The 60,948-nt window shown below is 45.7% G+C and overlaps 6 protein-coding genes across 7 annotated transcripts; 1 reads left to right on the forward strand and 5 right to left on the reverse strand.

Annotated features, from left to right (window-relative positions):
• Positions 1-37,236: 37,236 nt before the first annotated feature.
• On the reverse strand, positions 37,237-39,297 carry LOC128722199 (activator of 90 kDa heat shock protein ATPase homolog 1). The gene is made up of 3 exons (XM_053816084.1): positions 38,472-39,297; positions 38,273-38,408; positions 37,237-37,908 (listed from the first exon to the last, which is right to left on the reverse strand). The coding sequence occupies exons 1-3, from the start codon at positions 39,245-39,247 to the stop codon at positions 37,774-37,776; spliced, it is 1,047 nt and encodes a 348-aa protein (XP_053672059.1). The 5' UTR covers positions 39,248-39,297; the 3' UTR covers positions 37,237-37,773.
• Positions 39,298-39,812: 515 nt separating this feature from the next.
• On the reverse strand, positions 39,813-40,538 carry LOC128731473 (pre-mRNA-splicing factor Syf2). The gene has a single exon (XM_053824595.1). The coding sequence runs from the start codon at positions 40,523-40,525 to the stop codon at positions 39,830-39,832; it is 696 nt and encodes a 231-aa protein (XP_053680570.1). The 5' UTR covers positions 40,526-40,538; the 3' UTR covers positions 39,813-39,829.
• Positions 40,539-41,369: 831 nt separating this feature from the next.
• On the forward strand, positions 41,370-50,026 carry LOC128728504 (uncharacterized). The gene is made up of 4 exons (XM_053822134.1): positions 41,370-41,668; positions 41,732-41,913; positions 48,606-48,911; positions 48,981-50,026. Exons 1-4 carry the CDS (start codon positions 41,370-41,372, stop codon positions 50,024-50,026), a joined length of 1,833 nt encoding a protein of 610 aa, XP_053678109.1.
• Positions 50,027-51,109: 1,083 nt separating this feature from the next.
• Positions 51,110-52,589, reverse strand: LOC128720650 (superoxide dismutase [Mn], mitochondrial). Of its 2 annotated transcripts, none has more exons than XM_053814329.1 (4): positions 52,382-52,589; positions 52,079-52,172; positions 51,608-51,983; positions 51,110-51,525 (listed from the first exon to the last, which is right to left on the reverse strand). In XM_053814329.1, the coding sequence occupies exons 1-4, from the start codon at positions 52,417-52,419 to the stop codon at positions 51,383-51,385; spliced, it is 651 nt and encodes a 216-aa protein (XP_053670304.1). In that variant the 5' UTR covers positions 52,420-52,589; the 3' UTR covers positions 51,110-51,382. The 2 variants fall into 2 exon arrangements, with proteins under 2 accessions (XP_053670304.1, XP_053670303.1); XM_053814328.1 differs by having other exon boundaries at positions 52,079-52,181.
• Positions 52,590-54,233: 1,644 nt separating this feature from the next.
• LOC128728515 (protein Son-like) lies at positions 54,234-54,908 on the reverse strand. Its single transcript, XM_053822145.1, has one exon. It carries the CDS (start codon positions 54,906-54,908, stop codon positions 54,429-54,431), a length of 480 nt encoding a protein of 159 aa, XP_053678120.1. The 3' UTR covers positions 54,234-54,428.
• A 1,976-nt stretch (positions 54,909-56,884) lies between these two features.
• LOC128730789 (protein Son) lies at positions 56,885-60,088 on the reverse strand. The gene is made up of 2 exons (XM_053823868.1): positions 58,300-60,088; positions 56,885-58,224 (listed from the first exon to the last, which is right to left on the reverse strand). Exons 1-2 carry the CDS (start codon positions 59,956-59,958, stop codon positions 57,127-57,129), a joined length of 2,757 nt encoding a protein of 918 aa, XP_053679843.1. The 5' UTR covers positions 59,959-60,088; the 3' UTR covers positions 56,885-57,126.
• Between the last annotated feature and the right edge of the window lie 860 nt (positions 60,089-60,948).

Genomic DNA, 60,948 nt, shown 5'->3' on the forward strand with positions numbered 1-60,948 from the left:
GTGCCGAGAGTTTACAGTGCGCACGGAGGCTTGCTCGAACGGGGCGCATGAAAACGTGCTGGCCAGCAAAACGTGACCTTGCGTGAAATGGTCTTCACCCAAAGCCGGACCAAAGCCACCCACCGAAGATGGTACGCCAAAACTGGAACGGGCCGTGGCTTGTGGCGTGCAGTAGAAATTCATTTTGAGTCCGTCGGTTCCGTGTGCCAATAATGCCAGCACTTGTTTGATCTACGTTTGTTATGTAAATCGGCTTCGTTTTGATGTGGAAAACAAATCGTAAAAAAAAAGCAACCGCCTCGTAAAAAGATGCTCGCTTAAGTCACACGTTTTATTGGTGCTTCAGCGAAAATACGACGCCACGGGCTCATTAGGTATGCGACAAATGTGTCGGTTGGAAGCAGATTTTCTTAGCGCATGCTACCGGAGTTTAGATCTTGATGGCCGGGCGGCTGTTGAAGAAGCTGTTGATTTTGGTTGGTACAAGGCAAGAGATTTACAACATTGTTTTTATTTTATCATAAAGCCTACCATAAGAGCAGTATACGTAGCCATTCAATGATAAGATCTTTAACGTGTCGATTCATACTTTAGGAAGCTAATTACTTAATGTTAATGATTTTTATTACAGTTATACATTGAGTAATATTGGTGAAAGGTTTTTAAGTTTATTATTCTTCACCTTTTGTAGAAGAATACTTCGAGTAATCAAGGAAAATTGGGAGCTTCGATGTGATTGAACATTTGTAAGAACGCTTCAATACATTGATCTTCAGAGGGATGAAATCAGCAAACAACAACCTGTATTATATTACCCGAAGAAACCTGCCAAAAATATAATCCAATGTGGAAAAAGTTCCCGTAATAAAATGATAAGCCATTGAGCGACTAGGTAAAAATTTACTTCCCTACAAAACCTGCTCAAACGATATCGCCACCAATACATTACCAGGCTTTCTCCGGCACAGGAAAAACAAGCTGTAATTGCTCGTTACGCAAGGTATGAAAAATACCCCAATGCGCGTGTAGCAGCAACCGAACGCCGAAGAACTTTGCACTTTTGCAAAGACAACCCCGCGACCCGAGCATAACATGTTGAGCTGGTACATAAAAACAATGTTGACGATAATTACTGATACTTGAAAAGGTTTTACCGACCACGCCCGGGAACGGAACGAGCAGCCAAAATGCGAAGGTAAGCCGAGAAGCGTACGGAGCGAAGCATTGGTGCGCAAGCACACAGGCTTCATAACGTTTCGGGAAAAGCAATAACAGTCGCAGCAAAAAGCTTCTTAAGCCCCCTTACCCGAAGCCAATGACTGACCGTATGGAGGTGCTGACAACAAAAAAAGGCCCCATACCCGAACTTGGCAACGAACATCGTAAGACCTGCGATCGTCCGCCCGAACCGGTGGCTTTTGGGCAGGCTGGAGTAAAAATTAGGCAACGTGCAGAGAGAACTCTCGAGACTGCCACGGCTTACGCGTCGAGCGGGTCGAGCGGGAGCGTAGGGCTAATTCCTTTATTAAATCGTGGCGTAGCTTTGATGGCACATAAAATAAAGATTTCATAAGATTTGCCCTCGTCCTTCGTGATGCCGAGTGTGATGCCGGTTTCGCACCATCTCCTTGCAAGGGTTTTGCTAACGAACGCTTATCCGTTTGCCTACCGCCGTTTGGAGCCAGCGTTTCATCATTCTTTAAAGAGCATTGTTAAAGCACCGACGCCGGGCGGGTTGTGATTTCTCTCGCACACGTTCCACACGAGCGTTTATCTCGAGCCGTACTTAGGGAAGCACCTCGAGGGGAAAATGGCCCGTTCCGAAAGGGCATCAAATCCCGGGCGCAAGAATATGAGCCCAGCGCAAGAAGTATAGCCCCATTCGCCTGTGATCCAATGGGTGGGAGCAACACGCGTTACATTATTTCCCGAGCGTTATAGGACCAAAGTTTGGCACGGGCATTAGCTCATCGTTTCGTTGGTAGCCTGCGCCGGTCCGATTGCCGCTGGCCTTTCGGACCTTTTCCATGAACAACACAAGCAACAGCTTAGGCGTTGGTGGGCGGCCGGCACTCCGTGGCCAATTTTCCCAAATCCTGTCGCTAGAAGCTTTTTTTTCTCTCTTCTTTTGTGAGCCACTTTTCACATTTGTTCCCTTCGGCTTTCGTAATCTTTCACCAGCGTCCGGTACATCCGTGCCGGATGCCGTATCCGAGAACCACCAGGCGTCTCCATCGATAGCGAAGTGAAACACCATGCGCCTCCACCGAAGCACTGACAGTTCCATTTCGCTGCGGCACACTGAGCAAACGATGACAGAAGCGGCTTGAATTTCATTATCCGTACACCAGTACAGACTTCACGTCGCGTGGTCTTTATTAAAAAGAGATTAGTTAGCTCGGTGGTTAATTATGACTGCGACCTAATAATCAGCGGCGTGCATACATATTTCATCATCACCATCGGCCGGATGCAGCTTGAGTAAGCACCTCATGAAACTAAGGATAAGAAAAGGGAAGAAAAGCATTGCACAGTTCAACGAGCAATTTAAGCAAAAAGTAAGTCAGGCGAATGATGGAAGGAATTTCTAAGAAAGCGAAAAGTGTGAGGCAAGAGCTGCAAAACAGTCATTCAAAACCTTCCAGGAAGTGCCGTGCTGTTTGATGGTACGATTAATGGAAGCTGACATTTTCCATGTAAAATGACCCTTTTGCGAGCCAGGACGACGGGTGAAAAAACATCACATTCTTTAAATATTCGCGTTTTGTGGCGACCTTAATTGTATGCGTTGAAAATAAACCATGAACGGGTCAACGACTCAGTGATGAGATTAAAATGTAATTTTATTCTGCCTTTATTATATACTTAGTAGATTTAAATCATTTCACGATTATAATTTTAAAGTATCGCAGGATTTTCAAGGACGCTGCTACGCATTTAAATACGATTGAGCAATGTTATAGCAAAACTTTTACACGGTTAAGTGGTGTTTCCAACCACCCTTCTGAACACGACAAACCTCTCCATGGACAGGAATTTAAAATTTTCATCCATCTAAACTACATCAAGGCTCGTTTTGCTTATGGAAACCATTTCAAAGTTGGGCCTAATTATGCCCCTGGCAATTAAACAACCCACTAAAAGTACTCATCAAGTGAAGCTAATCGCTTTGAACTGCTCTTTGCATCAGCCACCTTACCATAACTAACACGATTACATCCCATTTTATCGCTGCAAATGATTCAACAACCGTTGAGTGGCGTCAGATAAAAATACCTTTTCGCCAAAGGCAAGAAGCGAGCTTCGAGCAACACAATGTCTTGCGCCGAGGGATGAATACAATAATAAAAAACACGTGCCCTGTCAGCCCGACGAGCCAACGAAAATAGTCCCAGATACAATTAGGTTTACGATTGGCACAGGCCAAGCCAACGACACCGTAGGCATCCCGAGGAAAGTGTCACCGTTCGTGCAATTACGCGCGCCTTCTCGGAGTTCGGTCGCACGCCAGGTCGTCTCCCTAATGCACGAGAGACAAATTTTGTCTTGGGCCCATCCCTATCGCCCGTACAGTTTCAGAAGCGTGTTCCAACACGGTGGCAGCTCAACATTTTATGCTGGCATAATTTAATTCTGCCACACATTTTCACGCCGATTTTGGCACCCGGTTTGGGGTAGCAATTTTCCCTCTACTATACGGGCTGACCAGGACCCGCCGCAGGGCGACCGAACTGAAGGCACAATCGGACGGCACGCCTCAACGCCTACGAACGTGTGCGCCCCTTCGTTCGCAGTGCTCTTTTCGACCGAGCAACGAATGTAATTTATCGCAAATGGCTGCAATTGCATTCGCCCCGTTGCTGGGTTGAGTGGTTTTGGTGGAGCTTTTCTGAGGGGATGGATTCCGGTAGGTTATGATTTGAGTCGGTCCTTTTGGTACGAAAAAAAAAATACCGCTTGCTGCTGCTAACGGTGGAAATTGAATGCAGAAAATGCAATTAGGCCGTCCGATTTGATATCGTTTGCGTGCATTACTGAGATTAGTCGCAGCATAAAAGGCCACACCATGACTAAGCTTAGATATTTGCTCGTTTTATTTTCCTACTCCAGCTTTGTTGGCTCTTAAATCTCCTCTTCACAAGTTGGTAAGAAATCTTAATGTCAAAAAACTTTTTCTGTGATAAAATTACCGTATGACAAGTTTTCAACAAACAGACTTTGCAGGTATTCAGGCGTGCATGTCTTGTTCAAAAGCTTGATTAAAAAGTATTATAATCCTACTAAAGAAACTAAGTTAAATATAAAACAATTTGTTAACAATTCAATTAGGAAGCCTAACAAATAAATATATGAAGATCTAACCACTTTCAAAATATGAAATTCATCTTATTATTTGGTAAGTTTGGCAAGGTTTACAAACCTACAAAATAATTGAGCAATTTTCAACCCCTTTCTATTTAGTAGTTCTCTTCGTTCCCAAACCACTGCTCTTACCTTCCACGTTGCCAAAACGGACCAAACGCTCTGGCAGATATGGAGGAAACTTCTTGTTTCGTAACACCAACGGAAGAAACCGTCGATTGACAAACTTTATCCATTTAGTGAGTTTTTCGGCTGAAATTCCCCATCACCCATTGGTCATTACATCGTAATTGGTCTTGTATCGTAATGAGTATGATTTTTGCTGTGGGAAAAATAAGCTACCGTAGCCAAAGGAAGCAAAACCGCAGCCAAACCGCAGGTGCGATGGTTTGAAAAACACGAACATAAACAGCTTCACGAAGATACTCATAGTGCACCCGAGGAAACTTTATGGCACAAGATGGTATTATCGTGGAAAGCGAACCATTCCACCGGCGGTTCTCGAGGTAAAAATAACAGCTACAAGAGGTAAAAGAGAAAACCCCCGATCTGCCAACAGCGACATGAGCGAAATGAATCCTTCCACGCCATTGGACGCATTGTCAGACGCAGCCACTATGGTCTGCACTCTGGCGCTAGCTCCTGCACATGGATCCATCAATGATGGGCTTGGCTCGAGTTGGCTGGTCACACAATCGTCGCTCGATGAAGTTTGGACTTTATCAACCGGAAACAGGCTGGCATTTCCGCTCGATGTCGGACTCTAGCTAGAGGACTGGAACGACTCTCACGAGCACACTTACGTGGCCAGCGTTGGCACATCCATCGCATCAATGGCACTCGCTCAAGCGCCGGATATATCGCCCCAGCTGCATCCGGGAATCGAATTGAGAATCGTGTAAATATACGCGCAGCCTTGTGCGATGACGGTTGGGGAAAGGAAATACAACTTTTGTTGCATTATTGCACGAAACGCATACATACACCCGTGGCGGGATGTCCTTCGGTTAGATTGGTGGGTGAAAATGGGCACAGAAACGAACCGCATGTACTGCTCACGCTTGCAGTCCAAACGAAGCGCTGGATCTTCGGACCCATCCTTGCACGGTTTGTACCGAGATATTTCCTCAGAATACTATTCCACATAAACGAAGTTAAGTATATGAAGTCACAGTCGAAACGGAAGAAAGCCGTCCGAGGTGAATGTGGAGCACGAAGGCAACACTAGCCGACGGTTTTGTTGTTGTGCTTCATTTCTGATGGGTTGATGTGCTGGTTGTTGTGCCGCACAACGGCAGATACCGGGAACGTCAGCCGCTCGAAGCGCTGTCATCGACTGGAAACCCATCACGGCAGCAACTCACGGGCGGGACAGTATCTTTCATGCCTTTTTCCGAGCAGGAAATGATTCGCTCGACTTGTGGTGAGGGTGTAAAGGTTCACGAAAGAGTTCTGCAGAACAAGTTTTCCAATTCAGTAGACGCGAACAGTCCAAGGGTAACCACGGGTACGTAACCTCAACGAAGTTAAGATTGAGAAAAATGTTGGAAAAGTTTGTCTTATGCTTTTAACTCGCTTTGTTCCTTGTAGCTCTCTGATCCCGGGACTTGTAATAACAAAATATTGTGCTGGAGAATGATTATTCTGTCCCAATGTTCACGACACAAATTTAAAGATATGTTTTCTGAAAGCTTCAAACTGAATTCGATGGCATACGTTAAAAGCTTCAAAAGCTTTTCTTTTCAAAAAGCACACCTTATATCCATGTGTGATCCTTTTGCTAGAGTTGTATTTAAATTCATTAATTTGAACAAGTCAAACCAGCTTTGTCTAAGCAATCAATCGACTGATACAAGTTGGATGTTATAAAGGTATTGCACTTATTATATTGCAGGTTGCATTACAAGAGTTTCACCAGCAAATTTTGGTTTTATTTTATTTCAAACTTGAACACATCATAAACCGCAAAAAGCACCGATGCAGTAAGTATGAAATCCGCTATCCGTATGAAAAAAACGAGAGCTCCAGTGTTGCAGCATTGCAGAAACGAGGAAATAAATATACACACTTCGCAGTTTAACAGCCAAATAGGGCTAAACTCATCATTCGAGAGCCCACAAACGTCTCTGTCGGCACCGCACAATAATAGACCCGAACACATATGGTTCGACGAAACTCGCTCCAGATTGGATTGAGATGTAAATCGGAACGGTTTCATTCATGGCACAACCAGCCGCCGGGGTGCACTAGAGTAACGTCTTTCTTATCGCACCGATCTACACCGGAACCAGTTTGTACTCGTGCACACAATGTGCTCGCTCGCAACCGATGAGGAAAGTAATCAAGCACGGAGGCACGCACTCGTTCGGAGAAAAGAAAACCCTCCCGAGATTTAAGGGAAAGTCGTGCCACCCACACCCATTCACAGCACCGCACACTGACGCGTTCCCGATAACGATCAGTTCGACCGGTTGACAGGACTCGTGCCGAGTGGTGGAACAGATTCAATTTAACATCGCTCTTCACCTCCACCGTTCGTGCCGAAATGCAGGACGAACGTCCTTTAACCGAACAATCAAATCCAAGCCCCACAGAGGCGGAGAGGTCTCGCTTTCCTGTCAATCGCTTCGAACGCCCTCGCAACACGGAACTCGGGCGAGGAAATCCCGGTGGGATGACTTAAACCGGTTCGCTTTTCCGCTCACGGGTTGCTCGGAACCGAACCTCTTAAATGATGAATGCCAAATACGCAGAAACAATATCGCTGATCCTGAAACTGTTGTGTTGTCCCGCAAGCCCGTGCAAAGCTCAATGCCACCCGCACCACCGGCAGCTTTACGGGCTTTGTGGACCTTTGGGCCCCAAGGATGCCGTGAGTGGGTTTGTGGCATTGAGCGTCAAGGCGAACACTCGAACACTCCCACAGCAATGGCTATCCCGGGGCAATCGAGCCCGGGTTTAACGTTGCACTCCCGCACGGGGTTGTCAACTTCATGGCCGGCATAAAGTTTGATCATTTCTTGTTAATCTCATCTGGTCGGCTGGGAAGGCCTTCCGAAGGATACGACTGAACCAGTCGCCGGTGGTGGTCAGTGGGCTTCAACGCCACCGGTTGGCATCGCACGGCAGCTGTTGTGTGGCAGCTCGGAAATGTGCCCTCCGGGAGCAATTCGTTCGCTGAGATGCCCACACGCGCGGCTGACCTCGCATAAGGGCCGGTTTGGCCTCCGGGTGGCCATGGCTGCCTCGTAACAACGGGTCGGGATTTGCCACCATCCATACCAGGGCTCTATGTGGGATGTATAAATAAAATAAATACATAACTATATACCCATCTATTCAATCAAAACGGCTACGAAATCAATACCACACGCCCGCCAGGATCCGGATCCGGAAAGGACACCCCACAACGAAGCGCTGTGGGTTCGCCCCAGCCGCGGCATTTGGACGGATGGTGACCGAAAAGATTGATCCCTACCAACACACGCGTTAACGTCTCCTAGATGATGAATGATGAAAAGCAGCCGCTTATGCGTGTCGCCTGCGAAGGGTGACGTGAACGACACGACGCGCAAAAAGGCGACCCAGGACGAAGGACGCGTGTGTCCCTTTACGTTGACCCGAGCATGGAAAGGACGGGTCGGCGAGATGTGGGAAGCAAATGTGCGCGACAATGTACATAAACCCGCATAAACCCGCATATAAAAAGCTTCGGAAGAAAACCACCGGGGTATTATGACGTTTATAAATCTTTTTCCCGATGAAGCATTCTATCCGGACGAGGATTAAATATTAAATACCAACGTCACGCTATCGTCAACAACGGAGCAAATTGAGAACAGCTTTTCAGCGTCCAATCGAAATATCGCTATTTTAGACGCTCCTTCGTGAGTAAAGCTACAAATCGCACTCGTTTGAAGGAATGTCCGATCAGCACTATCCCGCATGTGGCAATAAATCACACCCATTACTAATCGCCATCTGTCGGGTAAAGCGATATTACACGGTGCAGTACATTTCTGCAAAATTAAATAATATATCACCCAACCAACGAACCACGAGGCTCGGTATAAATCTCACCCAACGAATTCCACTAGCGACCAGCGGTCCAGCTGCGACCAAGCCCGAGCTCTGGATTTAATCCACTGGATAGTCCCTGCATCAAAATCCCATCGGTGTAATAACCGGGCGGTATCAGTGAAGGATAAAAAAAAATCCACAAACCCACACCGTCGTAATTATGGATTCATTAGTAATTCGCGCACATTACACCGATCCCGGTACCCCTTCGGTGGCGATGGCACAACTTTTGGATGGCATATTTATTATCGACCCGAGAGTGCCATCGTTCTTGCCTTGGTTGGTTGGGGTGGTGGATGAACACTCACATGCACACTTCTTCGGTCGAATCCTGCTTCACTAGAAGCCTCCCGATACCAGGATGCTGAAATCTACGGGCCATTGGATGGCCTCGAGAAGGTAGGAGCAACTTTCCAGAGTTGTCCTGCTTAATACTGGCCTGGTGAAGTGAGCAAATGTTTGTTTAAATATATATATATATATATATATATATATATATATATATATATATATATATATATATATATATATATATATATATATATATATATATATATATATATGAGGCACACACGCTCTCATACATGCACTCTCTGCACAAGCTCGAATAACTGAGAAACTTGTGCGTCTTTTACTGCCAAGGAAAAGGCTGCATCCTGCAAGGAAATGAGTCATGCATGTAGAAAGTAAAAAAAATTCTTTGAGGAAATTTTTCTAACTTGACAATAATTTCGAAGCAAACACCCACAAAGAGTTTCAATAAAAAATGTAAAAGATCGCTTCTAAAGGATCAGGCACTAGAAAAAGGCGCTTTATAAAAATGGTTCCCTTTAACGAGTCCAAGCGAATAAATTCACATTCCAGACACGTTCGTTCGCAGCGCAGAACCAAAGTAAAGCTTTGTGACATCCACAAGGATGTGCCATACCAACACCTTCACATTTCGTGCGATTTGTCCTTGCCCGAGTCCTTGCGATGGTACGGGACGGAGAAAAGTAAAGCAAAGAAAAAGGCTTAGTCATGTAACGGGTTAGAAGCCTTTTGGAGCACAAAAGCAACAGCGTACGGATGATTTTCCATCTTCGAGGTCTTGCATCCTTGAGATATAGAGAAAATATCATGCTCTTTCTCGCTTTCTCTCTCTCTCTCTCTCTCTTTCAAACACACTCACTAACGAAACAATCGCCGCAGGACCTGCACATACTAAGCATCTTAATTTTCGTCCCTTTCGTACGTCCTGCTTTGCGCTCCCGGTTAAAGATGTCCAAGATCGAACGAAGGCTGAGCACTGGAAGTGAATTCATACGCGAACAGGTTGGCACGAGCACACCCACCTTACGCAAGATGTTGCCCAACCCCCAACCTTATCGACCCTTTGGAGAGTGGTTGGTTTTGGCGAGTTGTGAAGCCTAAACGGAAACACGGCCACTTAGCGAGCTCGGGACAGCTCTCCATCGTTGGACAAGAACGCGTCCACCCTGGGAATCGGTTCAGCGTTGCTTCATTTGCTTCACCTTTCAGACCGACCCTTCTTAGACCGACCGGACCTGCCTTTCTTCGTCCACTTGAGCCCGACTAAAAGTGCGCTCCCACCACCTGGGGCTAAAACTTGACAGTCAAAACATACCGTCATAGTTGGCCGTCGAGTTGGCGGCTTTCTCCGAGCCATCCGCCAATCTGTCGCATGGCTTAACAACCCTTAGGGTGGCAGTGGCGATCCCGCGCTCGATGAAAGCACCCGGAAGTGGTTCGTTTTTGTGCGGCAGTAGCGATCCCGGACGGTTTCCGGAAGGGCTTTCCATCCAGTCTAACCGTCGATTCGTCACTTTGTCTATTTCGGCAGGCTAGGCAGGCGTGACAAAAAGGTTGGTTGTGAACAATGCACCGAGCTGCATCAATGCAAGGACGGTGTCAAGTGGCCACCTCAGGGTGATTGCAGCCTAATGTGAGAGGGTGATTTTGGACAACGAGAAGGAAACGGTACAATAAAAGCAACAGCAACACTTGGCATGATCAATACGGTATATTTTCCGCATTATTAAGCTCAAACGACTGCTCAACTGATCGGGAAAATCTGGAAAGTGCATTAGCAATTCCCGATTGGTAATAACAATTATCCACTCACTAAATGTCAAATTTTTGTCGCCTGCAGGGATCAATCTAATGACTGATTAATTCTCGTTCATATATTCATGCCGGGATAAAGCAATCGTTGATAAATCACACAGACCAATTGGTGGTGAGCAAAACCCTTTCCGGACACGGAAACATCACAAGCGGTCACATGCTAAACCACACCATAAATTTTGTGGAGACTCTTTCCCGCTACGGTTTGGATAAATTAATTTTTTATTTCATTCGCTTTAAACCGCATTACCCGTGCCCGGTGTAGCAGTGCAATTGCATGAGGTTTTGCTGGTTGCAGCGTTAGAAAAATGATTCACCGCTTCCGAGAGGACGGTTCGGAATTAATGAATCGTATACGTGGCACCAGAATCATGACCTAAAATAAAGCCAAATCCAAATGACGGCAAAAGGGGCGCTGAAAATGGCACCTCACTGCGAAACAGAAACGGCCTCGTTCGCTGTAGGGAGCTGGAAACATCGCTGCCCGCTGGAAACAATACCTTTTCGACAGCTCACCCCGAAAAACCACGCTGGTGCGCGTTAATTCGATAGTGTTGAACTCGCGCATGCACTTATCATCAATTTCCGGCTGACAAAACATTGCACCATAAATCATAACGCATTCGCTGGTTTCGCTTCCGCATTCAAGTGGTAACAAGGCGCGACGGGTTCCAGATGGGGGAGCTACCAGATGTCGGACAAACGGCAGGAAGCGAGCGCAAGGACCTGCACCGACGTGTCCCGTGACAGCGACACAGTTGGAAGTTGACATTGGGCTCCTTTGTCAGAGCAAACCCCCAGTGGTATGCTGATGAACAATGGCTCTGGGTCGCTCAACGTGCGAATTGGCCCCTTTTTTGTTCGTTTGCATTGTTTTAGGGTTGCAGGAGGTGAAAAAACGAATCCTTGTCCCGGATCAGTCGCAGATGCAGCAGGGGTGAATAAAATTAGCGCAATGGTCTGCTGGCAAATATCGATCGCTAGCTGGACAAAACGGGCAAAAAGCTTATTTAAAACATCGTTGTTTTTTTTTCAACGCCGTCGGGTACGTTTTTCGTTGATTTTTACTTCATTGTTACGACATCTAAAGTAAATAGTACAACTGTAAAATAGCTGTGAATAATCTACATTTGCATTTACACCAATGATTTAAATTAGCCGAGCGTACAATTAGCTTCGTTTGCGAGCATATAATCAAATTTGTTCACGTCAGAAGCGCCATGTAGAAAGCACTCGACTTAAGTGGTAATTAATCAGCGGCAGCTTCAGAAGTGTGGCTGACGTTAACACGGCGAACACGATAACCATTTGTACCAGCCTAATAACGCCTCCTAAAAGCCTCCAGAATCTGGCATATCACCAATCATCGAGGCACCAAAATTGATAAGTACGTTTCCGCCACAATTTGCCGACAATCGCCTGCAGTTGCGTTTGCATATAATCAGCGTTTGATGTTTGATTACACCCAACTGCAAGCAACTTGGCAGCATTAGTTACGACAGAATAATTGGTGGAAAATTGTTATCATGCGGCATGGCATGTAAATTGACGCCGCGTCGGATGGCAGCTATTCTCGGGCTCACTAACCGCTCAACTTCGGTGCGACGATTACTAAAATAAACAGGCCGGCTGCGGCGTTTTAATTAACACGACTTTCCCGTAACGAAGCCGTAAAACATTTTCGCCCGTCACACCCATTAAAATCAAAGCCGGACGCATAATATCCGGATTGAAATTGACGGCCAATTTAGAATGACATTTATTGAGCGCACCACAACTTAGCTGCGATCGAAGGCGCATTGGGTTCAACCTCCGGGCGTAACCTTTCAGCCGATCCGAGGCAGTTTGCGACCCTCCCACCTCGAATGTCAACCATTAATCGCAACCCATTTCCTTCGATTGTGATGATTTTATTAACATATTCATAACCGAAGCACGCGCCGTTTCACGCCGCTGTTCGATCGCCCTCGCCAGCTGGCACAACCGGACGTTAAACGGAACGGGACCGGTATAGTAATTTAAATGCATTAAAATGACCTCATCCCGGCCAGAGATCCAATCACTCGCCATTGGGCGCACCGGCTGTGGTCGCACTTAAACGAGGCGCATTAAATTTTAACCCATTGACCCGCAGCTAAGCCTCCACCGGCCATCCCGTTATCAGGCGTGTATCCTTGCAAACAACCTCGAGAAGGAGAAGAAGCAAAATTTAATAAATCCCTTTTTCCGGTGAGACCCAACCACCCAACGGGATGAATCCTTTCTTCTGCACGGAAGCGACCAACCAACGAACCTTCCGCCGATGATTGACAGAGAGCATCTCATTTTGGGCTCAACAATGTCCTAGTTGGCAGCCAGATACGCTGTGAAGCTGGTGAAGGATACCAACAAGAGCAGATTCAGCCATTGTTGTCTACAGCAGGACGACCAGCACCCGACAGTCCATGGTTTCTCCCCGTTTCTGACACGATGCCGATGAGCATTTAGCTCGGGTATGGAAAACCTTTCTTTCGGAAAATTGTGCCACTATCCTTTTTCCAGAACCAGACACATTTTTTGCTCTCAAAGCGCTCGTCTTTCAAATAGATGTTTGTCACTGTTTAGTTCACTTTAGTTCACTTGAATTCATATGGTGTTAGAAATAAATTGAAGAAGAAAAAAAACATACACACAGAAACATAAATCGATTTCCTTCCTGTTGCGAACTAATCACGCCACCTTGAGCCTCCACTCAACTCATAAGCCATCCGTGACTGGCCTTAAACGGGCCCACCATACGGTGCACATCGAAACAAACAAACCCATCATCGCAGCTCGCCCGTGTGGTAAGCTTTTCATGACAACGACTTGAAATAACGATTATCCCGTTCCTTCAGAAAGAAAGTACGGCTTGAACGAATGGTCGTTAAAATTCACAACTTCCGACGGCACACGGTACGCTTCGCAATAGCGGTGCCGACGCTCAGGACCTCCAAAGGGCTCCTGATATTGTTTCCCAGCACATCCGTAAAACCTGCCCGACTTGGGTGTGAGCTTTGGATGGCCCTCGAGAAGGGTTTATGCCAGCAAAAAAGGGCATCGGGCACGTTCTTGTTGGCTTTGCGTCACCGCAGGAGCTGGCATCGATTGACTCGCCGCCGGTAAGACACGGACAGGAATGAATATCGTGAAGCGTCTTGCAAACGCTGAACCGCTGAACAGCACCGCAATAACGACGTTTGGTGCTGCACGTGCGTATGAGAGAATCGCTTGCAAATCTTCAAAAGGTATTGTGAACGAGTACACGAAAAGCGCGCATACAAATTGTTAAGCATAAGCGCGTTTTCCTCTCTCAAGAGGCTGCTAACAAGCTGTTATTGGCTTGTTAACATAAATTTTATATTCTTCCGAAAAACACATAAATATTCATCAGATGAATTTTTAATCAAATTATTCTACAATTATGTAGCAAAGATAAAAATTTCAAAATATAATCTCTGCGCTATCAACAAGCGCGATTGAAAATTGGCTGAGACAGTTGAAATGTGACACTGGAGAGTTGCACCACTTTTGCAATCCATCACCTCAAGCCCTCATAGGACTCGACCACTCGAAACGACGCGTGTGTGCAGTAAGTTTCCTCGTTCACACCAACCGTGCCGTGCCGTGGGTTGTGTACGAAGGCGTGCGAAAGTAAATTTGCTCCGAAATCACTCGTCAAATATTGACTGTTCATTTTTGGCGGGCGTGAGCCCGCATGGCGGACGAATTGGCCCAGAACGGAGGAGAATAATGGCACGCAAGGCCACCCTTGCGGCAGGACCCTTCGCGCAAGGACGATCTCCAAAGTGGCTGCTTCAAAAGGACATCCCGACAAAAGATCACACCCGCGCATGCATGCACCGTGCTGTACTTTGTTCCATCGTTTTGAAAGTGCCACCATGTGCAAGATTGTCGAGCCGAGCACAATTGCTCCATTTGGATGTAGAAACTCTTCCACGCGTGGCGTTTCAGCGGCTACAAGGTAACATTACAACCCTGCCAGGGAAAAACGGTGCTTGACGACAAAACACCAAAACAGCGAAGCGGTGTGCACTAAAGCGGTTTATATTAAATAATAACAAAGTCGTCAAACAAAAGCATCCACGTTCTGTTTTAGCTGTTTGAAACTTTGAAATCATCCCATCCTACGCACGCAAGGACGCTCGATTGGTAGCTCCAAAAATGGCGCATCCTGGGGGCGAGAGTCACAATCCTGAAACTGAAATAACTTCTTTAATTATCCTTCAGGCTCGTGGGCTCGTGGGTTTCATCCCCGATCGCCCACACAACCATCACTTTACAAACAGGCAGCGAACCATCGTACGGTACAATTGGAAAACACCTTCCCGGGAGGCCCTCCACGTGCATCACTATCCCCGAATGCGCTACAATTTTGAGCACCGGCGGGAGGAAAAATCCAAAAAGGTAATACACACACACACACACACAGTGTCACCACCATCGGACAAGATTGGATAAATGGATAGAGCCGCATCCGGGCATGCGAAAGCACGAAGGCATCCTCTGGGAGGTGGGAAAGCATGCAAACCGGGAAAGTATTACAACAATTTCCTACGATTACATTGTTTTAGTGCACACAACAGCAGAAGTACAACACCCACACCACGGTCGGTACCCAGCGCGCGGAAGCGAACGTCGAAGAAGTTAAAGCACATAACCGTCGCAGGAGCAGCAGCAAAAATCGTCAACCGTCTCCCGTTTGGTGGCGCAGAAACCCGGCAACATAATGTTCGCGGGGGCGTGCACCGACCGGGAAAAATCCCGTACAGGGGGAAGGGGGGAAAATTCAGCATTCACATTTTTGAAAATCCTCCCGGGAACTGCGCAGGCGGAATCGAGGAGAGGCACCCACGGCAACCTTGTTACTTGCGACCGTTTGAATCAACATAAGGCAAACATCGCCCTACATCGCTACCTTCACACGGGAGCAGCACTCGCTTTAGCTTCTTTCTCTCTCTCTCTCTCTCTCTCTCTCTCTCTCTCTCTCTCTCTCGCTCTCGATCTTTTTCCGTGAAGGTGGAACTTTTCCTTCACCCAAGGTCTCCCTTCCCGCAGGGCCAAAGGGCCAAAAAGGAGCGACACGAGCGAACAAGAAGAACGATGCGGACCGGCTTCTCATCATCATTTTTACGGTGAATTTTGCTGCCCTACCATCCTTGCGGCCCTGGCCTGGGGGGTGGAGGACGCGCGGAGCGTGAGTAAACTAACCTGATTAAATACTTGAAACGAAACTCGCTTTTTCTGCACCGGAGCGTCGTGGAAATGTGTTACATTTTCATTGGCCCGCATTGTGGGAGGTGCCCGGTGGCGCACGGTTGCGAATAAACCTTACACTCACACGCAAGGCTCCAACTCTTTCGAGCTGCGAGCTTCGGGAATTCGAAAAGCGCTTCACTCCGGCAGCAGTTCTTTGCAACGGCTCACAGCAAAATGCAGCCCGATTCCGGGTGTTTCATTCACGGTACGTTGAACGGGTGGGATTCATGTTTGACACTTCATCGTAAGCTTCCCTTTTTCGCAATCGAGCGGGAAGCAGAAACTATTTTGTGCCAGAGAAACAATGCACAATGAATTGGAAAAGGTGCCGCATGGGTACTGACATTGTGCCGATTTAATCATTTATACCTCAGCTCGAGCAAATGAAAGATGAATGAATAACTTTCGTGGAAATAATTTGCTTAAGTAACCGGGACCTATTATTTATAGAGTTTCCTCGCTGCTTGCAGCGGACGTCGTACAGGACGTGTGCAGGTACGGTGGTATAGCAAAAATCATTCCCACGCTACTAATGGCTCCCATTACACGAAAATTGCTCGCATTTCTTGCTTTCCCGTCGAGTTACACGCCCTGCCAGTGGCGCGCACAATCTGGCATCAGCCTTACACTGGCACTTGCAGCATCATCGTCATCGGTCAACCCCGGGGGGTGGTAGCTTTCACATCACAAATATCCTCCCCAGGACCGTTGTACCAATTAATCTTTTATGAGTTCGATTTTATTTTGCCCTCACACACCCACGCTACCATGCTGCATCCGGAGACGAACTGGGCGAAGAACCGGGAAGACACCCACCACACTTAGGGCTCGGTTGCATGTGAACGGCAATAATTTTCCATTAATTTCCATTTCTTTTCGTTATTTAATTTCTATGATAATGAGCCTGTCCATCAACGCTGGTGCCGGTGCCGGGTGCAGCAAAAGCGTCCCTTATGATGACGTGCTGACGGGAAGCCCCACCCGGGAGTGGAAATAATGGAACGCAACCTTCAAGGATCAAGGCCGTGCAAGGGCACAAATGCCACGGTCGGGAAAATGCTCCTGCACAGAATGAATGTCCTGCGTGCCGGGCAGCGTAGCTGGACGTCCCGGGGTGTAGATGCATTAACACGTACACTACTGTTCCCGCTTCTCGTCCGAACAGCTGCGCCAAAAGGGGGACGAGTGCAGGACTCGCTATTGCAAGGACTCCACTGGAAGCTGTAAGAAAATGTCCCACGTACAGCACGTTGCACGATCTTGAGGAAAGCGACCGGCTTCGGGTGACTGAGAGAGATAATTTATAGAACGCATCAAACGGCTTTCTGTTCGGTGACAGTAGCCATGACCCGTGGCTTTTAATAGACTGGTTAGTGAGGCAGAATAAGAAATAACTCGCGGCATTTCAAGGCAAAAATGTTTCCTGTGCTTCTTGTGCCACCCAAGGCATTCATTCTGTGAGTAAGCCAATCGTATTTCAATGAATAATAAGCCTTTTTGTGATGGGGTAATTTGGCGTTTAGACGTCGTTTGAATAAAAGGAGAAAAGAGAGATATTCCAGCATGCCTTCATACCTTTATTATATTTTCCCTTTATATTATTGCTTTTCATATTTTTATATGACACTCTATTCAAAGACAGCTTTCGCAATAAGATATTTTAGCTTAGTATAATGTTTAAAAAAGTAAGATGTTAATTTATAATGGGTTTTTGATTTAACCTTCTTCAGTTGAACGCGCCTAAAATAAGATACGAGCCACTCTATCGACGCTTTTCACAACAATACATTACGCATCAATCAAAACTAAACTCCCTAATGTAAGTTTAATGTTCATTAATTTATAAATAATCATGTTAACGCCCCATCATCCACCTGCCGATGAAAATGTCACTCACCTTATCATATAACCTGCGGCATCGAAAGCTCTCCGTAATGGTTCCATCGCGAAAGCATTCTATCCATCATGTTGCCGCCTGGCTCGATCGGTTGCACTGAAGATGGCACCTGGGCTATTATTCTACGGCCGCTCGGCTCCTTTCTTCGCTTCTCTTCACACACACCCGCACACGCGAACACACGTCAAATATTGACCACAGATCATCCACGCACGCGTACGCATCCTACGGCAAGGACGCCAGATCGTACCGGTCACACCACGCACCGCTTCCTAATTGCGACAATCTTCGATGGGAAAAGCTTCGTCGTACACGGGCAACATTTTCTTAACGGAATTTGATCCTACGCTTTCGCCCCAGCACACAAACACACCTACACACACAGGGGGGAATTTTCACAACGGGACACCAACGCTAAACCACCCTCACACACAAAACGACGACGACCTACGAGCCCGCGTGAACGTGGTTAATTGCTGCCAGTGAATAATCTCACGCGCGATCCCTTTTCGACGAGAGCACCTTCCATCGTCCCACGGAACCGCCCTTTGACCCGGTAGAGTTCGAGGTAACTTAGCAAGAGTATCAACGGCTGAAGCTTCTGCTTAACGTCCTAGCAACCGTGCACGTGAAACTATGCCTACTGTGATGTGAAGTTTTACGTTCGCTCCCGTTTTCTACGGAGCTACCCGCACTAATCAAGGATGGAAAAGCTCGACTCCTGCCACCGGGTGCGTTGATGGTGGTGGTGGGCTCGATGAAATGGATTCACGCCTCACATTTTTACGCGTACACACGAAGATCTAACGCCCCCGCAAGTGGGGGGGGGGCTTTAATTATTGAGTTAATTCCCGCTGCACGGTGGCACGGTTCGTTCGCGGAACTGCTATATCCGGCAAGCTTCACCGGCGCTGCCAAACGTGCGCCCAATTTGCTTCACAATCGCCGACGATTAAAGGCCGACGGGCTGCTGGAAATAAAGAAGAGAAAACATAAAATCAAATACCCAGAATTCCAATAAGAATGGCGCAAGGAAAACGCCCCGGTCGTACTTTTTCCACCGCGAGCTGGGAGTGAGTAGCCGGACAAAATCTCGACATCGATCCAACAAGACATCACAGAGCTTTCGGCTCAAAAAGTGCGAGTCTCGAGGCTTTTTTTTTGCTTTTGTTGTACCGTTCTTATTGGACCGGAAAGATTAATATATATTCTATTTGATGAAGAAGTATTTGCTTTCCCCGGCAGCGGAAGCTGGGCCCGGGCGGTTTGTATCTCTTTTTCCCGGGACTGCTTGGGTGCTCCCCTTGGGGGAAGCTGTTTATATCCCAGCTCGACGGGTGGCGAGGGTGGATTACGCCCCAATAATGTGGCTCGCGAAAAAGTGGCCATATCGATATCGTAGGTCAAACCCGAAGGTCAACGACTTTGGGACCTTCGAAGGCCACCCCCGGGGAAAGGCGAAAGGCGAAGAAAACCGTGCGCAACACGCGCCGTTTGAAGATGGGGGAGAAGCAAAAAAAAAAAGGTTCAACAAATAGCATACGGAAACAACTTACATTTCCAGCTTTCCTTTTTGCCAACCCCACTCTGGCAAAGGAGCGGTCAGGAAAGCGTAGAATGTGTGCGAGCGTACCATTTTCCATCGATGGTCATGGCCACAAGCCGTCCAATTGATTTGTCCCTTCGCTCGGTCCCTTAGGGTTTCGTCCCAAGGGCTCGGAAGCCTCGAAACCCCGAAGCCCGGCCAGTGTAGCAATGCGGTTGCTTGCTTTGTTATTATTTATTTAGGCCCAGCCCATGTTGCTGCTATCGATGGTGGGGAGAATTTAAAGTGGAATCAAAATAATAACGTGCGGCACAGATTGGAGCACATTCCCGAGGCAGAAGCATCGGAATTTATCGAACGGCACGTAGTGAGGATGCTGGGTAGCGGTACAGTTTAGCTTTATTTAACGATTCATGGGAAGTAATGCAGTTGTTGGCATCTCTCGCTGCCGGTTCCAGTCGGTACTGCGTATCCTTTTTCTTTTATAGCATATATGTTTGACCTTTCACGGAAGCTTCTATTAAATGTCATCATTTGTGGGCACTATTGGAATTCAGTCCACAATTTTCTCAGGAAAAAAAAACAAATGAATCCACATTAACAACTCGTAGTTTAACACCTGATTTCACCAAGTGAGATGTATATTGAACTGATGAGCAAAGCGTAAACGATCGTTTGACATTTAACGTAATTGACATTTCACCGAATTGAAAATCATATTATACGATATTACCATTTGATTTAGTGATGAAACCATTTGGCGTGGAAGTTCATCATTATTTGAAGCGATTTATGTACCATTTCACGCTCAAACAGCCACCTAGCTGGGGTACTTTTCAATAACAGCACATAGCAAAACTTTTACGTCATAAATCGAAAGTTGGCAGTATTGTGCGAATGATACGCACGTACACAAACTCCGAGCACATGTAGCCATTTGCAGTAAGTTCATGAACTCCATAAAGGTTTGGAAGGTTAAATAATGAACGAGAGCCCATTCACGCAAGACGCTATATTTACTTATTTCCGAATAGCAAATGTACCGAAAAGGAGCCCCCAACCGCATTTCGTTGGGTCTAACACAATAAGGGCGAGTTGCTCATTGACTCCATCACACGGCTGGACGAGCGTTCGGGCAGTCCCGCAAGCTGCCAGGGCTCATCACCAGCATCATCATCATCATCATCGTGGGCGGCAAACATGGGTCGGCAATTGCCTAGGCCTAGGCGGTCGTGCGAATTGCGGCACGGCCCGGGCGTCCATCCGACTACCGTCATTAGGCCAACAAGTAGAAGATGAATATTTAAACTATGCACTGGGCTCATGAAAAATGTAGAAGCAACCGAAATGAGAAGATTCCGCCGGTTCGGCAGCTCGGAAGCTCCGGTTTCTCTACGCAAACCGACTCCCGGTGGGTGGTACAAGGCTGATGATTTATCGAATTATTGAAATGAGCCGTCGGTCCGGGCACCGAGTACTGCCTGAACCGGCGAGAGCCTCACCGAGAGGGTGCTTTTAGGCAGCCGGCTGGGCTGTTGAAACGGCAGCCGGAACATGCCACCGGGCGGCGATGTTGTCGGCCGGTCTATTAGTCAAACTATCCTGCGTACCAGGTCACCGGCGACGCCACCACGCAACGGCTGGGGTTCGACATCAAAGTGACGGGGCTGAGATTTCGCGGCGAGCGGCATGTTTGGAATAATTTACATGGTGCCCTCGTCCCGGTGCCGAAGATTAGCGCCACAGAAATCGCTCGCCATGGGTTCGATGATTTATATTGCACGGTTTTGATCAGATGGTTTGCGGGTAGCAGCGTGATGAGCATGATGAAAATGGGTTAGGACGTTGCGGCCATGGCCATGGGTTTTGGTGTTCGGAGTAGCTCATTCTTTTGAGATATCATATTTGAGGCATACGAACAATGCGATTCTCGGTTAATTATGTTACACATGATTTCTTAAATAATAATTTTATTTGTTCATTTATTTTATTTTTCAATTCCTAAATATTTACTCAACGTGCAAGTAGTTCAATGAAAATTAATATAATATACATAGATGAGTACATTTAACAGGACATGCACTCTTATTCTATGCTTTTCTTTGGCTCGAATATTCTAAATTAGGACAGTAAAGTAACCGTTCCTGTTAAAGAACAGAAAACAAATACATCCTTTAACACAACATTTGAAACTGATGCGTTTAAATCATGATCAAGTACTACGATCACATTGGTGAGTCAAATTGAATGTAAGCAATCGTAATTACGCTTAATTTCTCGATTGCTAGTTAAAGTTTATAGTCCACCTGGAAATGCAAAACAAATTTGCATATTTGTTTTCGATAAGATAATGCCATTTAAAAACTGACAAAAAAAGTAACATGATGCGAAAAAGGTTAGAGAAAGTTACATAGTCTACAAAGATAGACAAAAATAATTAAAAACCTTATTACTGGATTTTGCTGCAGAGAACTAGGATTTAAAAAAAGCCCTCGAAGAAATCCAATGACATGAAATACTTCTGCATGCATGTTTTAACTTTCATTGTGTCTGAGTTACAGATATCACCAGCAACAGAACAAAAAGCTTCACTAGCCTCTGAGCGTTTCAACATAGTTCAGTGCTGCAGAAAAACACGGTGATAAAACATCACACACGCGCTCGAAAAGAAACAATAACTTTCCCCGGCGGTTTCAAATAAAATAAAAACCCCATCCCGTGGCTGTGCAAGCGTCTGCATGCAAAAATGTTCGTTTTCGATTAAAATCAACCCAAGGCGTATTCGCGTGCACGATGCGCTACCACGCTCGTGTTCGACCGGCTCCTTCCTCCAGCGAGCGACACAAGGATGCTAGCGAAAACGGGCCTCAGAACACGCCCAAGCACGAACCGGTACCAGTATGGCCAGTTCCCAGCCCACAGTGGGGAAGCCAGGAACAAATCGCGGTCATAAGTATTTTTTGTCAGAATTTTTTGATTTTTTCTTACAAAATGTGTTGAATGTTGACCAATTACTCATTTAAGACGATTATTGGAAGTGGACATCCAGAGGGTGCCACTGTATCTACATATACTATGTTGATAGATTGTAGTTCAAACACCTTGCGTGCCAAGCGTTTTTTAGGAAAGTTGTTGGTGATACTGTGAATGTCCGGTAGAACCATCCATACCCCAATTGCACAACAATACCAAATTTGCCGAATTTAGCTTCTTTTGTTCCAAATATTCTTCAATAACCTCACTTCGCATCTCTATTATCCGCTCTGCTGTTACATTTGCTAAAGATTGAACTCTCACTTTCACACTATTTTCGCTCACTTGTATACCTGAAGGAACACATAACTTTTTCGCTTTTTGCACTTCTTTATACGTTGGAAATCGTGAAGGATCTGTCCGATGACTTCCTTCGTATTGATCTTTCGATAAATTATAATCAATTAAAAATCCAAACGCCTCCTTTCCGTTCATCAGCTATGTTTGACTCGGATTTTCACTTAAGTTGAATGATCGATTCAATAATCTTCCTAACAGATATACCACTTCGAACTTATTTTCTTTACGAGCTATTTTTCTTGCAAATTCTAGCACTTCTTCCAAACTATATTTTTCACCCAAATCACTTTCTATTTCACTGATTCTGCGCCGTCTTTGTCGTTTGCCAATAATTTCGAAAGATTTACGAGGTCTTCCAAATCTGCTATCATTCTCCTTTTGTGTGCTTTCACTTCGACATACAATATCAAAATTTGAATTTAGCCACTTTTGATTATATTTTTCAAATCGCATTTGGTGTCGATTGGATCTATCGTACAATGGTTTTGCTTTCACTAAGAGCAATTTTATTCTTTGTCGAACAGACTTTACTAGCAAATTTCTTGTTTTAACCACTCCCAGAATATAATTGAAAATAATTTCCGTATTTTCTTTTACTGAATTTGAAATATTGATTTGCTTTAAAATATCTTTAATGATGAAATAAGCCATGTTGTCTATATACGTTTTATGTTTGGAATGAACTTAAATGTGAACTAGTAGAACTAATTATATAAGATATGGGTAGCTTAATGTCATCCTATATGCCATTACGTTATATGGGAATCCCATATATCATTCAATAAAATTATGCTGTATATAGTACAGGTAGCTGCTAAGTTTTTATGCTAGCATAATATGTGAAACCCCCCCCCCCCCCCCCTAAGGCAAAAAAGCCGCCTCAATAACAGTGGTTACCTTCAATGGGGGTAACCACTGTTATTGAGGCGGCTCTTTTTGCCTTAGGGGGGGCTTTTCACATATTATGCTAGCATAAAAACTTAGCAGCTACCTGTACTATATACAGCATAATTTTATGGAACTAAAACACAGGTGTAAAATTTTACAAATAGGTGGCAAGGGTAGTGAGTATTATTGAGGCGGTGATGTTTATAAGTTAACATATCTAGCGTCAGGTACCATGCGGCTCCATATGTAAAAAAAGTTTACCTACAAGAATTGATTTTACAAACGAGTGCGCAAGTATGCGCAGCTGGAAATGACTTTAAAAGTTTGTTTAAATATTAAACTAACGTTACTGAAAATTTGGCGATGGTACTTTTTGATACTTTTTTTTTATTCATTACCAAAGTTGAAAAACATGTTTTTTTCCTATTTTTATTTTCAAAAAACAATATTTTTTTTCTTTTTATTATAAATAAAGTTATTTAAATAACTTTAAAACAATGAAAACTTTATAATCTTTCGAACTATATGCAATTTGCATATGATATTGTAGAAAAACAGAGCAAAACATCCCATTAAACAAGAACGCTCAATGTCCAGAAATTTCATCGTTTTTTTGCACTTTTTCAACTTTGGCATCGTATATCTCAAAAACTGCTAAAAATAGAACCCTGTAATTTTGGCTTTTTCTTAGTCAACTATTTCTTAATTCATCACCATGTTCAAAAATACCCTACCATATGTGTAAAAAATTGGACTTATGACCGCCTTTTCCCCAACGTGCAGCCATCCCGTGAGCGGAAAGCGACAAAAGCTCGCGCACAATCACCACCGTGGAATGTTGCGCCGCTGTCTGAATGCCGGCGGGGTTTTGGCACTAATGGAAAAGTGCTCCCACACAGGACACGTTCGGGCTAGATGTGGCTCGCTTTTTCCTCCGCATTCCGGGAAGGCGCATCGCCCTACGATCAACCAACGTGCCTTTGATAAGCCCGCACCATTTTCTTTCACGCTGCAAGAACGCCCTCGCGAGCAGAACGAATCAAAGGAGGAGCTTGCGATCACGGCCCAGGGGTTGCGGCAAGATGACCCAAAAAAAAAAGGTTAGAGCTCAATATTTCCATTTTGTAATTCCGCCTTCATGTACCCCCGATTTTCATAGGACCAGCGGAAGTAGGACGTGTCGAAGATGCATGCGGATGGTCGCTGTTTGATAAGCCTTTACATTTGACAGCGCATTACAACCCATACACCCACACGCCAACCCGGCCAACGCGCGAAAACACAGCCGAGAAGCAACCCTTCTGGGTGCTTTGTTATGCAAAAATGCTCCCCGATGAAAGCGGGCTCCCTTTTCTTATGCTTTATGTTGGCCGTTGCTCGTGATGCCGCAGCATCGCGTTAATGCTGCCCATTGTTGATGCCACCGCTCCTTCCAGCACGACACAAATCTATCGGCACCCCCAGTTCTGGGGTTGCTCACGAAATTCAAAACATCTTCCCGGGATGACCCGGAAGCAAGAGAAAGCGAGAGAGAAGAGAGAGAGAGAGAAAGATGCAACCCTCCAGCATCGCTCGGTGAAAAATGGGCACGAAATAAATTCAATTCCTTTCCTTAGCCTACTCAGTTTGGGCGTCTTACTTTTTTCTTTCAATTCATTTTCTTTTTTCTGCCCATTTTGCACCCTCCCCTGTCCGATATCAGTGGTTCGGCTTTGTTTGCTTCCTCTATTGATTCCCGCCAGCAACGTTGTGCCGGACTAGACGAGACTTTTCCACGGCCCTTACGGTGTGGCGAGGGTTAGTGCTCCCGTTCCCGGGGAGCATTCTGTTTTCTTCATCGTCCCCCCGCAAAAAAAAGGGAAAAATACTCCCGAAACAAATGAAATGTTGCTGACCGACCGAAATCGGCAGCTTGGTGCGGGTCGCTGACACAAGGAAGCAGGGAACGGCCGCGAGCGAAGCGATATGTTTCATTATTTTCCGTTCGACTCGGTTCGGGCGTGCTATTTTTTTTTGTTTTTTGCTGTTCCACTTTTACCGCGGTCGGTTTGCCGATTTCCAAGTCAACTTGGACAAACATAAGCGGGAAAAGTTTTCAGCGCCCTGGCCGGAAGGAACGATTTATGAAAATCGATTTTATTTTTGCACGCCCCGCATGCTTTTGAGGTCCCGCCCGGTGTTGCGTTTATCGTTCGCATCTAAATCAAAACCGTTCCGAACAGCGGAAATTAGAAACTCGCAGAACCGAACAATAAAAGCTGGAAAATGGATCGTTTCTTTTTTTTCAATTTCACAAAAAAAAACGAGTTTAAAAATAGCCACAGTGAAAGGATCTGTATCAAACGGCATGATTTACTCGTTTTACTGCTAACCGTTGTTACTATCTTTAGTGTAATGGAATTGAAGATTGACGGTTTTTGCGAAAACGTTTAAGTCATGACAATTTTAAAATAGTGTTCACAGTATCACAGTGTTCCTTACAAAGGCACAACATCGAGGCACACGTAGAGTAAATAAGAATATTGATCAAATTTTGCAAACAAGCATCGTGCCCCTGACTCACCAACTCGTGACGTGATAATAATCATGCATCCTTGAAAAAGGTTCATGTAACCGCAATGAAGGTTACCGTGCAACAATAAAAATGTCCTTCTCATCCTTTCATTCTAGTCCCTTTTCGACTGTACTCCCTTAAAGTTTGATTTTATTACCAAAGCTTTCAGCGCATATGGAGCGGTTTACGTGTCCCTTCACTGTGTGCTTCTCATTAAATGCTGCACAAAGCGGGGGTGGGATTTATGCCCTGCTGAGGTGCACTATAAAGATAGCAATCACTCGAGAGCCTTTAAATAGAGATGCTAAATATACGGTTGCAGCAAAAGTGTACGTTGCCATTTAAGGGATGGGGATTATTTCGGTCCAGAGCGCATCCCTCCGCTCACGATAAGGGCCACTAAAAAAGGGGAGTCTCTTATCTTACCCATTGTACCGAGACGAGAGTGTGTGGTGCATCGGGTTTGGTGAGATCCTGGCTGTGAAAGAAAGCTTTACTTTTAGAGTGCAATCACCCAAGCCACCACCAGGCAACTTTGAATAACAAACCGAAGAGCAGGCTCTATTTGCTGTGCATCCAACGCCAAGTGGGTTGATTGATTCCATCCCCGCAGAACCCCCTTACAAGACCAACGGAGGGAGGACCGTAATCGTTTAAGAACAACGTTTATGTAAAGTGCGCTCCCGCAGGTTTTTACGCCTAGCAAGCGTTCTGAGACCGGTGCGTTCCATCAAAGACTGTAAAGCAGCCGCAAGGTAGCAGGCTTTTCGAGCCTTTTTTTTTCACGGTTTTGCACGTCGAAACTTTCCACTTTCCCTTGGGACAGGAGCACGCGCACCATCGCCGCCAGCTGATCCCGGCCAATCGGAAGCTTTTAGTTAAATTAAAATTCTTTCATCATTAAACCGTCCTCCGGTGGGTGAAGCACACGCAAGCAGGCGCTTCACTTCAATCAGATCGGTCTTTGTTGTTGACGTGCCAGATTAAGCGTGGCGGGGTGGAAGCGTGGGCCAACCAAAACAACGCCCCGGTGCTACGTGGGGACAAGGGAAAACCACCCTCCCGGTGGGAAACGCGGGAGCATAATCTTTTATCTCACGAGCACACTTGCTCATGCACAACCACACACACACGCCCATCCGTGCCCGGACCAAGGACTTTGCGTGGGTGCGAGGTGGGAGATTAAAAACCCTCCCACCTTCGCCCAGCCGGCTTTTCTCACCGTGGAAAACGACCCCCTTCCCCCTGCCACTCGCGAGTGAACGAGAGCAGAACCAACTTGTCTCAAGTGAAGCTGGAAAGCGACGATGGCCGTGGAAGGAAAATCCTCACACAGCGCACTGTCGCCGGTCTAGGGGAACAACATAACAATTTCCGTTCCGACGGAACCTAGCTTTTCCGGCTGCCCGGGTGCTTTTCTAAAGAGACATGGCTGGGGAACAAAAAAGCGCACAAGAAACAACAATCCGGCCGCTGCGCTATCGCCAAGCGGCATCATCTGGGTTAGGGTCATAAAAAATGCGGCCCTATTTCACAAGCGGCCCTCAGGCAGGTAGGAACAAAAAATCGGAGGTCCGCCTGGCGACGTAACCCCGTCCGAATGACCCGAAACAGTCCTTTTTAATAATGACACAGGCGCGGTTCTTACTCGCTCTCACACACTCTCTCTCTCTCTCTGTCTCTCTCTATCTCGGATCCGGTTTCGGTGGCCTCGCGCCTGTGGTCTAATAAATAAACGGTGGTCAGTGGCGAGCGAGCCAAAGCAAAAAGGGGCCAGTATCGTCGGGAAACACCAGATGCTGGTAAGGACAGTCAGTGCAGGAGATTGAAAAGAAACCCAGCGAAACGAAAAGCAAGACAGAGGACGAACGCAGGAAGACATCCAAATAACGCAACATCCTTCCGATCGGTTCCATTCGGCCATTTTAGTCGGCCTTCACTTCTTTTCAACACCTCACCAGCGGATGGTTTTGGAGGCCTCGATTCCGCTTTAGGAGGCGTTTTCTTTAGAGCGCACCAGTCTTGCGGCGAAGAAAGCATCCTTTCCAAGGCGACGAACCGATGTCCGGCATGAGAAGGTCGCATGAAGAGCCGCGGCTCGATGAACCGAACGCACGGGAAAGGAAACAAAAGTGATGCGCGACCCGGGGGCATGAGCAGGAGCAGCATACGGGGAGCACACAAAATGGAGACGGAAGCGCACACCCACGCAAAACGAAGAAGATTCAGTCCCATTCACCACAAAAGGACAGCCGGGCCCGGCTCGATAGGATCTGTGCCGATGGCCGAAATCCATTAGCAACTTCACCCGAAACCAATTGGAAGATCCTTCCTGGCCGGTACCGAATCCTGGCTCGTGTTTCTTCCATTCCCCGCCGAGGCCGGCAGACAGCTCATCGAAGTCCCGGTGAGCCGGTTCGCGGGAACTTTCAGAGCTGCACGATAACGATGACTTTAACAAACTGGGCTCCCTCGATTACTGGCAGGCGTACAATTGCGAACAGAGCTTGAGCCGCTCGCCGTTGTCTGTGGTGGTAGTCTGAGGAATATTTTATTGAACGCCTTCGTGCCAATGATTTCTAGTAGTCATGCCGAAAAAGGGGCTCGACTCAAATCAACCGCACGGAAAGCGGGACGAATGCTTTCTTCGAAGGATTTTTTTAGGAACCAAGATTTTAGTTGTTAATTTTTTCCAGGATTACTATTGAAAAAAATAAACCAATAAATAAACCAATGACTACCGTTAAACATACACACTGGCAGAGAATCTTGTGACCTCAATATCGTGCGTTGGTTTGATAAAATTGTATTACTCGGAATCAATTAATTACGCATGTGCAATTAATTAGTCTTTACATGTGACGTCATGAGACGCAATGCCTGTACGTCTGTACTGTCGTTTACGTAGTCAATTCTAATGGTTTTGGCAAATATATTATGTTCGTTGTTGTTGTATGCGTAAAGATATCGTGAGAAACATTCGTTTGAACTACGTGTGGGAAAGAAGTACATCATAAATTGCTTTAGGAAAAGTAGACTATTTCGCAACACTTATGAAGCTCATATTGCTAAAAGAGCATCTTTTCATGAACCTGAAAAACGGTTTCAGATAACAGTAAAGCAGTTAAAAATAGTAAAGCAGTCTTTGCACCCAAAATGACTATTGGCATTATTTTTCCCCACTGATCTGATAAGAACCGATGTTGTTTCTAACAACCTGCCCGAAGTGGAACACTAACTCCACAAACAGGAGCCACTGCCTAATCTCAGCGCGCTGTTTACCTTTCACCGATACCCGCTCAACACGGCCTGCTGAAGCAAACCGAGCTTGCTGAATCTGCCCGGCTCGAAAGCTTCTTATCGGCGGAACGAGATAAAGCAAACACGCCACCAAAGAAGCGTCAACCGCGACGCAGCCTCCTTCGATCTGCACCGACAGGTGGAAGCTGCAGCAAACACCGCCAGCGCGTAAGCAGGAAGAAAAACACTCACATTTATTTTTGAAATTCGTTCCGGATCAACTGACAGCAATTGGGTGTAGCTGAAATGATGAGGAAAAAGCGAAGAAGAGGAAAAATCTCACACAACATTTTCGCCACGGGTTTTTCGGTGATTTATCGACGGTTGCCAAATTGAATCGCCGACGGAGGTGCGGCCTTGCGCGGGCGAAAAAGAAACCTTCCGAAACCACGACCGGAACCGCCTGACAATTACGTCAAATGTTGTAGAAAAACTTCCTACTACTGAGCGCACGACAGGTTCGTAGTACACGGTGGAACGAGTTCTAGTTACTATGCCTGCGTGTGTGTGTGTGTGTGTGTGGTTGTAAGCGTGTCTTTTTTTAAGGCGAGTGCAAGCAGGCATAAAAAATCGTACATCAAACCAAAACCACATCCAACATTACCATCGCCATCCATCAGAGCCACTTACTCGGAACGATCGTCGGCTCGGGGCGCTTCAGACGGCTCTAGGTGCGTGCTTCCGGTCCTCACTCGGCAGCAACCCTGCCCACCGAAAAGGCAGCCCTGCTAATGGAACCGAACCGCACACCCAAGCCAAGCACGCAGCCATCCGAATTGGGCGGACGATGGAGATACAAATTGTTATGAGTTCATCGTAATCATTTCGTAATATTCGCAGACCATGGCTTTTCCTGTGGTTCGGGGCCTTTGCCAGGCTCCGAGTGCGTGTATGTGTGTGTGTGTGTCGGTGGTTGCGAAGAAGGACGTCTACTAAGATCCACAAATACCAGCGTGCGGTCCAGCCAGCTACGTACACGAGCGTGTAAGCCGGGACCGAGCACGAGTACTGTGTAGCCTAGGCAACCAGGGAGCAGAAGAGTCGATCCCGTCCTTTTTTTGGAACACGAACAGCGCGAGAGACAAACCACCCCAACGGTAGATGGAACCCCTCGACCGAAGAGACAGAGAGCGTGCGAGCGAGATAGCGAGCGTACGTGTGTGTGCGCGCGCGAAAACAGGAAAGCTTTCGTGGTGGAGGAAGCTGCCGACCAGCTGAGAGACAAAACGGGAGCTGTCTTCTAAGATGGTTAAAGCGTTGGAGAGATTTTGAGAGTGGCCAAATTACTTTCCAATTGGAAGCATCCCTAAACGAAGCCCTGACTGAAAGTGACGGTCAGGAGAAAGAGCAAAAAAAAGGTAAAGAAACTCGAGCTGCTATCAGCTATCACACTGCCAGAGAACCTCCTGTTGTAATGCCCTACTCCAAAATATTGGACCTTGCTAGTCATTGCAGTCGAACACAGAGTATGTGCAGGAATAATCTATGAGATATCAGTAAGAGAATTCGAGCTGTTCGTGTTATTTTTGGCAAGGGATAAATTAATTCCCACCAAGCTCACCAAAATGTCAAAATTCGCACAAATTCGTCCTAACCAACAGTGCGTCCGAGCTGGGATCAGAAAGTCATTGAACCACGAAATGAGAAAACACAAGGATTGCGTTCGGGATGCACACCCTCACATCGACACAAAAGGTTAACCGAATCGAGGTCAAGGTAGAGCAACGTTCTCTCAGAACCGATTGGTAGCACACAAGCCGGGAATGATGGACGAAACTTGATGCAACCTATTGGTTTATTCAAATGTCATTACCTCCGACCAGCTTGACACTCGTGCCAGGCTGCCATAGACCGCACGCACGACCTAACAGCAAGCCGCAATCTGGATACGGCTTCTTTGAGCTTTCGGTTGACAGCTTCAACACGCGCAGGTTATTGCCTCGCACAGATTGTTATGGCATGTTACCTCTTGAAAAGGCCCGTCACATCTTTCACTGGACGCTTGCTGCATCACCTAACACTCGAGATTTTGGGTTATTTTTACTTCCGTTTTGCACTCCTCGCCGTTCGGGCTTCAATGAGCGGTAATTGCTCTGTTGACAGAACCAATCCTCCCTCTCAGGCATCGATAGCCTTGCCGCCACTTGACCGAACCCACCCGGGTGCACTTTCTGTAACTGTCATGCTCTCGAGCAAACACTCACTCAACACGGTTCCACCTGCGGGTCTGTCAGATAGCGATGGTTGGCGATGTCAGGGCACTTCCTCAAGCGCTAGGACACCGTTTCCTTCGGAACCGAACACATGGGCCGTGCGTGCGTGTGGGCACGTGTGTAAGTGAGGCTATTCACAGCTGTGCAAACCCACACGTTCGTATCCGTGCAGGGAGGCCGTGTGTTACGGGTCCTTGTTCATCCGTACAACCACCCAGCCCTTGGGACAATCCTTATCACTACGATCTGGGCTTATCGTCCACGCTTTCCACAAAACCTGGCGCTGGAAGCCGACCAAAGCTCGCCTTCCGCCTCCAGGAGCTAACTCTGAAATTCCTCCGGATTTTCGTGAAGTCAACGACCACCGCCAAAGCTCGGGCGACTTTGATTCTGCTGCGGTGCAACCCCACTGAACCAGCGACCAGGTGGGCACGCGGGTGAACAAGGGGTTAAAAAAGAAAAACACACACACCAGAACCGGATTCGGTTTTGCCGTCCGTACTCAGCGGGAGTTCACCGTTACAAGTCTCGTCCGGGACTGACAGCTCCGGTGCGATGCGAACTGTTGTGCTTTTTCGGTGGGTCGCTCTCGCTCCGGTGCCAGAGCTTCTCCAGACATTTCGAAAGTAGGAGAAGATATTTATAATAAAAAAAAACACATCATCATCCTAACACGCACCAAACATCCACATTGGGTCCTCGCGAGGGCTTCCCGTGGCTGGAGATCTTACAACCGTCAGCACTGGGAGAACGAGAGAATCGCTACGCCAAGCGGGAGAGTTTGCTATTACTACGTGACACTCCCAGCATCCAGCATCCGAGGTGTCCTTTGATGTTACTTTGCCACATTCCGTGAGCGTACGTTCCGGTGCTCATTTCTCTCACTCGTCTCTTTCGCTTCTTCGTTGTGTTCGTGCTCACTCGCACTTCCGAGGCTTTTCCCATCTCGCAGGGTTTCCCCATCGCAGTGGAGCGTGTCTCCTATCGGGGCGCGTCACGCGTGCGCATCCGTTCGCATCCATGTAACCGGGAGAAATGTCCTTTGGGTGGGGGTGAAAAAGAGCGACGACTCCACTGCGAGTAGGGCAGAGTGAAACAGCCACGTTCAGGCGATCCGGAGACGATGACGGCGATGATTACGATGCAGGATGCTGGAGTGAGTCACGGTTACAGTGGCCAGGCTACTGGTTGAGCAGGGAGCTGGCGAAATTTCGATGATTCCAGAAAGCTACTGCCGATCATCAACCGTAACGGTGTCCGGTGGGATGATTGATTCCAGCGGGTAAAGATTCCAATGTAAAAGCAGACAGGTGTCGCTGTGTGCGATGAAAACCACTCGCGCTCGTTGGGACAGTGGTTTATAAACCACGGAGCGAGAGCTATTTAATGAGATGTGTTTTATTTAAATTAAACATCAATGCCATTCAACATTGATGCGAAGGTACAGATCGGTTCGATCAAAGAACATTACAATGTACTTTTAGTTAGTTTCTGATTCCCATCACAGCCACAATACTCGAAGAAAAAAAATCTACAAAGTACTGGGCGTCTCCATCACATGTTCATTTGGCGCCCAAGTGGCAGGTACACCACATAAAACAATATATTAATTTTTTAATTGCTTGCGCTAAAGTTAATCACGTTTTCAGGAGATAAAATTTTGAAAATGCTTGACTAACTCAGCTAAGAATTTATAGGATTGTTTATCTTTAAATTTTGCAAACAAACAAACATTTTCCATTCTGTCAACAAACAAACATTGAGCCGTTCTGTTTTATTTGTTTAATTTATCAATTTACTTTTGTTTTTTTTTTAACCGTACGTCATCCCCACTTCCATCGAATACAAAAAAATCTAAAAAGTACCAGGCGCCTCCATCACATGTTTATTTTTTGCTCAAGTACCGGGCGCCGCAGTGAATAAGACATTTAATGTTGCATATCGTCCTGAGGGATGGAGAAAGCAATGTATTCTTAATCTTTTTCTTTCACCCTCGTCTAAAGCATGCGTTGTTGGTGCGCATCCAGTTGCCGAAAGCTAGTCCTTGGCCCATTTGTGCTCGATGGAACATATCCTCGCCCCCATTCCCGAGGGCTTTAGTGAGCAATCTCTGGTGTATATAATTTTTAGATCACCGAGAAATAACGTCGTAAACCTAGGCTTTGAGTTTCGATCCCACCCTGCAGCCGGTGTAGGGATACAACAGAATAAAAAAAGACAAATACGCGAAGGAATCTGGTGCTCAAGAATGCCAACGCGTGCTCCGACTCCCCAGCAACGAAACCACAGTGGACGCGTTCTGCCTGTGATGGATTAAGTTTTACGTATATTTGTCATCTGCCGAGATTCACGGCATCACTTTTACTCTCTCAAGCCAGGCCAACTACACGTAGACGTTACAAGAGAGGTGGATTTTATGAGACGAATCAAAGGGAGGTGGATTGAAAATAGGCTTAGATTTAAACAGTGAATCTCATTGGTAAGAAGGTAATATGATCGTCATAAAATTCGTTCACTACCTCTTGTTTACGTATGTGTTTCGGAAATGAGAAACGGATGTTATAGTCCTGTTTGTATTTCTTGAATATCTGTTATTATCTTTGTTACCTCAATTTGATGGCACAGATCATGCATTTCTATGCAAAATGTTTACACAATGAAAGGTGTGATAAGATCCATTTTCGTTGCCGTCTATTTGATTGAACAATCATAAATAAAATAAATTGAAAAGAAATGAGTTTTTATTACAGCAAATTTTCCTAAACTCATTTCTTCTGAAACCTATAGCTTTTAAATCAAATTTTATAATCCAACATCCAACTCATTTGTCCTTTTGTTACTAAGCGTGCTAGTGTACAACCGGCCAAGCATTATGATCTGCGCTCTATAGGAATGGCTAAAGTCCACAGCACACATCCTAGCAAATGCATCCAGTGAATGCCAGTTGGCTCATGAATATTCAATTAGTCTCCGGTTCGCGGTTGACCCCGGGGAACGAACTCCACACTCTCCAGCTTAATTGGGTGACCGATGTTTCGACCGACTTTCGCAGCGATTAGACAGAAAAGAAGCAAATCCTCCACACAGCACGGAGTTGCGTTTCGTTCTCCATCTTCCTTGCGAAGCTTGCGACATCCAAGCAAAAACGCACCCGATTGAGACGCCTGGTAGCGCTTAGGCGACAAGTTCTATTTTCGGCGCTCTCGAAACCCTTGCCAAAGCTGCGGCCGTCGGCACGTGTAGCGTATCTGCATTTAACCGATGCTAATGATTGCCATTTTCATCAGCCTCAAAGGGGGGTGGGCTCGAAAGTGTAGCGATAGTAATATATTGACGACGCCGCACCATAGCAACCGCACCATACCATACCGGAGCACGTCACCACGCGTGAAATGTGTTTGCTTTACAGGGCTGCTGCCGGAAATACGTTCCACCTCCGCGGATGCCCGAATTCGTACCCGCAAGGGCAAACCGCAGCCACCCACGCAGGAAGTGATAATTATTAAGATCTTTACAAAGTTTAATTAACGTATAATGCATAATCCCCTTTGGAGTTGGCGTGGCGCCGCGGAACGAAGGTCGCCGCCTACTTGCCTTCATTGAAATAATTCCATCATTCGGTGAGAAATAACATACACGACGAGGAAACCGCAACGCAACGCTCCGCCATCAAATAACCGTCTAACTATTGCGCGCAGACCCTCGAGGAACACACAAAAAGCGAAAGTAACCGCCCTTTTCGCCCTTGCAGTGGCGCTTTGAGCGTAGTACGCTGCCATCCCGGGAACTATTCAGACTACTCACACTCACGCCCAGGCACCCGGACCCAGGAAAAGGGAGCTTTTGGCAAATCGAGCGTCCGCCCCAAAAGTTCCTTACCGCTTAATTTCGCCACGGTCGTAATCTTAGGCCATCCGTTTATCTCACCCCTCGATCCGCCCTTTTTTGGGGGTGGAACCGCAACATCGCTTTTCTAACCGGGATCGTTTGCCGTGAATTCGTGCCAAGGCTCCTTGCGAAACGTTTTTGTTCCTGCCGGGCCGCAATTTTTTTTTAAATCGTCCGCAAAGCGTTCTGCTTCCGCGCGGGATGCTGCGAATAAAGTGATTAAAACTCGCTGCAAAAGGGTTGTGGGGGTGGCGTTCGCTCGAAAAAGGGTTGCGCTAGTTTGCCTTTACCGGAGGTTTTGCGCCAACGGATCCGGCTCCGACCGGAAGCGAGAGTAAATGTAGCGGAGCAAATTTTTGGTATCGCAAAGGGGGTTTGCTGAAGGAAACAAATTAATTAATAACTACCTACCCGTAGCGCCGACCCGGACGGGTACGAATGAGATTGTAATAGTTTTTATTGCTTTTTGATCGCCAACACCTTTTGCGCAGATCGATGCATGGGCGAAGTCAAAGTGTGTGTAAAGCAAACTTTATTACGAACGTAATCAAACTTCGGGGGAGTTTAAACGAAAAGGTATAACTTTTTTCTCACAATTGTATTCGATTATAAGTAAAGATTGTAGAGTAAATCGTTTCACAGATGATTTAGCAATTTTATTATGAAAATAACTACTTCAATTAAACATTTCTTTAGCTAGGTAGTTTCTGGTTTCCACCACACCCACAACACTCAAAAGAAAAAATCTACAAAATACTGGGCGTCTCCATCACATGTTTATTTGTCGCCCAAGAGGCAGGTATGTAAAGGGTATACGAGTACAACACATAAATCAATATATTAATTTACTAATTGCTCGTACTAAAGTTCATCACGTTAAAAATAGAAAATTTGTTAATTATGTTAATCAGATCTTTGATCTTTAAAATAAATACTACAGACATTTCGCCGTACAACTTATGCGATTTTATAATTTGTTAGATTATGTTTTTTTCTGAAAAATCCTTTCGGATTGGCTTGGCATAGTGAAATGTAAACAAATTTGAATTTAACCCTTATCCGAGCAATAATTTTACATCCAAGATTTTAACACAAATGATTAAACTTGTCAACACGCTTCTCAGAAGAATATGTTATATATAAAAATAAAACGATAATCTGAAGCTCACTGCCCACAGTCGGAAACTCCATCCAAACTAATTTACTATGAATTCTTTCCAGAAAATGCTTGTTTCATGAACTGAAACAATCGAGAACTGCATCAAATGAGCGTAACACCGAGAACGGCTTGTTCTCATTGCTTGGCAATAAAATTATTTATGTTCCTCATTCGCTTTGCACCCTTCCCAGTTGTTGCAGGACCCGATACTAAACTCGGGTTTATGAAGGGTTTTTTTTGCGAAAAACTCACTCGATTACGGGCTAAACCAGTCGTACAACGATTTCGGTACACCCAAACGCATTTCTAGGAAACTTTCGCACTTGGGTCAAAAAGTTATGATGTCCAGAAACGAACCCGTTCCCGAGAGCGTCTCGGTACGAAATCCGAGATACTTCTTGGCACGCACATACACGTGAGCCCACGAGATGGCGGGGAGAAAACTTCTCAAACGGCCAATTGGTGCTTTCTCTTGTTCAGGCAGCCGGATCGCACGCAAAGAGTTTGTTGGCGCAGACTTCTGAGAAATCAAGATGAAACGGATCGGCTTGAATCGGAATTAAAAGCAAACCAGCAATACAGTTGGTAGAACTATTACTCAATTACTTTTTATTGTACCGCAAGTAAAATCTTGTCCGATGCCGGCTCACGCTCGCGTGCCCTCTTTCGTTACAGTTTTCTTGCAACGGTTTTTTAGCCGACAGCGAGTTTCTTTTATTTCATAAATTAAAGCAATGATCGACATTTTCTTTCGACTGCTATCGGGGCCCATGTTTGCCTTGAAACTAAATAGAAGCTAATCGTGTGAAGCATACCAACGCTCTCTACTTTCTGTGGTTATGTTCCGAATCTGGCAGCCTTGCACTCTTCCTATCTAAGGTTTTGAACAAAATGTAGAACACTATTCAATCGGAGCATTCACGGTGCCTTTCTGCAGGTTTCGTTTATTCGCGACAAGTAACTACACCGCCTAGCTAAGAGTCTATCCTGTTTCGGGCCTTCCCATGGGGATCCTCTTTTCCGTACGGTTCCATCGTTTACATAACAATCGATCGAAGAGTATGGGACAGAGCGCAAAGAAGATGCATGCTGTAGCGGTGAAATTGACGAATGTATCAAACGTGCGCTTTAGCAAAGAAAACTTCCGAACCCGAACGCAGACCGAATACTATTCCAGTAGTAACGCTCCCAGTTCTGCCGGGTTGTCTCCAGTTCTGCAGACGGAATCATTGTTTGGGTCATATTGAGTACCGTGTGATCCTCCTGTTTGAAATAAACAAGCAAAAAAAAACCATGTATGGGTAAATTTTTATAAATTGATATATATGAAGAAGTTCTATTTTATTTTATTCTAACATCAGTTTTCAATACCATTCAAATGGTATCCTAAGAACAATGATCAATATGAATGCATAGGAATTCGCCCCAAAAATGTGAGGGAATTTTATTTCCTAGTTCTAAAAATTCTAAAGTCACCTTCAACAGACGCTACTCTCTTGAATACTTTGCGAATACTCTGTATGTTCGAATAACTTACTTTAAACGTTAACAGACAGGATTGAACAGAATTATTTCTGCACATGCTAGCAGTTCAACTCTAGGCATAGATCTCTCTGACCCTTCTTACCTTTTCTTCAAACTGCATCGTAACAGTGGAATAATGTCCCGCAGGCCACTGTTTGTATCGCCAGGTATGAACGATTTTCTTGTTGGGTACAATATCCTCAAACTTTCCGGAAATGTTTCCACCGAAATAGACGAAGCTAAAATGAGACAAGCGATGAATATCACGGTGTGTTCCGGTCAGAACGCCTATAAAGACTTACTCTCCTCCCTTAAACATTTCGTGTTTCACGTGGCCCCTGGTGAATGCTGTAACCATATCTTCCCTCGTGAGCGCATCGTACAGCTCGTGCACCTGGCACTGGAATTTCTCCACGATTTTCAGCGTCTTCACGTCCAATTTGCAGCCCACTTTTTTCGCCGAATCGTCCGAGCTGGTGACGGTTTCTAGGTCAATTTTCATCTTATTAAAGCCACTGGCGAACACTGTCTGTTTATCTTGCTTTGGCGGGGCCAACTCCTCGCCGTTCACGTCCTTCTTGGGCAGGATCAATCCTTTCGCAAAGTCGGCCTTAAGCGAACTGATATAGCAACCCAGTTGCGTCCTCAACTTGTCTCGCCCGATATTGTACATGAACATCTTCAGCTTTTGCGAGGCCTCGTTTGAGTTGTCCACCGACACCGTCAGTTCCACCTCATCCACATCGTTCTCTTCCGACAAATTCGGAACGCTCACTTTGCCCGTTACTTCCTCGTCCTGGCATCGGCCGCTCCAGACTAGCGTTATGTTCCATTCGTAGAAAAATATGAGCTTCCCCTTGCGATTGTTGGCCGTGGCCTCGCCTTCCAGCTTTTCAATCTTTGTTATTGTGCATTCCTGACCAGCGTCTGCGATCACGAACCCGTCGAGCAACGCGGTCAGCTTCTCCTTCGACCACGGTGTGGCGTTCTTCTCCGTCCAGTGCCAGTTGTTGACGTTTGTCGCGTCGGGTCGCTCCTCCACAATCCAGCGTGGATCGCCTTCTCCCCACTTGGCCATGTTGCTTGTATAGGCGGTGGATTCGGTGGGGGAATCTACTCTTCTTCTGCCCTAGCACCACTACCGGTCGCTGACAATCTGATGAGAACCACAATAAGGCCGCTTGTTAAACCGATTCTTTCGTACACCCCGGGTTCAGCGAGGAATTTGCAAAACGCACCCCACGTTACTTGCTAAATCGTGAGAAATAGAGCAATTAGGAATACGAGACAACACAATAATGTTGTGTATTAGAATAGAGCAGGGTTCTTGCTATCCGAAGGACTACTCTTCCACACAGCTTGTTATAATTTTCATTAACTATAACTCAAACGCAAGATACACGAAAAATTCAAGACTTTTCTAGACTTTTCGGCTTTTCTTCCATGCCGATCAGTTGACCCAGTGAAAAATATACACATTTGTCAGAAATCATACGACAACTGTCAAAGTTGCTACCCTGTGTGAAATCTTTAGCAATTACATCGATGAGAAATGGATTGTTTCGTTCAAAATAATAAAAACAGGAAATTAAATTGATTGGTCCTTATTACAGTAATTTTATTCATATTATTTATCTGGTGAAAATGCTTAACATAAGCCCTATATTGCAGTTCCTCGCTCCAGATTCTGTTTGATTTCTGCCGTGTGTTCTCCATAGAACCGTTCCAGCTTCTTGTTGAACCGTGCATTTTTCTCATTGATGTAATCGATATCAGCATCATCGTTATGCGTACGTCTTCGCGAGAACTTCTTTCGCTTGGCGATCTGCCCTTCAAGATCCTTTACCATGTTATCGATAGCACTTGGGGTATCTTTGTGCAGACCCTGCAGCACTACGTTAGGTCCGCCGTAGAAAGCATCACCATACTTTTCTTTCTGCTCTTCATATCTGGCTAGATCTGGGGCAGGCATGCTTTTGACTAGCCTATTGTACTGGCGTGCTGTTTGTGCCTCGTAGTCGGAAAAACCCGGATCCGCGTTCTTCTTTTTCGCCTTCAGCTTGTCGACTCGATCTGCTTCCGCGGCCGATACGTTCAGCATTTTAACACGGTTGTATTCCAGTCCTTTCGTCTCCGCTTCTGTTCGTGCGTTCACATCCGCTATCAACCACTCAGCTTGTCGTTTTCTGGCTTCCCAATTCGCAGGCAGCTTCTTGCGCTCATCTTCCGCGATGACCTCCTGATGATTTGAGGCGCGAGCTTCGTTGCGTTGCGTGTGCAGTTGCTTCATACGCGCCATTCTTTCACGCTGCTTTTCTGCAAACGATTTCGTAGATGTCGTGGCAGTTTCAGCCATGTTTTGAAGACAATTTAGAGAATTTACACACGAATGAATGAAACTACGAAGTTTTCTCTCTACGTTTAGGTAAACAAACAAAAATTATTCATCGAACAAAGGATCACGGCAGGTGAGCTCATACGCATAACTTTGACAGCTATCGACTATTGAATAACATGTATTATTACACTGGCAAATTTGGGATTTGTTTGTAAAAATTAAAATGAATACAAAAAATATCAAAGAATCTATATCTACATAAACTGTGCCTCAAAATTGGCAAGAATCATAATAATGTTCAAATAAAATTACACGCTCTGAGAAATGTCATGCTGAAATCCAACATGGCGCCGCTAACTGGTACTGCTACGCCACCTTGTCCAGGTACTCTCTCAACTTCGAAAACGAACGAAAGACGCGCGTGGTATTGTCAATACGCATTGAACGCACAGCAAGAATCCTTCAGATACTGTCAGTGCGTTCGGAAGCAGAAATTAAATCCGCTTCTCCCGGGGGTTTGTGCGTGGCGCCATTTAAACAAATCTAGCATCGATCGTGCCGTGATCGTGATCGCGTTGTTGTGGAAATGATCGTCAAAGCCACTTGCGTGGGCTAACAGTGCGTTGCGTCAGTGGAAACTACTTTTTTGGCCCTTTTATCACTCTCCCTCTCTCTCTCTCTCGCTCTCTTCTGACGATCTCTCGATCACTCGTGACGGCAAATAGAGCAGCAACAAATAACAAACCAAGCGAATTGCCGTAACCGTGGCCATCAGCGAAACTCCGGTGTTTAAGCAGTGAAGTGCAAGTGATTCGATGAGGCTAGTGTCGCCCGGTGGCAGATGGCTAGCACCTCCGTACCGATGGCCCAAAATACTCCAAAACGGCTCAAGACGGCCATCCCGTCGGCTTGCGTGAACTATCTCAGCACGCCACCACCATCGGTGCGTATCACCGGTTCTCCACCCCATCCAGGTGTCATCGGTACGCCGACTTCCGATGCGCAAACGCCCGGTGGTCAACAACACCCATCGCAGGCGTGGAGCAACAGTTGGCTTAGTGACGCCACAACTCCCACCTCGAGCTGCAGTTCACCCGATGGACACCACAACCGGAGTTTTGGTGGCCACAATTCCTCCGGTACGCCACATAACTGGAGCTCGTCCACAGCCGGGCAGCTTGATAGTTGGAGTTCCTCAACCGCCGGACTACCGGACAACTGGAGCACTTCCGGTGGCGGTGGGTCGGCAGAAAAGGCAGAAAATAAGCGCGGCCGACCCCGATCGGAAGCGCTCACGACGCTCATGGTCGAGGGTTCGATTTCGCCTTCGTCGATTAAATGCCACTACTGCAACCGGGTCTTTCCGAGGGAAAAATCACTGCAGGCGCATCTCCGCACACACACAGGTAAGGTGGTTTGATTTTGGTGGCCCCTTCCGATCGGTGTTTTAAATCGATCCTCAATTTATCCGCTGTTTGAAGGCTTTCGATTAGCGCATCCTTTCTTCTCACACCTTCACGGTACCCGGTTTAGGAATCGTCCTGAGTATCCAATTATCTGCTCGCCATCGGCTATTTGTTCTCGTTTATTTTACCTCAAAACGATCACGAGCACCTGCTTCGAATTTATCGCATTCCTTGCCAGCACACGCATCCTTCCAGCCGGGCTGGCAAAGGTGTTCGAGAGGAATCTCCAGACCTCCCCCCATTCTTTCATGTCCTTAATGGCTTTACGATTCTCCACAGCATCGTCTGCCCATGATGCAACACGGGTCACGTTTTCACGGGAGCGGTATATTAATTTCCTCACCCAGAAGGAGAGAAAAAAAAAGAAAAATGCCACCTGATTGCACGCGCCACGCCAGCTGTGGCTCGCCGAAGCGGGAGTGTCCTTTATGATGGGGTGATAAAGAACAAAAGAAGGGAGGGTCGGGGAGGGAACGAAGCAAAACGATGCCAGGTGGAGCTGGTGAAAATATGCCCCTTTTTATGCGGTCGCAGTGCCCGTGCCACGGCTCATCTCAACACACCACCCGGGAGAGAAGCGGAACGGTGGATGATAATAACGTATGAAATAATTTCCTTTCTTTTCTGGGGCTCTTCCCCACATTGCCCCACAACCGGGGCCACCGTCAATCATCGCCATCATCATCGGTGGTGCGCGCGATCATCATCGATCGTACGAGGCCTCTTTTTCCTCTCCAACACAAACGCACAACCGCCGTCAATATTCGTGGCCCTTGCGCGGCACCGAATGGTGTAAGAACAAGAAAAGCAGCCAAAAACCAAGCAGCCGGCAGAAAGAAGAGACGCCGCGGAAGTGGTTTGCTATTTAAAAGCTTCTACGGGCGCCGGCGTTGCCGGACGACGCCATTCGTGTGTGCGTGCGCGAAAGGTGCCAACATTTGCGTAACGCGAGCCTCTACGCACCGGCTTATAAAAACATCGGGGTTTGGTTGTGTGCGGTGGGTGGGTTTTTCGCGACTCACCCCCTCCCAATTGAAGGGTGACTAAACGAGATGCCCCTGAGAAGGATGGATGAAAAAAAAACAGCCGTCCCAACTCGCTCTCACCTGATGCAAACGCGTACGATAGTGCGTTACGCGTGCTTAAAGGTGTATTGTAAACGCCGCGGATTTTTTTTCTTCCTCTCCAATGTAACGCAACATAGCATGCCTACTTGGGTATGCTTTTTATGCTCTCACGCTTTACGGTGGGCCCTTGCGCATAGCCTCAAACACACACACACACAAGCGGTAAAAACCTGCGCCTACTGCGAGGTCTCCGGTTGCATGTGGTGTGGTGCATGCGCACCAACCAGCTCTCCAACGCCCATTATGGCTTAGCTTCATTAAATGGCTTAAATAGCAGTGTTCCTCTGGCGTTCGATTCCTTCTTTTTTTCTTCTCTCTCTCTTTCTCCGGTCCGTCTTGCGGTCGTCGTTCCGTTCCGTTTCGTCACCACCTCCACCACCTGCACGGTGTACGCACTCCGTTTTAGCTTTTCCCATTTCCTTCTGTTTTGCTGATTTTTAATTCTTCTGTGCCTTTTTTTAATGCCTCTTGCTCTCTCTCTCTCTTTCTCATCTCATTCTGTTCCCCCTGGTGGTTTGTGGCTTTGGTTATCGGGGTTTTGGTTTTGTGTTGCCGTTTTTTCGCCTTCTTTTCCTTCTTGTCGCATTTCCACTTTTCCGTTTTGTTTAACTAAAAATCCTCCAAAAGCTGAAACAAAAGCCCGCAGGCTCTCGTGTGTTATTCTCCTGTGTGTGTACCGCTTCAAGCAGGAAGGAATTCATCGGCTAGAGAAGAAAAACACTTGTCGTGTTTCGTTTTGCATCGTACAGCGCAAGCATATCGATGGCATCCTTGCGCTCCTTCTCAAAAAAGGATCACCCCACTGCATCGTTTCGTCCTGCGCGGTTTCGAACGCTTATCGTCGTTTTTTTGTCGTCTCATCTTCGGGCGTCATATTTTCCGTCTGACGCGAAAAAGAGAAGAAGGACGAGAGGATAGCGTCGAATGAAAACGGTTGGACATTTTTAAAAAACCTCTCCTCATGAGGATTAAAGCTTCAGCGAAATCTGTTGATTGTGATCGACAAGCGAGAAGAAGAGGGCGTTTAAAAGATTAAGCAAAAGAGGAGATTTAAAACAAAAAAAAACTTCAAATCCCTGTCCCTTTAACAAAGATGCACGACAGGTTTGTGTGTAAATTCGACCCAAGCAGTTGAATTAATTTGAAATTATATTTTTTGTGGGCATAATTTTTTACCACACCATTTTGCATATATTTTGGGCTAAGTTTCAATTGCATTGAGATGTTTTCCTTCCTTGGCTTTAAGCTGGGCTTGAACATGCATCTTGCTAACCATAATTACAAGAGACTACCCGCCTGACCAACGGAACTACCTGTCAATCGATCGCCGACGCGATAAATCGTTCCGTTTAAGAGGGATTTTAGACCGGAAAGCAACCAGACAGGCCACTTCCCTTAAAGCCACCGTTGTGCCGAAAGGAGGAGCTTAGAAGGTGCACACAGCTAGTGCAAACCGAGCTGCGTATAATGATTACCGTAATTACACCGATGGCAATGATGCGCTTCGAAAACAACCCCCAAAAACGGCACCCCTAAAAGGCTCGATCGCACATCTCAGCTGGTTGGCGATCGACGTGATCACGAGATGGTTGATTTCCTTCGTCAGTTCCACCGAGAGTGGCTTCTACTTCTTGAGCTACTGCTTCTGGCGATCAATCGATCATTAGGAAGGGAAAGAAAAAGGCCCATTCCCCCCTGACGTTTTTCCTGCACCTTTTCGGCAAGTGCCTTTCCTGTGAGCTAAATGAAGAAAGACGAACAAAAAGATCGTTTTATAGTTCCATAAATCGCCCTAGGGCGCGATTCTTTCCTTCTGGTGTGCGTTTTTTTCCTCTCTCTCTTCCCTCATGGTAGCTGCTAATTATGCAAGCGTTAATAAAGCCGCAGCTTCTGCGCTACCGATCTATGCCGGGAAAAACGTGAAAAGCCTGAACGTTGGGTGGGTCTTTCGCTGGCCGGCCATCGGCCTTTCTGACGTGCAAAGTCCGCGGTTCAATGTAGAACGGAATCCGCAGAAGAAATAGCTCAATTTACGGGCCATACTCCTCCTGTCTTGGGTATGATTCACCCCTCAATCGCTGCTCCCAGAGGGGCGGCTTAAATGGTTTTGCGAGGGATTGCGTTCTTTTTCGGCCGCCGGGTTTTTCATTTTCCTCCTGAATTGTGTGTGTGTGCTTTTCTTTTCTTCTGAGTGTGTGTCTTCATTTCGTTTCGGTTGCTGGTCCGAGCTGCGAGAAGCCCGCTTGGGGGGAGAGCAATTCTCGGCAGGAAAGTTTCCATTTTCCTAGCCGGATTTCGCATTATTGCTCTCGCTCTTTTTTGCTTGTTTGTTAATAATTCAAAGCCGAAACCCATAAAGAAAATTCACCCACCATTTAATGATGATGGAAGCGCTGGTTCAGGATCTCCTCAGGGTTCCTATTTTTCCGCCTTCTCGCAACCATTTGCTCCACTATGCTATCGATATGTGAGCCTCCGTCAAGGGGGCAATCACACACACACACACGCGCGCGTCATAAGGAGGTCAGATGGAGCTTTTTGGGGGGTTGATGGGTGCAGAGCGAAAAGTGGCATGAAAGGCGAGCATAAGATGTGGTCATTCACATCTGAAAAATATCTTTCGCTCGGCGGCTCGCAGAAGGTAGGTAGGGTTTCGCTCTCTTTCCTTCTCTCCTTTTTACACTCACTTGTCGGGCTCGTTCGGCCGGAATAAAACCTCGAAAAGAGGCTGAGAAAGAGATTTTTAAATTGGGTGGTTTAAATTGATTTTGATTAGATCCGAATCGACGGGTAGCCTTGGGGAAGGTGCGCGGAAATGATCGCGGAGCGGGATGGAATGATCGGGAAGGTGGAACAGAAAAGAGCTTCCCGGTTCGCGGATGGGGCCAATGTGGTTCATCGAATGTATGTGTGCTGTTCACATTTCGCACCCAAATCGTAATGCTGCCGTTTGCCGTTTTTCCGGCGTGTTTTTCTTTTTGTTTCTTCGTTCGTTTTTTTTTGCATCCCTGCTTTCCTCTCAGTTTAAACATCCACCAGGCATTATTTTCCTATTGGCGTAGGCTTCTCTTTTATTTTTGCCGGTGCGAATTGCGGATTCGTAGTTTTCTGCTTGCTTGCGCTTATCTTACGCTGTTGCTTTTATGGGCTGTTTTTTTTTGTTTCGCTTTATCTCTCCTTTTGCTCGTCATCTCTTCGCTACTCGCGGTTCGTCGATCTTGCGAGGTGCGCCATTGCGCAGGCATTAATGCTTCAAATGCATTTAATTTTGTCGGTTTCCGATACGGGTTTTGGACAGCTCTTTTGCGTCCGATCGATCGCTTTTGGAATGGACGATGAATGAATACATTCTTCCACTCGTTGATTGTTTTGGTAGTTAAATTAATTCGAAATAATGCATTCATGGTCTAGCTTGAACTTGTTGTGACTCTGTCTAGTTCTAGTTCCATTTTTGTGCGCCTGATTCCCACCATTCGATCGACATTTAAACTATAGCAATCAATATGAAACCAGACAAATGTGGACAATGACGTAATCACTTAATTGGCCACATTTTGTGACGAAAAAAAAAACACCGAAATAATTTATTAAATTATTTTTGCGCCCAAAATTGCAACACGTCATAAAGACGCTACTAAAATCATTTCTTGTGCCTTAAGTGAATAATGCGCTTTCTGTTGGATGAAGGAAAAATGTCTTCACGTCCAAAATTTCACCCCGTAAATGATTTAAAGCGAAGTTATGGTTAAAGAATAACAAAAAAATCCTTTCTTCCAAACATAAAATAATCGAATGCGCAGTAAAACAGCGTCTTTCCCACAAAAGTGAGCGTCTCTCGTGGCGTCATTTACCCTCCCATAAACGAAACCGAAACCCCGGCCAGTGTGTGCCTGTATCTTCTCCGTGTCCGCCCGGCCCTTAGGACGTGTCCTGTTTGTCCCTTTTGTCACGACGACGGTGGGTTTGCTCGCGCACAACTACCCTCCTCGCGAGCAGGCATCGGATTGCGTCTGCGCACACGTGTTCGATCCTTACGCCACTCCGCATCGCGATGCCGTTCGATGAAAGAAGGACCCCGTGCGTTGGAAACCGCGTGCCCGCGCGCACGGTTTGTTCTAGTTTTGGTGCGTTGCGTGGAGGGATTTTTATCGCCCCTATATCGTCCCCTGCGGCACGAATATCCTTGAGGTGCGTGGCCGCTGGCCCTCCGCTTCCTGCTGGGAGATTCATTTTTGAATCTCCTTTTTTTATCGGTTTACAATAAATGCAAGAAGAAAGGAAGAAGCGAAAAAAAAATCCCCCGGCCTGGACGCTTCACGACGCTCAAAACAACACCCAAGCGCGCTTGCTAGCTGTCCTGCTTTTACTCTCAGTTGGCATTCCGTTGCTATGGAAATTTTTCCCCTTTTCCAGATTTGCCACTTTTCCCGGATTCCCGGTGTAATTCTCTCACACGGGGCAAAACGGTGGATTTTTTGCGCACTTCCTGCAGGTAAAAAAATCGCTTGCTTTCAATTCAAGTGAAAAAGAGGACCCCGTGGGCAAAGTGTACTGATGGTTCGTGCTTTTGTTCCTTTAATTTCTAACCTCCTTCTAGGTTCGACAGACCCTAAATCGGTGCGTTGATTGTTCGCTTCACGATCGATATGTACGCACATTTTTTTCTCTGTTGTCCGCGTGTCAGCCTTTAAGCTTCTCCTGGCGGGGCAACCTGGAGATAATCGGTTTCGGCTATCGGCCCGTTTTGGGTGTGCGGGATTTTGCGTTAAATTTCTGCGCACATTGCACATGCGCGTAGAAATTATTCAAACCGGTTATTTGCCCCGAACCGACGGGAGGATTTTATTCTAATTCCCCTCCCATCTTTCTGTGCCTTTTTTTTGCCATCTCAAGCGAAGCGGGTTTTTACTTGCCAGCTTAGTCACAGCAACACAGAAAAACAAGGGGACGCGATTCTGTTCTGATCCTGCCATAGCACCCGGGTCTTTTCAGTGGCGTACGGGACAACAACCCGTTTCGGTATTGGGACGCAAAAGCGAACGGTTCGAAACTTGTCCGAACGTGATACCCAAGACGTCCCACCGTTGGGTCGTGCGTACGTGTGTGTATATGGTTTGGATTTTGTTTCGTATGTTTTTCCCCCGGGTGACCTTTTTCCACGTCGGTTTTGCGACGCAACGCTACAAATTCCTGTACGGCGTGGTGTGAGCTATGGTTGGAGATTTAAACGCTTGGTCCGTTAGAAATGGGTGTCCCAGCGTGAGGCGGTTCCGTGTGCATGTGTGGATGCGTGTGAGAAAAGAGACGACCGGTTGAGCGACAGGTTTCGCCGTTTAAAGTCCAATGTTTTGTGATGATTAATAGTGCGATGGTTCGAATCAGCTCTTCTTATTTATTTATCTTCCATTCACGTTCCACGGTCATAGAACGATAATATTGACATACCAAAAAAACACAGCCCACGATCAATTTTTTAATGACTCGTCTTCGATTGTCCCGTTTTAGGTGAACGTCCTTACCATTGTGACTATCCCGGGTGTACCCGTGCCTTCACGCAGAGTGGCCAGTTGAAGACACACCAACGGCTACATACGGGCGAACGGCCTTTCATCTGCTCGGCTACCAACTGCCAGATGCGGTTCACGCATGCGAATCGCCACTGTCCGGATCATCCGAACGATACGCTCAAACGGTGCGATGACTTCGTTATCCAAACCGTCCCGGAGCAGAACAGTGAGGTCCTGAAGTGGCTAGAGAAGTATCGAGCCGAGCGTGAGGATCGAACGCCAACTCGCAAGACACCGAAAAGAAGTAGCTCATCCGAAAGGAGACGTTGTGGCGTTGAAGGAACCGTCCCTATCACGGCTAGCTCTGTTGGAGTTGGTAGTAGTTCCGGTGGAAGCAATGGCACTCGAGGAATCGATGACGATGGGGTGGATAACGCGCAAAACGAGGTTGAAAACCAACGATCGAGTTCGCTACCGAAGGCAAACATCGAGAACCACTTGCCGGTGGGCATTAACGGTAGTAATGGGGCTGTTGGTGGAGCTGCATACGGCGGAGTAAACAATGAGCAATTACAATCGTTGCCACTGACACCGTACAAATCGAGCCGCAAGGGGCTTATGGACATGAACGCCGGTTCCGGAAGCCCAGTGTTGATGGCGAAAGCGAAGAACTCCCGGCCGAAACTGATCCAGTGGCAGGAACCAACCAACCAAGATGAATCCGGGGACGAGTGCTGCGCACCATCGACCCTGTCCACGTACAACCCGAAGAAGAAGTGGTTGCAGGACGCTTGTCAGGATGAACTCGCGAAACCACTCGAACCGAATCTGATCTCGCAGAAGGTGTTCTCGTCCACAACGTCGACGATGGCCCTTAAGCAGCAGTTGCACCAGGAAGGTGGCTACATTAGATCACCAGTGAAAAGGCAACTGCTCAGTGCGATGGGCCACACAAAACCATTGCCACGTATAGAGGGCTTCGGTGGTGCCAGTTTGCCCGTCCCAGTACTATCTCCCATCGTTACAGCGCCTCCGATCGATCCAAATCAAACTCGCCCAACGGTACTGATGGTGGCCAGCAAGGACTGTGCTCGGCCCCTGTTCGAGCAACATGCACCAGCGCTGGTAGCAAATGGTGGTGGCCCCCCGAGCACAATAACCTCAAATTCCTCGCCAAAACCGGAGGAGAACAATCGCATGCTTCAGGGTGCACTTGCGCTGATGCAGCTTGCCACAAAGAACGCCCTGCTCGGTGGTTCCTTCGCTAATCAGGGCGATCTGGGAGAGAACGAACCTAGCCCGTACCTGGAAGGATTGACGGTTCCACCGGCAAGCCTGGTTCCTTCGGATCTACTAAACACTGCTATCGACACGAACGGGCACGCTTCGCACCAAGAGAGCTACGCTGAAAGCTGCTGAAGCGTCCACCTGATCAGGGTATCCCTAGCGGCAAGCAGGAATGGCCCAACGCCGACGGAATCTTGCCCCGTTGCTTGGAACTTAAGGGACAGCTTGACTAAAGACCATTTCCAAAGAAGATGTAGAAGGCTATCGCAAAGAACTATGGAAGGCTAGCTAGGATTTTGAATCTGTCGGTAGAGAATGGGAGTGTTTGCACCCGTAGTGTACAGTTTTATATAAAATATGCAGCTGCAAGCGTACATAATCTATAACTTTAGATTTATAACATCTTCGACAGGAGCGAACTTAACTTTACCTCTTTATAATGATTCCCTGTGATTAATCTATTGGAAGATGAAAAACAGAACGATGTGTACAGTTGAAACGTTTTTTATCGCCTATTAGGATAATCGAACGACGTGTATAGTTTTGTCGTGTCTACAGTGAACATGAACAGTGAAAAATAACTATTATGTCTCCTATTTAACTATTTACACATTGACATTGTTACACATTTTGAAACGATTGCTAATTCTCTCGGCTCATTTCGAGCAATTTCAGAACCAAATTAACACATTTCCTTTTTACTAGTTCTTTTGTAACAATTTGCTTTGTCGAAACAGGCAAAGCTCCTCGAGTGTATTTATACCGTCTAATGATAGAATGCGCGCTGCTTGTGTTAATCCTGGAATATAGAAGCGAGAAAAGTAAAGTTATTTATTGTTATTTTTCCTTAATCTTCTAAATTACGTTTAAACGATTGAAAAAAATACTTTATATCCATTGATAGTGTACAGATCTGTTAAAAAAATGTACTTTTTTTGCTCGAACCGTACGAACTTGCATAATTTTTTTTTGTATTAATGTGCGCCGCGTTTCTACAACAAAGGGTACGGGGTTCATTTGAAAGCGTTTAAATGAGCATGGGATTCGTTGCATAATAAAGGCAAGAGTGTACAAACTGTTTATAAATGACGGCGTTTGGATGCAGCTTTTATTGGTTTAGTTGTTTGTCTACATATCGGTCAGACTGAGAAAATAAAATACTTTCCAATGGTTAAAAAGATTAATGATGTTCGTGGAGGGTCGGTAAATGGAGAGCACATCCTCTGTAGTTTTCCAGTCAAAGTGCACTCACGAAAGAAAACATAAAACTTAGTTGCATGGCATTCATAAAAGCATACTGCCTAATGATTCATAATTTTATTTCGAATAGCTTCTAGCTTCGTTTCACAGGTTAGTTAAGGTGCACAGATTGGGTACATTTTTGAAAACGCCTCATTGCTATTGTTTCGCCGGTCTTCATGATGGGGATCCTACACTCTTAGAGAAACAACAAAACGATCGTATCGCTGCGCTAATTATATCGGTCGCTTATTGTGCCTTTGCCAACCGCTCGGAAACGTCTTTCCAGTTAACCACATCGAACACGGCGTCGACATAGTTCGGTCTTAGGTTTTTGTACTGCAGATAGTAAGCATGCTCCCAAACGTCGATACCCAACAGGGGAACGAGTCCTGTGAAATAAAAAAAGGGAATTACCAACGCGTCGATGTGATTGCTTATTGGTTTTTTGGTTTAATGGCTACGAGTTCCTACCAGTGGTCGCTTCCAGTGGATCCTGATTCGGGCAGGCGGCGATTTGGAGCAGCTTGCTCTTCTTGTTGTACCCCAACCAGGCCCAGCCGGATCCTTGCACGGCGACGGCAGCGGCTTTCATTTCTTTTTTGAAATTTTCCATGCTTTGGAAATCGCGGTTAAGCGCCTTCTGCAGCTCCGCTGACGGGTCGCTGCGATCCGGAGAGAGATTTTTCCAGAAGATGGAGTGATTGATATGACCGCCACCGTTGAACTTGATCGCGTTGCCCAGCTGGATGATCTTCGAGACGTCCTTCTTGGCCACGGCATCCTGCAGTTGCTCTTCGGCCGCGTTCAGATTCGTAACGTACGCGTTATGATGCTTCTGGTGGTGCAGCTGCAAATGAGAAATGGAGAGACGAATAAAAATAGTCTACGTATAGTATGTCTACGAAAGGGGCATCCATTTTGTGGGCTCCATTTTTGTTCTACCTCCATGATTTCGCGACAAATAACCGGCTCCAACGCCCCGAAATCGTACGGCAGATCCGGCAAGGTGTGCTTGCTGCGACAACCCAGCACAGCGCTGCAGTTCCTAGTGTAATAAGAGAACATTGTTTATAAATACCAGTCGTTATCAAATTCGGCAACACGTCCGCAGATGTGGAATAGTTATGCCTTTACATAACACCTAACACACGCAAACAGGAGAAAAGGGCCTCCGAGATGCTGATTATACTGGGTGTAAGGCAAAGGTATGAACTATTCCCATTAGATGAAGCATGTAAAACTTACTTAGCGGTGGAAAACAGTGCACCTCGCATCGCCAACATTTTTACTTTTTTATTGTGGAATTTACTTGCGAATAGCTTCAATCCTTATCAGCCGAATACTGAACGCAAGTGGAGTAGAGTACTGCTTCTCCTCACGGGATAATATGACAGAACTTAACTACACCGAGACCGGCAAAAAATAGCGACTACCTAATTAAGGATATCTATTGTTTCTGATGGTGTATTGTGATTATTTAACTTTGTTGCAAAGCGGCAAACTATGCGAAGGTAAGCACCAAGTGGTATTTCAACTCTGAGAGAAATTCGAGTTTGACAGTTCATGCCCTGAAAAAGATGTAAACATTAACTTTTGCCCGTTTTCATCCGTATGAATGTTTTTAAGGACGAAAAACGAGACATAGAGAAAGAAGCAGAGAAAAAGGAAGAAAGAGAAAGTGGGAGAAGGCGAGGATCAGGGATCAATTATTTGAGAATCAATATATAAAGAATATTTTGAATTTTTTGCAACATTGCATATCAGCATAGTGCAAATACTTCTGTCTGGATCTTCTCTCTGTTTTCTCTAATTTCTAACTACTTTTAATCAATTTTTGCTTATAAATAAGCTATTACTTTTTACATGTTCGATTAACTAATTATAGAAGCTTTACTCATTCTTTTTCATTCTGTGAAACCCATATTTTGATCTAACTTATGGTAAGGACTGAAATTTCGCCATCCTCTTTTGCACACAGTAGGATATCAATATGATTTGATTATTCCATTATGAAAGTAACCATAAGCCCGGCCCATATATTTAGCACGAGGTCGTTAATTAAACTTACGACATATGGCCAATAGTTGCCAGTCCTTACATCAATTGAGGCTGTGGAGTAGTTCATCCTATGCACAGAGAATTACAGTCGGACCCTTGAAGTTGGACTCATTATAGTATCGTAATATATCCTCCATAAATAAGAAGAAATCCTACTTGACTCATTGAATTGCATTTATTTTCCAATTGAATTTATATTTATTTGTATGCATCTGTTATTTGTAGTCCTACTCGGACTCTAGGATAGCAGGAAAACGCCGCGTGGCCATTAACCGATTCCCTAGGATGCATCTTTTAATCACATTCGATGCATGATTCTAGACCATTCTCTGACCATTCTCGAAAACTAAATCGAGTATGGAATGGTAGTATCTCGATTATATTGTATTAATAATCTGTTGCTATTGATAGTTTTGCTATTTAGTATCTAGTTATTAATATGCTGTTGCTATTGATAGTGTTGCTATTGATAACATTCTAATTTGTTGTCATTTTGTTGACTTAAGTACATGTTTTGTCTATTGTGTGTAAATAATCACTTTATGGCTTGTTTTATATCAGAAAACCTTTGACTAAGACGTATTTTTTATGATAAATAGGTCATGGAGGCCAGATATGAACAAGAAACAATAATAATAATAAGGTAGAAACATGTGTGCCAATTATCAGTCATTTCTATATCTGTTTGTATTTCAGCTGAGACAAACGTAATGTGTATTTTAGATGAATATCTACGCATCTGGGTTAAAGGTAAGGCCCCATTTTAGGTGGGATAAGAAATCCTTTCTTGAAATCTGGATCCGTCGCCATATGCAATCTATGTGCCATGTTGGGTGCAAACCAGCCTGTCTGGTTTCGAATAGTGCGTGATGATTTAGCTCATGTTTAAAAATATTCACGTTTATAGAATAAAATTACATTTCTCAACATTTATACATAACGAAATAAAGTCCGGAAAAATAGTTTTAGTATCTTAAGACTTTTAATATGTATCATATAGAGCAGCATACCAATTTTACGTTCATGGATGATGGTTTGCCAACGATAGTTGCATTTGTCATGATGAACGAATAGATTCTTTACAAAGGATGCATTTTACAATATACTTAGCTAAATGCTATCGATTGGGTTCGTTATCTTCTATAGCATTATTTACGTGTGCTTAATATTAACCTTGCCTGACACGCGGGATAAGTAAAAGCAGGGAAACTGTTCGCAATTCCGTACAGTATTTTTACGTTATCTTTATTCCTAGCCGTTGTAAACAGAGCTTTGCGGCTGCTGCTTTTGCTGCCTTTTTGGTGTTGCAAGCAATTGTCGGTTGATACTCACGTCCGTTTACGAGTACCTTGAATATAAAATTCTTCGCATGCACGGGTCCAGTGTCGTGTACCACTTCGTACTGCGGGATAGTCCATTTTTGTTTTGTGGCGTACTCGGCCAGTAACGATACCGGGTGTTTGCCGTCAGTGTTGACTTCCTTGGGTTTAGACTGCTTCTTCTGGAACTGGTGCGGTCGTTGTTTGTTATCTCCTTCACCGAGTCCACGCTTATCCAGCTTCACGTCCAACATGAGCGGTTGCAACGAGCCGTTCTTCTCCTTTCCAAGTCCTTGTCCTGGTTGCCAGCCCATTTTCTGCAGCAATTGCATCCCCATGCCCCCGGTGACCGGGGCTGACGGTTTCTTTTTCTTCTTCAGAAAAGTTTTGTTCATTATTGCTAAATAAAATTGTTTCTATAAACATCAACATTATTAACAATAGTTTATAGCTCGTAATTATGATGTTATTGCTCATAATATATGGCTAACAATAAATTGGAAGAAAGAAATAATATATTCTTACCTATTTTGGATTAGTTACACTACGATTGATACTTTTTTTTCGATGCTAGGGTTTTCCCACGGTACAATGCAAGGGTCTAGCTTATTGGGTAATCCTGTATTAATCAATGGCTTAAAGGAATACTCCTCGATTCTGGTTATTTACCGGACCGGCAACCGTAGGCCATATGTCCTACTATGGTTTATACAATATCGATTAAATTTCACACCTAGTTTTTACGAAGTTACAAAGACTTCAATTAGCAATTGTTTGCTGAAGACCGTATTCACTGTTTATGTTTTGCAAACTGTCATCGAGTCAGCTGGACGGTCCCAGTAGCGTCGGTAACTCGACTCTGGGACTCACGAATCAGGTCTGTCATTCCTTTTTAGTCCGGCACTCAAAGTCCGATCCGCTAGATGGGTGCATGGCAAAACACTTCTTTCTTCACTAATTTATCCTTCTGTAGCTGGTTTACCAACCCTCTGCTTAGAATCTTTCAAATATGTCTACGTTAGTTGCATTGGCAGCATTGCACTCTATGCATTGAGTAAAATGAAGCTAAATTTTAGTTGTTTTAGTTTTCATTTATATTCTAGATTAATTTGTAGGATTTCATAAGAAGTTGTGTGACAATCGCGCTTTAATCGAGTACAAGATATTTAATCTAACTTACGATAGGAACTGAGCGAACCGAAAATTCGTTATCCTTTTTTCACGTAGTAGGATCCATGATTCAATCCTCTTTGACTATGCCATTATGATTACTCTAGCTCAGCCCACATATTTAGTATGAGGTCCTTCATTAAACTTACGGCATTTGACCAATAGTTGCTAGTTCCTATACCAATTGGGGCTGTGGAGTAGTTCATCTTATTCACAATGAAACACAGGCGGACCCTTGAAGTGGGACCCCATCTTCGCATCGTAATATATCCTCGACAAATAAAAAGAAATCCTTCTTGACTCATTGAATTGAATTAAGCTAAAGCTAATAGACGCATTCATAATCATCTTATATCATTGTATAGTTTTCTTGTTAGATCTGTAAAAGAGTTTGCATCTGTTATTTGCAGTCCTACTCAGGACTAGAGAATAGACCAAATTAAACACCTCGCGTGGCGATTGACTGGTTCCCTAGGATACTTTTCAAGGCTCTGAACATTCTCGAAAACTATAACGAGTGTAGAATGAGAGTATCTCGATTGTATGATATTAATAATCCTTTGCTTTTGATGATTTAATATTCTAATTTGTTGTCATTTTGCTGACTTAAGTACAAGTTTTGCCAATTGTGTACAAACAATCACTATATGACATGTTTTATTTAAGAAATCTTTAGATTTATATGTGTAAGGATGTGTTATTTTATATTAAATAGCTCATGGAGACCAGAAACATGAAAAAAAAAAACAATAATTATAATAAAGCACGAAGCGAAAGCGTGTTTGCCAAATGTCAGACATTTGTATTTCTGAACAATATTTATAGTATTTAAAGATGACATTCCGCCATTCTACGTATTGTATTGCAGCTGAGACGAACGTAATATGTATTTTTAGATGAATATCTGTTCATTGGAGTTAAAGGTAAGTCCCCATTCTAGGTAGGATAAATAATCCTGTGTTGTAATCTGGAACCGTCGCCCTGTGCAATCTTAGTACCATGCTTGATGCAAACCGCGTGCCATGCTTGGTGCAAAAATATGCCATGCTTGATGCAGATGATTTGATTCTCATGATAAAAAATATTCACGATTATACTACAAAACTACTTTTCTCAATATTTATACATAGTAAAATAAAGACGCGAAAGAATAGTCTTAGCATCTTATGACTTTTAATAGATATCCCACAGAACAGCAGACCACTTTTTACGTTCATGGATGATTGTTCGCCTACGATAGTTGTTTTAATTTAATCATTTGTTGTGATAAACGAATACATTTTTTACACAGGGTTCGCTTTACAATATAGTTAGCTATCCGCTATCCATTGGGTTCGTTATCTTGGATAGCTGCTTTATTTACGGGTGCTCAATTTTGTCCTTGCAGGACACGTGGCGTAAGTAGAAGCAGGGAAACTGTAATAGCAATTCCATACAGTGTTTTTACGTTATCATTACTCCCAGCCGTTGTAAACAGAACTTAGCGGCTGTTGCTTTCGCTTCTTTTTTGGTGTTGTTCGCAATTGCCGGTTGATACTCGAGTCCATTTACGATTACCTTGAATACAAAATTCTTTGCATGCCCGGGGCCACTTTCGTGTACCAGTTCGTACTGCGGGATATTCCATTTGTGTTTTGTGGCGTACTCGCCCAGTATCGATACTGGATGTTTGCCGTCAGTGTGGAGTTTCATGTTCATATACCGCTGTCGTCCGTCCCGGTGTTGGAATTGGTTCTGCTGGAAGTGGTGCGGTCGCTGCTTGTTCTCTCCTTCACCGAGTCCACGCTTGTCCAGCTTCACGTCCAACAGGAGCGGATGCAACGAGCCATTCTTCTCCTTGCCAAGTCCTTCACCTGGTTGCCAGCCCATTTTTTGCAACAAGTGCATCCCCATGCCACCGGTGACTGGGGCGGACTGTTTCATCATGTCACGCGTTGCCCACGGCTGGTAACCTTCGGCAAGTTCGCGCTGGCTGAGACAGTTGACGCCCGTCGAGCCAAGAAACTGACCCGGCATGGCCTTCGACGAGGCCCACGTGGACATGTCCTTTTGGGTGTTGTATAACATTTTGCGCGCGTCCGGATCGGACGGGTTTTCCTGCAGTTTACGCATCGCGTTCAAGCGTTGGGTAACGATTTGCGACACGTCCAGCATTGGTGCGTCCATCTGTGAATTGAAAATGTTATCCGATCCTGGTCCAGGATGGGTTTGCCCCGACGAACAGTGGGGTCGCTGCTGGTGAGGTTCCTGCCGTGTCCCGAGGCCAATCGGATTCATGTTCGGTGGAGGAATGCTGGTATCGACGGGGAGCACTCTCGACGGATCCGGCGTGGGCATACCGCTGAAAGGTGGTATTAGCGGAGGGATCGAATGTGGCTGCTGCTGCTGTACATTCGCAGGCGGAACGTGTAACGCATGGTACGGTTGTCTGATATCGTTCTGCTGATATTGAGACGGCCCGATGGATGGGCCAGGCATGTGGCTAACGTGAGGCTGCATCCCGCTTCCCGTAGGCTGCATCATAGAACTGCTTCCGGTGGGCTGCATCAAAGGACCACTTCCGTTGGATTGCATTAGAGAACCGCTTCCGGTGGGCTGTATCGCTTCCGGAGGAACAACAACGTTTGACGCCGCCTGTGGATGTTTTGCTGGCGTCGCGGTTTGCTGTGGCACGAAGGTAGAGGACGGTGGCAGGACTGGTTTTGGTTTAGCTTTAAATACGTGTCCGCTAGAGCCACCCGCCAAATCGCCAGCACCTGTTTGTGTCGGTTTCGGTGCGGGTGTTGTCTTTTTTGGGTCTACCGGAATCCACTCTGTTTCCGTGCCGCGATGGTGCGCCCCGGAAGACACGGGAAACTGCATCAGCAGCAACTTCTTTTCCTCGGCAGACTTGGGCTGGATCGTGGTGGCATTACGAATGTTCATTACGATCGGTGCCGTTTCCTTCAGTTGGAACGGATGGTGGAAAGCTTTGGATGCTCCGTCCGCATCGTGGTCGCTCTCGTCCGAAGAAACGCTGGAAAGATCGTTGAAGTTTTCTTTGTGGGATATCTTTTTACAAAACGCAGTCAACTCCTCGATACTCTTGCCGCTGGCGCGCATCTTCGAGATGAGCTTGATTTTCGATTCTCCATCGAGATTTTGAGCTCCCGGTAGTGTGCCCTTTTTTAGCATAATTATGGCGTTTTTGCGTGCAATTTCCAGTAGTTTCTGTTTGTCGATCTGTTCCGGAGAACGTGAACGGGAGCGTGATTTGGGTGTCGAACCCGAGCGATGTCTGCGATCTCGATCCTCGCTACGTCTATGCCGGTTCCGTTTTTCCTTATCTTGCTCATCTTTCTCTTCGAAGCCCGCATAGAAGGAGTTGTACTTCTTTTTGTAGAAATCGTAGTACCTCCCTTTTGCGTTTTCCTCATCCTCAGAGATTGAAAAGTCTGAATCCGAAGCCTTTCGTTTTCGCAGTTCACTGCGTTCCGATTTATGCGACGGGTTACTACGATGCTGGCGCAGCTTTGATTGGGAAGAGCTTGTTGCCAGTTCCTTGAAAATAGCGCTATCTTTCAGACTTTTGATTTGTATCTTACCCTTCAAAGGAGCCTTCACCTCTTCCGGTTTTACTACCAACGGCTTGCTAACTTCTTTCACGATTTCTTGCTTTGATTGGTCGTTGTGCTTTGCTGATTTCTCATTCTCATCAAGCGGTTCCTGCTTCACCGTTACCAGTAATGTTTCACCGGTTCGATTTTTCTTGCATTTGTGTTTCTCGTGCTTGCGCTCGCCGTGCTTTTCCTTTTTACTCTTTTTCTTTTTAATACGCTTTTCGTCCTCATCGGATAGGATAAGTTCACCCAGCTCCCCGTCCGATTCACTACCGTTGGCTTTTTTCTTTTTGCTTCGCTTTTTGTGCTTATGCTTCTTCTTTTTCTTTTCCAGTGTGGGAGCTTCGTCGGAATCATCTTCGATTATTTCCGGAGGAGCAGCATTGAACACCCGGAACAGTTCCGTGAGAATTTCGTTCGAAGATTTCAGTGGCTCGACGGAGGGTTTAACGTCTGCGATTTCTGTGCCTTTTTCGGTCCCGCCGTTGTTACTGGTGATGGTGGTAGAGAATATGTTCCTCAAATTAACATCAATCGACAGTTTATCCACCGTTTCCGATTTGCTGGAATCCTCGTAACTGGTCGTTTTCTCCTGCTTGATCTTGATGTTCAAGGGAAACATGTCCTGCTTGTTGTCATCCCTTTGTTTTGTTTGCATGTTTGAAGCCACACTCATGGTTTGCTACATCTAAAGAGTGGATTCACAGTTTTTCTTCCGAAATTTTAAAAATTTCTAGCCATCTATTATATTTAATTAGCTATATTGATACAATTAATGAGGCAAAACTATTAAACACACTAATTTGTTTTCATTGCGTTGAGTTTTGGCATAACAAATTGACAGAGAGTTCTCGCGAAGGATTTCAGTCCCGTTTCAATGCTTCTGCTCAGGATCGGTCGCTTGGACGACAAACGGATTTTATGTAAAAACGTGTACTATATTAGACATTTTGTAGATGCACCAGTGCTTTCAATTTAATATGAATAGATTCTTTATTTACTGTAATCTAACATCTATAAAATAGCTAAAAATAATCCTTCTTTTGACAGCTGTTTTTGTTTTGTTCCATAGACAAAAATTATTCAAATAACAGTATATCTATTCGTGGTACAAAAATGTGGTAAGTAAATAAAAGTCAGTATAAATGTTCTTAGAAATGTCAGCATGTATAGATCACTGAACTCAGCGCGGACGTGTAAACGCGTAATATTATTGTTTTTTACCCCTCTCCCTCCGACACCCGCTGCAGGTGGTTGTTTTTCGTGCGGGTCAACCCAAAAGGGCCACTGCTTGCAGCAGAGACTGAGCATCAGGAAAACGCATTTTCTCTGCTGCGGGAATCGAAGAAAAACCCCCAACGTTACTGTCGTCACACCTACGAAGGTGAATTGTGCAAAGTGTCACCGTGTACCAGGAGTGAGTTTGTGTGTGCCAGTGCGTATGTGCTCTTGGTGGTGAATCATTTTCAGGACTGCTGCTGAAAGTGTGTAAAATTTTAAGAGCGGAAGGACGTACAGCTGTTCCAGAAGCTACCGTGCTCCTTAGACCAAGTAAGTGCACTTTGTCTCATGATATGCAGAAAAGTTTTAGATTTGAAAACGTAAAACATGTGCAGAAGTGTGCGATACAGATTTTCCATTCGCAAAGAAAAACTTGAAATCGTTT

The sequence above is a fragment of the Anopheles nili genome, chromosome 2 (genome assembly GCF_943737925.1).
Source record: "Anopheles nili chromosome 2, idAnoNiliSN_F5_01, whole genome shotgun sequence".
Lineage (NCBI taxonomy): Eukaryota > Metazoa > Arthropoda > Insecta > Diptera > Culicidae > Anopheles > Anopheles nili.

Bases quoted from the DNA above. Each gene is read 5' to 3' on its own strand.
- LOC128722199 (XM_053816084.1), bottom strand. From the start codon at position 39,247: ATGGCCAAGTGGGGAGAAGGCGATCCACGCTGGATTGTGGAGGAGCGA. The intron at 38,409-38,471 runs GTAAGTCTTTAT...GTCTCATTTTAG, and splicing joins GAAATGTTTAAGGGAGGAGA to CTTCGTCTATTTCGGTGGAA. The intron at 37,909-38,272 runs GTAAGAAGGGTC...TATTTCAAACAG, and splicing joins CGATGCAGTTTGAAGAAAAG to GAGGATCACACGGTACTCAA.
- LOC128731473 (XM_053824595.1), bottom strand. From the start codon at position 40,525: ATGGCTGAAACTGCCACGACATCTACGAAATCGTTTGCAGAAAAGCAG.
- LOC128728504 (XM_053822134.1), top strand. From the start codon at position 41,370: ATGGCCCAAAATACTCCAAAACGGCTCAAGACGGCCATCCCGTCGGCT. The intron at 41,914-48,605 runs GTAAGGTGGTTT...GTCCCGTTTTAG, and splicing joins GCATCTCCGCACACACACAG to GTGAACGTCCTTACCATTGT. The intron at 48,912-48,980 runs GTAGCTCATCCG...GCTCTGTTGGAG, and splicing joins TCGCAAGACACCGAAAAGAA to TTGGTAGTAGTTCCGGTGGA.
- LOC128720650 (XM_053814328.1), bottom strand. From the start codon at position 52,419: ATGTTGGCGATGCGAGGTGCACTGTTTTCCACCGCTAA. The intron at 52,182-52,381 runs GTAAGTTTTACA...TTATTACACTAG, and splicing joins GCACTGTTTTCCACCGCTAA to GAACTGCAGCGCTGTGCTGG. The intron at 51,526-51,607 runs GTAGGAACTCGT...TTTATTTCACAG, and splicing joins TCCACTGGAAGCGACCACTG to GACTCGTTCCCCTGTTGGGT.
- LOC128728515 (XM_053822145.1), bottom strand. From the start codon at position 54,908: ATGAACAAAACTTTTCTGAAGAAGAAAAAGAAACCGTCAGCCCCGGTC.
- LOC128730789 (XM_053823868.1), bottom strand. From the start codon at position 59,958: ATGAGTGTGGCTTCAAACATGCAAACAAAACAAAGGGATGACAACAAG. The intron at 58,225-58,299 runs GTTCCTCCGGAA...CCTTTGATGCAG, and splicing joins AGGCGGCGTCAAACGTTGTT to CCCACCGGAAGCAGTTCTAT.